General features: G+C 38.0%; 5 protein-coding genes, 1 long non-coding RNA gene and 1 pseudogene across 11 annotated transcripts; 3 read left to right on the top strand and 4 right to left on the bottom strand.

The window, feature by feature from the left end:
• The first annotated feature begins 24,464 nt into the window (after positions 1-24,464).
• Positions 24,465-34,482, top strand: LOC113300111 (alpha-glucan water dikinase, chloroplastic-like). Of its 2 annotated transcripts, XM_026549295.1 has the most exons (33): positions 24,467-24,637; positions 25,017-25,299; positions 25,591-25,632; positions 25,719-25,828; positions 25,915-25,993; positions 26,115-26,206; positions 26,291-26,444; positions 26,574-26,948; positions 27,050-27,157; positions 27,355-27,453; positions 27,543-27,683; positions 27,763-27,851; positions 28,428-28,562; positions 28,758-28,920; positions 29,007-29,096; positions 29,170-29,355; positions 29,615-29,677; positions 29,767-29,829; positions 29,936-29,995; positions 30,100-30,252; positions 30,399-30,482; positions 30,720-30,896; positions 30,984-31,090; positions 31,335-31,548; positions 31,661-31,764; positions 31,938-32,073; positions 32,193-32,318; positions 32,470-32,580; positions 33,044-33,142; positions 33,268-33,441; positions 33,532-33,624; positions 33,729-33,844; positions 33,995-34,482. In XM_026549295.1, the coding sequence occupies exons 2-33, from the start codon at positions 25,045-25,047 to the stop codon at positions 34,197-34,199; spliced, it is 4,203 nt and encodes a 1,400-aa protein (XP_026405080.1). In that variant the 5' UTR covers positions 24,467-24,637; positions 25,017-25,044; the 3' UTR covers positions 34,200-34,482. The 2 variants fall into 2 exon arrangements, 1 of the variants encoding a protein (XP_026405080.1); XR_003335437.1 differs by lacking the exons at positions 33,532-33,624; positions 33,729-33,844; positions 33,995-34,482 and having other exon boundaries at positions 24,465-24,637; positions 33,016-33,142.
• LOC113300115 (sirohydrochlorin ferrochelatase, chloroplastic-like) lies at positions 34,310-38,784 on the bottom strand. 4 transcript variants are annotated; one of them, XR_003335440.1, is made up of 8 exons: positions 38,574-38,784; positions 38,191-38,411; positions 38,052-38,113; positions 37,834-37,944; positions 37,631-37,723; positions 37,073-37,283; positions 35,768-35,904; positions 34,310-35,184 (listed from the first exon to the last, which is right to left on the bottom strand). XR_003335440.1 is itself a non-coding variant. In XM_026549298.1 (6 exons), the coding sequence occupies exons 1-6, from the start codon at positions 38,624-38,626 to the stop codon at positions 37,170-37,172; spliced, it is 654 nt and encodes a 217-aa protein (XP_026405083.1). In that variant the 5' UTR covers positions 38,627-38,784; the 3' UTR covers positions 36,928-37,169. The 4 variants fall into 4 exon arrangements, 1 of the variants encoding a protein (XP_026405083.1); XR_003335441.1 differs by having other exon boundaries at positions 35,802-35,904; XR_003335439.1 differs by having other exon boundaries at positions 34,310-35,904.
• LOC113300113 lies at positions 34,910-36,993 on the top strand (annotated as a pseudogene).
• Positions 38,785-38,914: 130 nt separating the features above from the next.
• Positions 38,915-41,260, top strand: LOC113300112 (uncharacterized protein At5g39570-like). Its single transcript, XM_026549296.1, has 3 exons — positions 38,915-39,975; positions 40,053-40,412; positions 40,936-41,260. The coding sequence occupies exons 1-3, from the start codon at positions 39,070-39,072 to the stop codon at positions 41,005-41,007; spliced, it is 1,338 nt and encodes a 445-aa protein (XP_026405081.1). The 5' UTR covers positions 38,915-39,069; the 3' UTR covers positions 41,008-41,260.
• A 123-nt stretch (positions 41,261-41,383) lies between these two features.
• Positions 41,384-43,252, bottom strand: LOC113300114. The gene is made up of 2 exons (XM_026549297.1): positions 42,228-43,252; positions 41,384-41,792 (listed from the first exon to the last, which is right to left on the bottom strand). Exons 1-2 carry the CDS (start codon positions 42,631-42,633, stop codon positions 41,398-41,400), a joined length of 801 nt encoding a protein of 266 aa, XP_026405082.1. The 5' UTR covers positions 42,634-43,252; the 3' UTR covers positions 41,384-41,397.
• A 3,737-nt stretch (positions 43,253-46,989) lies between these two features.
• LOC113296321 (uncharacterized protein DDB_G0290685-like) lies at positions 46,990-47,790 on the bottom strand. Its single transcript, XM_026544628.1, has 2 exons — positions 47,349-47,790; positions 46,990-46,997 (listed from the first exon to the last, which is right to left on the bottom strand). The coding sequence occupies exons 1-2, from the start codon at positions 47,788-47,790 to the stop codon at positions 46,990-46,992; spliced, it is 450 nt and encodes a 149-aa protein (XP_026400413.1).
• An 8,184-nt stretch (positions 47,791-55,974) lies between these two features.
• Positions 55,975-60,192, bottom strand: LOC113300110. Of its 2 annotated transcripts, XR_003335435.1 has the most exons (5): positions 59,780-60,192; positions 59,535-59,644; positions 58,400-58,452; positions 56,133-56,271; positions 55,975-56,028 (listed from the first exon to the last, which is right to left on the bottom strand). It is a non-coding gene; the product is annotated as an uncharacterized LOC113300110 (long non-coding RNA). The 2 variants fall into 2 exon arrangements; XR_003335434.1 differs by having other exon boundaries at positions 59,535-60,192.
• Positions 60,193-71,078: the final 10,886 nt, after the last annotated feature.

Below are 71,078 nucleotides of genomic sequence, written 5' to 3'. Positions count from 1 at the left end.
GACGTGAAATTTCCTCAACACTGTGTTAATAGGAAAACTGCCTCAACACATTTTTTCTCTTAGTGTTGAGACGTGAAATTTCCTCAACACTCACCGTTGTGTTGCCAGGAAAACTGCCTCAACACATCTTTCCTCTTAGTGTTGAGACGTGAAATTTCCTCAACACTCACTATTGTGTTGTCAGGCATACTGCCTCAACACATTTTTCCTCTTAGTGTTGAAACGTGAAATTTCCTCAACACTCACCGCTGTGTTTCCAGGCAAACTGTCTCAACACATTTTTCCTCTTAGTGTTGAGACGTGAAATTTCCTCAACACTCACCGCTGAGTTGCCAGGAAAACTGCCTCAACACATTTTTCCTCTTAGTGTTGAGACGTGAAATTTCCTCAACACTCACCGTTGTGTTGCCAGACAAACTGCCTCAACACATTTTTCCTCTTAGTGTTGAGACGTGAAATTTCCTCAACACTCACCGCTGTGTTGCCAGGAAAACTGCCTCAACACATTTTTCCTCTTAGTGTTAAGACATGAAATTTCCTCAATACTGTGTTTCCAGGCAAACTGCCTCAACACATTTTTCCTCTTAGTGTTGAGACGTGAAATTTCCTCAACATTCACCACTGTGTTGCCAGGCAAACTGCCTCAACACATCTTTCCTCTTAGTGTTGAGACGTGAAATTTCCTCAACACTCACCGTTGTGTTGCCAGGCAAACTGCCTCAACACATCTTTCCTCTTAGTGTTGAGACGTGAAATTTCCTCAACACTCACCGCTGTGTTTCCAGGCAAACTGCCTCAACACATTTTTCCGTCTTGGTGTTGAGGCGTTCAAATTCCTCAACACTCACTACTGTGTTGTCATGCATATTGTCTCAATACATTATAGTGTTGACGTCTCCAACACCTCAACACTCGTGTTTGTATTCAAGGCTCGCTGCACCAACACTACGTGGCACCTATACTCCTTGGCCAAGACAGAAGTGCGTCAGCACACAGATTGTAGACTGCTCATGCCTCTTGCCAAAGGTCAATCGAATTTTCCTGGTAATCTTCTCATGTCTTGCCTTTTCGATTTTTATCCTCGTCTGTCACCATCTCATGCTTACCCCGCAACAATGCCACTGTTACGAGCTAAGCAGGGGACTTAATGTTGATGATGGTTTTTAGCTCAGGGTTAAATTTGTAAAACCTTGCATCTGATGTGACGTCACTCTGTGAGGAAACGAAGCCATAAGTGTCAATATCTCCAGTGGCACATTTATTGAGCTGTTCAATATATTTACATGAAATTTATCCAGACGGGCGCAAGTAGCAACCATCCCAGACGTTCTGTAAATTTCGGCGCCTTGCCTATATTCACTTAACATAAGTTCCTTTGAATGCCTTCTATGCTATTTATCCCGGATGAACCCTTAATGTTGATATGGCATGACGATTTGTGTTCACTCGCAGAAGAGTAGCAAAAATTTCCAAATATCAAGGATAAGGTCTTTTCAATAAGATATTCAATCAGAAAAGCATGTTGCTCTCTGACAATGAACTTAAAAGAACTCTGTGTCAACACATAGAATTCAAACAATTGCCCTAACTAACTTGCAAAAGTTAGGGTTTCGCGCCTCGCGCAGTATACCAGACCTTGCTTGTCGAAATTAAGCCTAGGCAAACTAGGTAATTAATCCGCCATGGATTAGGAGGTGCAAAACCTTGCCCATAGTCAGAAAATAGGAAGCCGCAACAGCAAAGGGAGGTGTGGCCATGCCTTGGAGCCACTTTCCATTGGCCACGCCCCATCCTAAAACCGGCCCAATTTCCCTTGACCAATCAGGTCGCTTTAAACTCGCCACACGCACATAAGTTGTGGCTGGGCCCATACTTGCCGGCCCCATTTCCCATCGACCAATCAGGTCGCTCTAAAGCCGCCACACTCTCACCAGAAGTGTAGCCACGCCCATGCTTGGTCGACCCTCTTTTAATCGACCAATCAGGTCGCTCTAAAACCGCCACACTCTCACCAGAAGTGTAGCTGCGCCTTATGTTTGGCCGACCCATTTTCTTGGTCAATCAAATCGCTCTAAACTTACCACCATACATTAAAGGCCAAACGCACCCTGCTGTGCCACCATACTAACTGGCAAGCCGAACGCTCCCTGCCACAACAACATATTGATCGGCATGCCAACATGCCACTCTACCGCGGTAACATGCCAACATGCCACTCTGCCGCGGTAACATTCCACTTCGTGGCAACCTGCCATAAATAGCGCCCTATGTGCTAACCCACCTCCTGTTCGTGGCCAACGCCATGAAAAGCTTAAGATTAGGGTTTTCAGGTCAAAAGCACGCCTATGCATTAACCAAAGCCCTAATTTTAAATCGCGGCACAAATCATGTCACTTCGACCCCACAACATGCCACGAGCCGCGTGGGACCCGGGAAGCCCTAGGGTTGGCGCCATATCATAGCCACCCACGGCAATCCCTACTCTTGTGGTTGTTTCCACACTATGGCCTTGCTATAACTTCTTTGGCATATCTATGGCGCCATTTGCACAAAAGTATCGCCATGCCGCGGCTGCATGCCACACACACTAATTAGGGTTTCGACATGCCAAACCCTAATTTGGGCAAAGTTTCTATGCTAACCAAAGTCAAATAACGTTTCCCAGAGCGATGGGATTGATGTGGCAACATGTCCTATGATGCCACGCCATTTGTGGGTCCAACACCATGTCGCCAAACCCTAGCCTTGGCCATGCCGCCAAACCCTAACCTTGGCCACGACGCCAAACCCTAGACTTTGCCATTCCGCCAAGCCCTAACTTTGGGTACGGAGCCAAATCTTAGCTTTGGCCATGCTACAACGCCACTGGCATGCCGCTATACCACGACTACTAGCATGCCACAACTACTGGCATGCCGCTATACCACGGCTACTAGCACGCCGCTATGCCACGGCCACTTGCATGCCACGATGCCACGGCTACTAGCATGCCGCCATGCCACAACTACGCCACTGGCATGCCGTTATGCCATGGCTACGCCATTAGCATGCCGATATGCCATGGCTCCACCAGGCGCCGGTATGACAATGGCGCCACTCCGTTATACAACAAGATGCGGCCATAATCAATGGCCATCCTTCCTCATGAGATGCAATCTCGGCCATCCAAGTTCGCCACCAAACTGACAGACTTGTGGCAAGTTTCAGGCGATCAGCTGCCTAAATCTAGTGGCTGATGAGTCCTAAAAAGTGCATATTTCTATATATTTTTCTTGGCATTTAACTCATCTTTTGTGCATTAATTCTACATTTTATCCCATATTCTGTATTTTCTTTGTTTTCAAGAATAAATATTTTTATTAATTAATTTTGCATTTTTCGGTAATAAATAAAGTTAGATGAATTGCAGAGCGGAAAAGAGCAGAAAAGTAGTGAAAAGCCGGGAGAAATTACGCAAGGAAGCCGCGAAGAATGTTGTGCACAAGACCAAAAGGCTAGAAGTGGGATTGAAGAGGAAGAATTGTTCTTAAAGAAGATATGGTCCTGGCATACCCAAGGCCCAAAACCATCACCCAAATCCATTTCCTATATCCATACCTGTTTCCCTTCCTAGCCGTCAGATTGGATCATCTCAGCATCCTACGGTCGCTTCATCGTCGTGCATCTAAGTTTGAAGCTCCTGTCAAACACTACATCACCTAACTCCATCTTGAGCCGTCAGTTTCGTTGTATCAGGCATCCAACGGTCGCTCAAGACCTGCTTCCATCTTGCCGTTAGATCCATTTCAGAAGTGACAATCCAACGCTCATTTTCGCTGTTCATCAAAATTTGCTGCACCCGCTCAACACCACAATACCTAACCTTACCCAAAACAGAACCAAACGCACCCCAACCTAATTCCCATCGAGTTTCCTTCTTCTCCATCTCTTCTCCCTCACCCCCGATGCAGAACCCATTTCCACCACCTGCTCCGCCACCAACTCTCTACCACTACCACAACCACCACTAACTCCACTTACCACCAACCCTAAGTCCATCATCACCTCTATGTCTCTCAACTAGCCTTTTCGATTTCACATCACCCCAAACCCTAGCCGTTTGTGTGTGAAATTGGAGAGAATAGTTGGTGGGCATCAATGGACAAATTGAAGGCATGGGAAGACACAGAAGACGCAATAGAAGAATGGGTCGACGTTATTGAGTGTTTTCAGAAAGTAGGTATGATTTAATTTTGATTTCTTTAAAACCCTAATTCTGATATTTTGGGGATTCTAGGGTTAGACGTGTGCAACTATAAATTGAGACCTTGGGTTGTTGTATAACGGATGCCTGGACTAGCCAGAGCACCACCAAGAAGCCTGGAATAGCCAGGACCTCAGCTGTTAATTTTGTTTTCAATATCAGTTCATTTTAAATTTCAGTTGTTCAATTCATCATGTTCTAGTTTAATTGCTAAGGGGGAGATGAAATCATGATGCTTCTGCTAATTCAATCCAAGCTAGATATTGTGCTTGTTGTGCTGAAATGTTTAGGATAGTCTTAATCAAAGAAATCCTTTAGGTTGTTAAAACACCTAAGTGGCTTCTCTGCGGGTAGTTGCAGTGTGAGAGCCCCAACTATCACAAGGTTTAGAATTATCTTAGTGCCTTTAGCCTCCTTTCTAACCCAACCCTTTGATGAGCAGCAGGCATAGAACCTCCACTGCCATCTAGTTAGTCAGAAAGCCTAGAAGCTGACTGATAACTAACAAGGGACAAGAGCAGTATTGAACTGAGATTGCCTTAGCATAGGTAAAATGGTGGATTTGAAGCCTTAGTACCCTGTTACCTTGCTTTACTTTCTGTCACTAATTCAGTTACACCAAAACAGCTCAGTTGTGTTTTAACACAACACAAAAATCTCTAGGAAAACAACAATAGCTCCCTCCAAGTCCCTGTGGACAAACCCCTGCTTATTCACTTTCTACTTTAGATCCTGTGCACTTGCAGGTGTAAATATAACCATAGTTTTAGGTTTAATTCCTTAGCTACCAAGTTTTTGGCGCCGCTGCCGGGGACTTGGCGATGTGTGTTGATTTGTTCTTTGCTGTTTTGTTGCATTCACTTTCATCTTCATATTTGCATCATAGTTCATTGCATTTGCATCTTTCCTTGCATTGCATACTCATTTGCATATTGTTCACTTACATTCTTGCATCATAGCTTGCATCTTTACTCACTTTCTGCTTTGAGCCAGCAGGTACCATCTTCTGGTGCTGCTGAACTGTGTTGCTGCTGCTGCCTGTTGCTGCTGTTGTTGCCAACTACTGTTGTGCTGCTCTGCTGCGCTTGCTGCTGCGCTTGCTGCTGCTGGTGCTGAGCCTCTGGTGCTCTTCCTGTTGTTGCTGCCAGCCTCTGCTGCTGCCAAGGCTGCTGCTGAGCTGCTTCTCCTGCTGCTAAGCCTGAAGTGGTGCTGCTGCCATTCATAAGCCAAGCCCAACTAGGCCTTGAGTATTGAAGCCAAAGCTTAGGATGATCCAAAGCCCAACTGGGATTTTGCAACCAAACTGAGCAGCTGGGTTGTGCTTAAGCAAGTAAGCCTAAACCCATTAAGAGAACCCAACCTTTGGGCTTCCATTTTTAATTTGTGGGCTTGTAATAATTTTTTTCCATTTTTCTGTTGGGTTTGTAATTAATTTCTTGTGGGCTTGTTTGTTTAATTTCTTGTGGGCTTGTGGTTTTAGATTGATTTGGGCCTGTTGTTTGAATTAAAGAAAACTGAACTTTTGAAAGCTCAGTTGGGCCTCATATTTTAGTTAGTAGCTAGCCAAAGCCCAACTAAATTTCTGGGACTGTGGGCTTAACATCCATTTGAAAACTAAACATTTACACTGTGGGCTTGACCCAAAGACAGCAAACGTTTTCAAAGCCTAGTTGGGCCTCGACCTTTGGCTATTTAAGAGCCCAAATTTCAAATTGTTACCTGGGCTTGTTTCTGAACTGTGGGCCTGAACCAAAGTTCAAGTGGGCCAAAATTTCAAAATTCCAAAAACCAACAGTGAGCTTTACTCACCAGTCACCAGCAGTGGGCCTGTTTTTTTTTTTAAAAAAAAAAACGTAGCTGGGCTTCGCAAAACCCAACAGTGGGCTTGGCCTTTTATCCCATTTAAACCAAAAGTTTTTTCTTTAACCCATTAAAAACCAAAAGGCTTTGCTCCCTTTAAAAACCAAAATTTTTCCTCATCCCATAAAAAACCAAATTTCTTTTCCAAAATTCCCAAGAAACACAAAGCTCTTTGCTCCCTTTAAAAAAACCAAAAGTTTCCAAATGTCTCCCGCCAAAACCAAATGTCTCCCGACAAAACCAAATTTTCCCCAAAAAGTCCAATCCCATTAAAAACCAAATTTTCTTGTACATAATCCAGTAGATAAAATTTCTTAAAACCCTTTTGTTCCTTTTGTATATATTTTTCTAATCCAATATGATCTCGGCTGACATATGTTGGATTCTTGCCTTGAATAACGGAGTTCTAATATTGCTTTCGTCGAAATCGGGTATTCTCTTTCCTTTTTCTCTACTCAACATGATCCTCTTCATATGTTGTATTATAATTTTGTTCATATTTTGAAACATTGAGGACAATGTTTAGTTTAGGTTTGGGGGTATAGAGTAGATACCACGATAACATGTTATAATTGAAAACAGAACTCCCTCTTTTTGAAAAAATTTAAAAATTCCGAAAAAATTAAAAAATAAAAAAATCATAAAAATGGAGCTCATTTACCTTGAAATGTTGACTCTTGTGCATATATGTAATTTTTAGGAGTCTTAGTCTAGATATTTAGGCACCCTGATTCTAGCACAATTCACATAGTGATAAGAAACTTGCACGCGCACGATCTACCAATACATGTATAGCCTCGATCTTCAAGGTGTTTGATAGGAAGTTAGATTTCCAATCACTTTAGAATACTGAATGAGACTTGACTAGCTTGTTCTTTGGTTGGCTGGGATTGAAGTTGGAGGATACGTTAAGAAAAGCAACCATAGAATTTGACCGGATGCATTCGATAAGGGCCACCTCTTGCTAAGAGTCATGTAATTATGTTTTTCTTTTTGTTCATGTATCAAAAGTGTCACTATGTTGTAAAGATCAAAGTTAATTTCAAAAAAAAGTTAAAAAAAAAAAAAAAATCAGAAAAATTCAGAAAAATCAAAAAAATATCAGAAAAAAAATAAAAAATAAAAATCAAGTATTTATTTATTCCATGTTTTGTCATGTTAAAGACAATAGTTCTCTCTTGTTCCAAAAATAAAAGAGAGTAATCAATGTAAATAAGAGTCATGTAAAGAGTCATCTTTTATTGTTTTATTGTAATAAGCAAGGAGGGTGCAGCCATCGATGTATAACGCGGGTAAACTGAAATATCACCAACTCATTGGGTGAACATTCACAATTCTCGTAAAGCCGGACAGCTAGCTTGGCTTAGAATTCGGTTCTTAGCCTAAAAACTATCTCTTGGTGATTAGTAGTCATAACTTCAGGTCATTCTAGAAACATGTGTAGATACACTTTACACTCTTATCACGTGTCTTTAGTTGTTATCAGTGCTAGGATTGTGCCTTTGATAGCTAGATTGACATCTCCATTTTGCTGTGAGCTTCTACTGTCTTGCACATGTCACATTTGATGGAATCTGAGCTTATATTTTGTCCTAGAACTTTGTAGGTACGTTCTAAGCAAACCTTCACGAGACTTCACTCGTCCACTAGGGACACTTAGTGGTTTAAAAGTCTTAGTGCATACGCTAAATGCATTCGAGAGACCAGCGACAGTGGTATAGGTAGGATTTCCTTAGTTTTGTTTTACTTGAGGACAAGTAAAATTCAGGTTTGGGGGTATTTGATGAGTCCTAAAAAGTGCATATTTCTATATATTTTTCTTGGCATTTAACTCATCTTTTGTGCATTAATTCTACATTTTATCCCATATTCTGTATTTTCTTTGTTTTCAAGAATAAATATTTTTATTAATTAATTTTGCATTTTTAGGTAATAAATAAAGTTAGATGAATTGCGGAGCGGAAAAGAGCAGAAAAGTAGTGAAAAGCCGGGAGGAATTACGCAAGGAAGCCGCGAAGAATGTTGTGCACAAGACCAAAAGGCTAGAAGTGGGCTTGAAGAGGAAGAATTGTTCTTAAAGAAGATATGGTCCTGGCATACCCAAGGCCCAAAACCCTCACCCAAATCCATTTCCTATATCCATACCCGTTTCCCTTCCTAGCCGTCAGATTGGATCATCTCAGCATCCTACGGTCGCTTCATCGTCGTGCATCTAAGTCTGAAGATCATGTCAAACACTACAGCACCTAACTCCATCTTGAGCCGTCAGTTTCGTTGTATCAGGCATCCAACGGTCGCTCAAGACCTGCTTCCATCTTGTCGTTAGATCCATTTCAGAAGTGACAATCCAACGCTCATTTTCGCTGTTCATCAAAATTTGCTGCACCCGCTCAACACCACAATACCTAACCTTACCCAAAACAGAACCAAACGCACCCCAACCTAATTCCCATCGAGTTTCCTTCTTCTCCATCTCTTCTCCCTCACCCCCGATGCAGAACCCATTTCCACCACCTGCTCCGCCACCAACTCTCTGCCACTACCACAACCACCACTAACTCCACTTACCACCAACCCTAAGTCCATCATCACCTCTATGTCTCTCAACTAGCCTTTTCGATTTCACATCACCCCAAACCCTAGACGTTTGTGTGTGAAATTGGAGAGAATAGTTGGTGGGCATAAATGGACAAATTGAAGGCATGGGAAGACACAGAAGACGCAATAGAAGAATGGGTCGACGTTATTGAGTGTTTTCAGAAAGTAGGTATGATTTAATTTTGATTTCTTTGAAACCCTAATTCTGATATTTTGGGTATTCTAGGGTTAGACGTGTGCAACTATAAATTGAGACCTTGGGTTGTTGTATAACGGATGCCTGGACTAGCCAGAGCACCACCAAGAGGCCTGGAATAGCCAGGACCTCAGCTGTTAATTTTGTTTTCAATATCAGTTCATTTTAAATTTCAGTTGTTCAATTCATCATGTTCTAGTTTAATTGCTAAGGGGGAGATGAAATCATGATGCTTCTGCTAATTCAATCCAAGCTAGATATTGTGTTTGTTGTGCTGAAATGTTTAGGATAGTCTTAATCAATGAACATCCTTTAGGTTGTTAAAACACCTAAGTGGCTTCTCTGCGGGTAGTTGCAGTGTGAGAGCCCCAACTATCACAAGGTTTAGAATTATCTTAGTGCCTTTAGACTCCTTTCTAACCCAACCCTTTGATGAGCAGCAGGCATAGAACCTCCACTGCCATCTAGTTAGTCAGAAAGCCTAGAAGCTGACTGATAACTAACAAGGGACAAGAGCAGTATTGAACTGAGATTGCCTTAGCATAGGTAAAATGGTGGATTTGAAGCCTTAGTACCCTGTTACCTTGCTTAACTTTCTGTCACTAATTCAGTTACACCAAAACAGCTCAGTTGTGTTTTAACACAACACAAAAATCTCTAGGAAAACAACAATAGCTCCCTCCAAGTCCCTGTGGACAAACCCCTGCTTATTCACTTTCTACTTTAGATCCTGTGCACTTGCAGGTGTAAATATAACCATAGTTTTAGGTTTAATTCCTTAGCTATCAGTGGCCATGGCTACGCCAGGCGCCACTTGCACCACTGTGCCACTGGCATGCACGAACCATTCCAACCATACCACATTGCCACTGGCGTATACCAAAACGCCACCGCGCCATTATCAAGCGCCAACCCAAGGTAGCCATAATTAACGGCTACCCTCCTTCATGAGATGCGATCTCAGCCATCGAAGTTCACCACCGAACTGACAAACCTGTGGCAAGTTTTAGGCGACCAGCCAAAACGAGCCTAATAACATTACATGTTATTTTCTTGCGGAAAGTCCCTTGACTTTGACTTGCCACACGTAGCGAAGTGCTACATGTTTTCCACGAAAACACTCGAGACATCAAACATGTCAAAAACTGGGGGATGCTCATCAGGATATTGGTCTGGCAGTTTACAGCGTGCGGCGTGCAATGCGCCCGTTACAAGAAAGTATCATGAAGTGGGACAATTAGTGGTGGTGAAAAGTAACGGTGTATACGAATTCATTTTTTTCATCATGGATGCATAATGTCTGACGGTTACACGAATTCACTTCTTTCATCATGGAAGCATAACGTCTGACGGTTACACGTTACTCTTTTCTTACACCACTCAATCATTTTCACTTCCTACGAGACCAGGGTACGTTTCAATATGGCTTGTATAAATAGGCTTCACCTATTTTCACCAAACAACAAGTTTTGGTCGACAACAATACAGTATCTAGAAATCACCTGGTAGCTTTCCATTCTGCTAGCCAGATCTACTTTCAGATATAAGTCATAAACAACCACACCTTCAGAATCAACGATTCTGGTCTCAACACTCTCTTCGCTTCCCTCCCTAAGACCAACCCTTCTCCTTCACTTTGTGACCGAAGCAAGCCTGAAACGACCATTTCTTGGTTTAGGCCATGATTGTACATATTGATCTCTCGAATCAAAAGTACTCCCGTGAAGTGCATTTTTTTAGAGTTTAGATTCGTTTCTCATCCACACACCCGAAATTACCAAACTCAGAAGAAACGGTTTTCACCCACAAACACTATGGTAACGACAATATTTGGGATTTGTCATTTCTTCTTCAGTTGGTGGATGTCTGAGAGGAGGTAACTTGATGGCTTCATCTTGAATACACACTTCTAGGATTTCGATTACATCTTCAATCGGAAACGGGAAGGTCAGAGTAGCCTCTCCAGTTTCTTGTTACTGTGCAGGTGTCTTAGTCGCAGCTTTTCGGGTTTGAGCTGTCAGCTGCGCTGGTGCCGCACATTTGGGTTGTTGTTCTGCATCTGGATCTTTTCTTTTTCCTCCCTCACTCATCACACTTACAAAAGGTTGAGTATTGTATTGTTTGTTGATGAGACGTCGGTTCTCTCGAGTCTCACGTGCATCTTCATTCCTGGCGGGCCTGGTTCTTTCCAGCAAGGCTGGTGCTGTTATGGCCGACCGCTTAGCAGCTTCCTGGAGTTCGAAGAATGTATGGAAGCGCAAGTTCTCCAGTAAAGCGCGATATACAGGTACCATGCCATTAATGCACAACTCTACCAATTGATGCTCAATCACATTTGGATCATGACAATCTAGCGATTGAATCATGAATCTCTTGACATAATCATTTGGATGTTCATTGTTTCGCTAAAACATCCTTCCCAAGTCTGATAAAGTGATTTTCTCAGACACAAAGAAATATTTCTTGTAGAAAGCGGTAACCATTTCACACCAATTGGCTATGTTGTTTGGTGCAATGTTGTTGTACCATGTGTATGCCCTTCCAGTGAGTGAATTATTTCAAGCGGAGGACGTGGTTGTATTCATGATCCCCTAGAGATTCCAAAAAATGAGGGATGTGTTCATGAGCGTTACCAGTACCGTCATAAAGGGATAACTTGGGAGAAGAATATCCTCTTGGAAGGGGAATTCTTTGCACATCAGGAGGATAAGGAGGTTGGTGTTGATGAATGGTGGCTGGATTTTCCCTGCCTCAATTCTGGAGAAGTCGTTCCAGGTCCTCTCGTGTGATGAAGTTGGACTGTTGTTTCCTTTCTGACGGTCGTTCAGGAGCTACACGAACTTCTTCATCCATAAAGATACGTCATGTTGAAGTACTGGCTCCAGGCATCATGAAAGTATTCCTTGTCGGCTCCATTTTTGGTTGACGCGGTTCTGGTGTAATCTTTCTGTTAGCGTTTTGAGGAAAGTGAGTACCTCCTTCTGAATTGTAGCCATGTCCGTCTGAGCTTTGGCAAGAACTTCATGTCTCTCTATTAAATCGGAAATGGTAATAGGAGGTTGGTTTCCTCTGGCTCCTCCAGTCTCCCGTCCTGACGAAGTAGTGGTGGAAGCTCTGGTGACGATTGGGGGTGTCATGCTCGAAGAAATATGGGAGTAGCAGCGGCTCTGGCTCTGGTGATAGCTGGCGTCACGCCAGAGGGGATGCTTCCGGCGCTGCTGGTGTTGGTGCTAGAGGATGTAACACCGTGAGATGTGTTGACTGTGCTGGCAGGCGGTACATTGGTAACGGAAACAGTGACGCCAGGAGTATTATCAGGGCCAACAACATCGGGATTGGTAACTGACCCAGACCTAAGATCCACCATCTTGAATTCGAGAAAATTGAAATTATATTGAAAATTGATCTTGCAACCGAGAGATTAATCTCCCACTGTGGTCGCCAGTTGTTTTGGGGTAAAAACTGATTCTCCTGGAAATGGTAAATTTGGGTGTGCCGCTGAGAAACGAATCTAAACCCTAAACAAATGCACTGCATGGGAGTACTTTAGATTCGAGAGATTAATCTGTACAATTCTGTCCTAAACCAAGAAATAACCGTTCCAGTCTTGCTTCGGTCACAAAATGAAGGAGAGGGGTTGATCTTAGGGAGGAAAGCGGAGAAGGTGTTGAGATCAGAATGGTTAACTCTGAAGGTATGGTTGTTTATGACTTGTATCAGAATGTGGAACTGGCTTGCGAAATGTAAGCTATCAGTTCTTTTTATGTTTTCTGGATACTTGTGTTGATAACACTTGTTCCTTGTCGAAACATGTTGAAAACCTATTTATACAAGTCATGATTGAGCGCACCCTGATCTCATAGGAAGTGGAGACAATTAAGTAGTGGAGAAGTGGGGATTGTGTGAAAGTATTGACCATAACGTCTCTATCATGAGGGATGACCGGTCATCCTTACATCCACTACTCTTTTACTGCTATCTACCGTCCACCTTTTCCTGACACTTTCTCGTAATGGGCGCGTTGCACGCCTCACGCTGTAAACTGCTTGACCAATACCCTGATGAACATCCCCTAGTTTGTGACATGTTTGATGTCTCGAGTATTTTCGTGGAAAATATGTAGCAAGATGCTGAGTGGGTCTTGCTGACAAGACCTAGTTATTTTGACCAATCGCGTGCAAGCTAGGCGGGCGGTCATATGTTATAAGCCATGATACTTGCCGCAAGAAATAACATGTAATGCTTTTAGGTCAAATAATTAAATTATTTGTGAAATCGATATTTATAAAATATCGTTTGTAATCGATGCGTATAAAACATCGCTTTTAAGCAAACATCTCAAATAATCGATGTCCATGAAGCATCATTGTATAAAGCTCGTTTAAATTAGTCGCAGAGCTTAATGTCTTAAAAGGAGCATGACCTGCCAACTTCAGGAAGCTTCTAGGAGCTATTCGTGCACGCCAAAGGTGAGTCGGTCTGTCCTTATAAGAGAGTGATGGCTGGTAGCCATTTTGATATCCTATTGGTCGGTCCAAATTAAATCTAGGCCGGTTAAATTGGCTGGCCAAATTGAATGGCTGAGATGATTTGCGACAGTTGTTGGCTGTCGTTGAATTCTTTTAAGACCCTTGTAGGTTGCGCAACTAGCCACCTTTGGGAAACCGTTCAGAAGCCATACAGGTAGGTCGTGGCTTGGACGATCAGTCCTCATGGAAGAGGGATGGCCGGTGATCACGGCGACATCTTATTGGTCGCCTAAAATTAAATCCAGTCCGGTCGATTCAGCTAACGAAGTTGGACGGCCGAGATCATATTGCGACAATAGTGTGATGCCGCTGATCTTAACGGGGTTGTTATGGCCGTGTGGCCAACCTATTTTGTGCTAACAGTTTTAGGTGTTAGCCGCGAAAGGGAGTAATTTGATCGACCAGGGTTATAGTCGGGCCGCTGGTGGGCATGTTCGCTCCTTGTCCGTTGATTGGAATTAAATCTAGGCCGATCAATTTGGTCGTCGAAGTTGGACGACCACAATTGATTTAAGACTGGCATATGCAGTCTTAATTTCTTTAAACCCTTTTATATCCCCGCAGCCAGCCTATTTTTGGCTAGCGGTTAGGGTTGTTGCTGGCATGCTATAAGAATTCCAATTAGTTAGAATTATAGTGGGTCTGCCAGTGAGTATCATGAAGTTCGTCTGGCTGCGCTGGGAGAAAGCCAAGCTCGTCGAATTGGCTGGCCAAAACGTATGGTCGTGATCGTTTTGAGATTGACATGGGAAACCTATGTTCAATCCTTAAGGAATTAAGTGTGTCGACCAACCAACTTCCTCTTTTAATTGAAAGTACATGTTGCGTATTTAAAGTGATCTGATTGGTCGATGGGAAAGGGGGGTCGGCAAGCGGCAACAGGGAGCGTAGCCGATCGGACACAGGTGGCGCCTGTTGGAGCGAATCGGTTGGCCAAGTGGCGTGGCCACGCCTCCCTTTGTTGCTGCTTTTACTTGCTGCAGTTCCTCTTTATTTCTTGTTCTCTGATTTTTAGTAGGATCTTGCTCCTACTAGCTCCACGACGGATCAATTTTCTAGCTTGCCTAGGTTTGGTCTCGACCAATAGGGTTCGAGATATTGTGTAGGCCACAAAAACCTAATCTTTGCAAATTTATAAAATTAGGTTAAAAAAATTGAATTTTGCGGGTTGCCACCAATTTTTTGGTGAATTTCGTGTATTGATACAAAAACCACTAATTTAATCTCAAAGGGCAGCATAACTTTGCGTGCCTCTGATTGAGTACCTCTAGACGTATCTTAATCCTGACATTTCGGGAGATTCATGCCACTCTGCTGCGAGCGAACATTAGTCGTCATGTAATGTCAGTATTAAGAGTTCAACTGGGGAACATGACATAGAATAAATACTTAGAAATTTATAGAATATTTGGGATGCACCATTCTGGATAAATTTCATATAAATATACTGAATTGCTCAGTATATATTGTAAGTGAAGAGGCCTGGGCGCTAGTCACTTTTAAACGGCTTTGCTTCTTTGCAGAATGACAACACATTAAATACAGGATTTCGCAATTTTAGCCCTGAACCAAAAACCACTATCAACAATATGATCGCAAATCAAAAACCACAATTATTGAACAAACAAAGATCTAAAAAAATAGTTTACTTGATTCTTTATACCATGCGCAACTCCTCAGATCGGACCTTTAGATTACTAAGAACAAATCAAGCTAAATCAAACAGACCTAATTCGTCAGATATCAAAATCCCTGAAAGCGTAATAGAGAAAGGAAAAAACTTTAAGAGAAAAACGTGGAGAGATTTTGAGAGAGAGTAAAAGATGGAGAATCATGGACCAGTTGAAAAGGGGATAAAAAAAATTGTCCTAAAAAAGACGCCCAAAAAAAACGCTGATTGACCATTATCAATAGAATTTATTTTATTTTATTTTTGTTAATAACTAATTAAGATTAAGTTAGTCTATCTAAAAATATAAATCTAATCTAAACTACTATTTTAAGCCGTAGATCTTATAGACTGGGCTACACATATATGTTATTTTAATGATGGGTTTGTGGAAGAGAGATGAATCAAACTTGGGTTCCTCAGAAATTTCCATATTTTTGAACTAAAAAATGTTCTTTTCCATATTTTTGAACAAAAAACGAGTACCATCTAAATTAAGGTGTGTAATCCCATCATCTGCCACTTTAAAAACAAGTCGTTAAGAGTTGACCATGAAAATTAAAATTGGTATGCAGTAGGTTTGATATATTAGAATGCATTGTTTTTTCTAGATTTACAAAGCTTTATAAAGATCATAAGTTATAGAATTGTGGACCACGTATTTTGGAGGTTCGGCATGGCAGTTGTACGTGACTATCCATCATTGATTCGGTATGCCCATGCTGCATGTAACCCGTTTTATGTGCATTTTATTATATCGAGAATCACATACATTGAAGTTTGAAGCCGGTTGTTTAACCAATTCTTGAAAAAAAAGAAAGGGAATGGATGATTTGCTTAGGATTGTGGGATGTCTCTCCCCTCTCACCATTAACACATCTTTCCAACTTTACAAGCAAAAAAACAAGAACCAACCTGTTTTTGTCGCGTTAGTTTTCTTTCACATGAATCCATCTATCTCTATGTCCCTCTCATTTGATATGGATCCCTTTCTTTGTCAGTAGCTTATATTTTTCGTGGTGTATATTAACTTGTTTAGATTCCTTCCCTGCCTCAACTTCTCCCTGACAACTAAGATGCGAGGGAAAAATGTTTGTAAATATTTCTACCGACTTCAGATTTTGAACTAGTCCTTCCATTGCCCCCGTTCCTTTATGTACCGAGTCTACCGCTCATTGACAAGTGGTAAATGCGGGTTGCATTACTTTTTCTTCAGCGGGTTGGAATTTAACCCCGACCTCAAGGTTCTGCAAAGGCGATTATTTAGAGTGGAAAAACTGACTATAAATATGGGAGTCTGGTTCGCATGCAAATTTAATTGCTACACAAGGATAAACTGACTATATCCATTTTTTTTAATAACTAGTGTTCTGTTTCCAAACTCCTTAATTAGAGTGGATTATGATAATTACGGGGTTCGAACTCCTATCTCTGCAGTAGGAGAGAGCATGATGATTCTCTACTACAGAAGGTAAGTAGACATCGAAAGTACTATCAGGAACATTTGCATATAATACTCGATATAAGTGGCGGAGCCGGAGATTAAAATTAAGGGGTTCCTTTTTCTAAACTATACCAAACTTAGTGGACTAAATACTAAGCACAAAGTGACCTAAATGCAGAATCTAGTATGAATTTCAAGGATTTTTATGTGATTATTGGGATTTTAGGGGCTAAAGCCAGGGTTAGTCAACCCTTGGCTCCGCCCCTCGGTATATGTATCTATATGCTAATAGTAAAGTAAAGGGAAACTTAGAATGAGATTAAAGAACCCCCCTCCCTGTCTGGTCTTTCTTGGATCCATCATCATTAAGCTTGACCATTACCTCTTTTTTAAATCTTAATTTAGATTTAGTACATACTATTTTGAACTTAACACTCAAAAAGAGTCAAATTCTTTTTAAGCCATTTACCGTACTACCCTTCATTAATACGGTAACTACAGTTTTAACTAGTTTAATAATTACAATTTTAGGTTTAATCATTTTTTCTTAATATTTACTAGTAAGATCACATGTGCGCTGCACATACTTGTTTGATAATAACGAAGAAAAAAACTTTTTAAAATAAAAATTTAATATTTTTATTTGTACTCATCATGTAGATAATTCAAAGAGCTTTCCAAATATATTAATTTTGTGAAAATGCGATGTGTATTTTTAAAAATGTAACTTTTCGGAATATATAATCTGATATTTTTAAAGGTATCTGAGTATTAATTTTTTTGATCTATTTTTAAAACAATGACATTCATGTGAATATATAAATATTGATTAAAAGCTTAGTTAATAGGGGTATTATTGTCATGTGAAAAGGCTTCACCAAAATAGGAGTAGTACTTTTTATTAGTAAGATATACACGCATAATTGGGAAGAGGATGGTTTCCTTAAAACACATGACCAATTTTTTCTTTCTTGAGCGATTAATAGCACCACCATTTTAATCGTCAATAGCGCAACATCAGGAAAATATAAGTCGATAATTCTTTTACTTGGTGGTAAATTTCTCTTCTCTCAAAATTATGCTCTGATTATCCTTGTGCAACACGCTGGTAGTGGAGAAATTATCAATTTTTTATGAATCCATGGACTTATTTATTCCCAATTTGATGTTTATTGGTGCTATATATACTCTTGAAGATGAAGATGAAGTTCATAGCAAAACAGTGCCTCTCATACATGTTAAAAACCCTGTTCAACTTTCTCCTCTCACTATCTAGCCATTTCCTTATTCAACACTCTGTAGCGTTTGTTGTGTGCTTTTGTATCACCATGTTTGCAGTCTGGCATGGTGATGTTTCACAACTTACCATTCAACTTCAGCAGTCCCCGAATCTGAGAAATGGGAGGCAATTCAATGTCAATGAAATCATTCCATCTAGATTTCAAAACACCCACCTTCTTTGGACAAATTGCCTGATTGGAGCTTTTGCTGAACCAGTAGCAAGAAACTGCTGGGATGTGAAAAATGCTATGTTATTTCAATGGGAGATTCATGGAGGACTTTCTGTCAAGAAAGATAGTGAGTGGATTTACATTATAAGATTTCAACATGACTATGAGATGCAGAGGGTTTTAAACTTGGCTACTAGAAGAGCATTTGGTGACTTGTTCTGCATCAAAAAATGGGAAGCTACTGATGATTTAAAAGATTGGTATCCTACTGTGGAGATATTTTTTATAACCATAAGTAACTTATCACAAGCTCAGGTAACCAGTGATAATCTTAGAAGGTACTTATCATGCATGAGAGAGATCTTATCTTTTATTATCCTGTAAGAAAAAGCAATGGAAGCTTCCCTATCACTGTCAGGGAAAGTATCAGGTTTAGGCAGAGGTTAAGGTTTACGGTACATGCTGAAAATGAACTGGGATTTGTTAATCCTGTGTATTTTGAGTTTCATAATTTCCCTTGCAACTTCTGCGAATATTGTGACTTGATTGGCCACAAGATGAGAAACTGCATCCAAGCTGACCTTGCACAACACCAGGCTGAAGTGAATCAAGCACATGCATATGTTGTGTTGCTTGCAATGCAATAGGAGGTGGTTCTTCAACAAGAACAGATACAACCAGTAATGGTTCAAGACAACATGGAATTAACAGAAGACTCTTTATCCAGCTTCTCAGTAGACCAAGCTGCAACTGAGGTAACTTGTCATGACTATCTTGCTCAGTTTGATGACAATAAGGAAAACCAAAGTGCACTAATACAGTCGCAAGAGCCTAGTTTTGCTCAAATGGGTTTACAACTAAATGGACAAATCACTGCTCCTGGTAGAAACAATTTAGATACCTATATGTGTAAAGTTATTCAGAAGAGGGACATGCCTGGAAATCCTTTCCATTCTAGTGCTGGAATTTGGAATGAAGCTTCTTCTTCTCAGCAACAGGACTCTGACAGCACAGCATATTTCAGAAATTGGTCTCTTATGCAAAGTTATTTTCATTGGGATAATCCTTTGCCTGTACCAAAAAATCCAAGACTTGATGGACCGGATTATCTTTAGCTCCTCCAAATCAAAGTCAAGTTGAAATCAGGGTTTTGGAGGAATCTGAATCTGAGGGATCTTTGAGAAACTATCCTCATCAATGGTACAAAGGGTATTCTTCAAGTGTTGGTCCAAAGCCACAGAACAATGACTCTTAGTCTATCAAAATGATCTCAAGAAACTACAGAACTAAAATGAATTCATGAACATACAGCCATCAGGGCCCAAAGCTAACTCTTGTTTTTACTTTTGATATTGTTATCTTTTAGTAATTGCTTTACTTTTTTGCTTTTGTTTCTTCTTTTTCATTGTACTCTAGTTCTAGTCCTTTTAGTTATTTTTAGTTAGCTGCAAATGTACTGTTTCTACTTTGTAGTTTACTTATAGTCTTACTTTTCTGTGTTTCCCTTTGCTTTGTTCTCTGTTTTTTTCTACTTTAATTCAGTGGTATACTGGCAGCACTGTAGTTACTTCTAGCTTGCCTTGAACTTGTTTTCCCCTTGTTGTCATTTTGCTAAACAGCTTTGAACTAATCTGTGAGCCAGTGGCAGTTAAGAGGTGGAGATTAATCAGCTTCCACGACCTGATCATTGGCTTGAGATCTGTGTCGTTTTTTGCAACTCCTCTGGGAGCTTGGGTTTGTAATCTTTATATTTCTGAAATAGTACCTTTCTGGGCTTTTCATTTCTCCTTGGTTCAGTCTGCATTATAGCTTGTGTTTTTCTCTCTGGTAGAGTTTTTGTCAAAGTCTGACCTTCTTTGTGTCAAGAAGACAGGCGAATTCTCTGTAGTCTAAGTTTTTTTTTTGGTTTGAAAATTTCACGTTACATTTGCAACTTTCTAATTTGAAGTGTTTTACTGGCTTGGGTTTGCATTTTCTGTCTTGAGTTTAACCATGAGAATTCTCTCATGGAATGTACAGGGTATTGGTTCACCTATAACCAAAGATCAACTAAACAATATGTACAGTGATTTCAAACTAGATATTGTTTTTCTTTCCGAAACTAAAGCACATTTTGAAAAAATGGATCTTATTTTAAAAAAATCGAATTTCAATGATTGGTACATTATTCCATCTGTGGGAATAGCCAAGGGGTTGGCAATTGCCTGGCATAACAATGTAGAGTTAAAACTAATATCGATGCAGTTTAATATTTGCCATTTTGAAGGTTCATGTGACGGTAAAATATTTGAATTAACTTGTATCTACGGCGCAGTTGAAGCTGAAGAAAAAATAATTCAATGGTCTCACATCCAGAATCTAACTCTTCAGGTTTAAAACCTTGGGTTCTAATTGGAGGCCTGAATATCATCTTGGATCCGGCAGAAAAACAAGGAGGAAATAACACAAGCTCAAGCAGTAAAACTATGGTTCGACAGATTATAGACTCTTTGGGGCTCCAAGATGCGGGTTATGAAGGCGCCCCCTTTACATGGTCGAACAACAGAAGTGGAGATGCGAACATTTGCGCAAGGATTGATCGAGCTCTAATATCTTACCAATGGATTCAACTTTTCCCAAACACAAACGTAAGTCACCTAACCAAAGTGGGATCAGACCATACTCCTATCCTTTTAGATACAAATCCGGAAGCGAAAAGACTAAAAAAACCGTTTAGATGCATTAGATCTTGGCTTTCTCATCCAACTTTTAAATCGGTGGTCGAAGCTTCTTGGACTAATCATTCTTCCGATTCCCAACCCATGAATTTCTTTTCAAACTTGAAATCTCTCTCTCTTCAAATCTGGCACAGTGGAACTATGATGTTTTTGGTAATATTCATAAAAATATAAAAACCCTTAGTAGAAAAATTGATAATATTCACAGCTCAGGAAACATAGCTTCCAAGATTGATATCCTCAAAAACCTACAAGCTGAATTAGGAAAGTGGTACAAAATAAAAAATGATTACTACCACCAACTCTCTAGGGATAATTTTTTTAAGGAATATGATCAAAATACAGAATTTTTCCATGCTTCTGCCTCGAATAGGAGAAAAATCAACTCAATTCACTCTCTCCGAGAACCTTCTGGCCTCTGGATTTCTGATCGATATCAAATAAACTCGCTACTAAAGAATCATTTTTCCGAAATTGGAGTCTCTCAATTCTCGAACTACAACATAGAGCTTGATGATATTATTCAACCCTGTATATCTGATTCAGAAAATTCCTCCCTACAATAGCTCCATCAAAAGATGAAATCTGGTCAACTCTTGCCAACATGAATCCTTGGGGTGCTCCATGTCCAGATGGTTTCCAACCGGGTTTTCTAAAATCAAATTGGGATATTCTTGGTCAAGATATAACCAACTATGTTCAAGTTTTTTTCCGATATGGGTATTTAGAAAAAGAAGTAAAACACTCCTTTATTACTCTAATCCCCAAAACCCAACCCCTCAAACCCCGTCAGATTTCCGTCCAATTAGCCTCAGCAATGCAATCTACAAACTTATCTCAAAAATCCTAGCAAATAGATTAAAACCCATTCTGAATAGGTTAATATCTCCAAACCAATCTGCTTTCTTTTCAGGAAGACAAATAACTGACAATATCATCATAGCCCATGAGCTGATTCACTCGATGAAGACTTCAAAGAAGAAAAAAGGATTTCTAGCTCTTAAGATTGATCTCTCCAAAGGCTTTGATAGAGTGGAGTGGCCTTTAATTCAAACAGCCTTAAAATCCTTTGGATTTTGCGATGGCTGGATAAACCTCATCACCCAGTGTATATCTTCGACCTCTTTCTCTATACTTCTTAATGGATCTCCAGGCCCAGCTTTCTCCACTTCTAGAGGTCTTAGACAAGGAGATCCACTATCTCCATATCTATTCCTAATCTGCGTGGAAGTCCTTTCTAGGCTGCTTGAGAAAGCCACATCAGAAAAGAAGATATCGGGAATTAAAATCAACAAGTTTGCTCCTACTATATCCCATCTTTTCTTCGCTGACGACTGTTTCCCATTCACAAGGGCGGACTTAGGAGAAGCAAAAAAATCTTTTAGATATTTTATCCAGATTTGGGGAAATTACAGGTCAAATTGTAAATCTACAGAAATCGGGAATCTATTTCAGCCCAAAAATTCATCCAAAACACGCAAAAATTTTAGCAAAAATCCTAAAAGTCCCTTTGTTAACAAAACAGGATCGGTATCTTGGTACACCTCTATTTTTCGACAAAAATAGAAAAGAAAATTTTGAACCACTATTGAAAGGTATTACAACACGCTACAAGGGTGGAAATCAAAATTACTTTCGCAAGCGGGTAGGACAGTTCTAATTCAATCTATCCTCCAGTCCTACCCAACCTATCAAATGCAGATGCTTGCGCTTCCAAAAGATACTTTAGAGAAGATGGACAAAATTCAGAGAGATTTTTGGTGGAATAAGGATAAGTCAAAAGCAAGAAGTAGATATATAAAGGCTTGGAAAGGCATGTGCAAACCAAAATGCCAATGTGGTTTAGGAATAAAGAATCCCCATGATTTCAACATAGCACTGCTAACTAAACTAGCTAGCAGAGTGATGACAGAAAAAGATCAATTATGGGTGAAATTGCTAGAAGCGAAATATTTCCAGGGAGCGAACCCTTTTGAACCAACAAGAAATTATGAACTATCGTGGATTTGGACAAGCATTCAAAAGGGTCTTAATATTCTAAAAGGAAACTACATTTGGCAAGTAAGAAATGGGAAAAATACAAGGATATGGGAAGACAATTGGTTGCCTAACTCAAGTCCCTTAAATCACCCAGTTGATAAGACTGATCTGATCCCGAAAAAGGTTCATGAACTTCTAACTTCTGAAGGTGATTGGGATATAGGAAAATTAGATGAATATTTTCCCACGGAGATTAAAGAAAAATTCTAACAATTACCCCGAATAAGGATAAGAAGGACAAAATCAGATGGGCGCACCATTCTTCTGGGAATTTTTCGGCAAAAAATATCTACAACCACCTGATCAATCAGAGAAACAATGATGAAGAAAATATCGATTTTTCTTGGAAAAATATTTGGAAGTTGCAAACAATACCTAGGATCCAACTGTTTATATGGAAATTGATTCAAAAAGCCTTACCAACAAATAGCAGATTAGCATCTCACAGTACAGAAATATCCCCAGAGTGCCAACTTTGCAATTCTCAAGAAACGGAAACATAAGATCATCTTTTCAGACACTGTCCTTTCGCTAGAGCAGTTTGGTTTGGCTGCGATCTTAACATAGTCATTTCGCAAATCCAAACAGATTCTATTGTCTCGTGGGTTGATACGTGGATATCTAGTTCTAATTTCTCAACACAATGTGAAAAAATCGCTACAGTAGCCTGGTTCCTGTGGAAGCATAGATGCGAAGTAATATTTAGGAATACTAAGCCTGATCCTTATGTTTTAATCCAAGCAATCAGGAATTTCCTACATGCGGAACCGAGCAATAAGGAGATTCTTCATAAAGGATCGCAAGAAAAGAGAACTTTGATCAATAGATGGAGCAATTTCACTTCAGATTGGAAAATTTTTACGGACGCTTCTTTTAATAAAGATAACAGGTACATGGGTTACGCTTTCCTCAGTAGAACATGAATCTTTTATGCATATTTTTGCAGGTGCAGACTGGGCTTCGTCGGCTTTACATGCAGAATCAAAATCAGTTTTGAAGGCCCTAAATTGGTTAAAGGAAAATATCCTCTCCAGTGTCTACATAGTCACAGATTGTAAAATCCTATCAGACTGCATCAACAAAAAAGATACAATAGTGGACTGGCGGCGGAAAACACTGTTGGGCACATACACTCCTTGCTAGACAACCTTCCACAAGCCAAGATAAAATTCATCAACAGAGTTCACAATTCAGCAGTAGATTCAGTAGCAAAGGAAGCAAGAATTAGAAGAATACAACATCTTTCGAAACACATTCAACAAAAAATTCAGCCAGAAAGCATCGTTTCCAATATTTTTGACAAAAATGAAATTGTAGAACTGTTGTACTATGGTGGTTAATTAATATCTGAACTTTTCCGATCAAAAAAAGAAAAAAAATGACTGAAAATGAAATAACAGGGCAAGTTGAATTAAATTTTTTAATAAAACCCCTGTTTGTTTAAGAAAAAATATCTCAAACAAAAAATCACTGTAGTGTAATAATATCACGAGGGCAAATCTGTTAATTTCAAGGAAACTGAAAGTAGTTTGGAAGCAGTGCTTTAAATATCCGACGTTCACATATCCCAACCGGACCGACCTTCACACAGATTCAAGAACCCGCACGTGGCAGAACTCTTATTCCCGAGATCCATCCACATGTCGCCAGCAGGATCACCCACGTCTCACGATAACACAGTAAAGCGATATAATCACGTTGTTAATAACTTCTCCTATTTCCCGCTGTGTGATTAACAGAACACAAACTTTTGAGGGAGAGAGAGAGGAACAAAAGGAAAGAGTCGAAAGACTAATTTTTCTGAGCTCTCTCCGACTAATTCTTTTGAAATTAGGGAAAAATAAAACAATCCCGTAGAAGGTTGGTGATAAGGAGCTTTAAAATTTTGAGGTAATTTACGCTGATTTTTTTTAAATCCGAATTCTACACTGTTTTCGACCGATGATAATAGTAGTCAAGTGTTATTTTCAAAAATTCAAATTCAGCTTATTTTATGGTGCATAAACCCTAGAATCAGATTATTATTATTGCTTTATTAATTTATACAGATTTCACTATAACTGCTAAAGAAATCCATGTAGAAATTAACATCTTTGGGTGTACAAATGACTAATTTTTGTTGTCTTCTATTGAGTTTTGAGTTTGTATTGAAGAAATTGCTTAATGAAGAGTTAATTGAGATTATAAAGAGATTAGAATGGTTAAGTAAACTTAATTACAATGATGTATTAATAATGTGGAGTTTGATTTGATTCTTGTCTTTATACAGAAATTTACTTTAGTTGTCATCAAGGAATATGAGCAATACCTTAGGGAATAGCTTGCTTCACCAGTCATTATATAGGTTTGCTGTACTAGAGCATCAAAGCAAGACAAGTTGTGCAAATTCTTTGTTCCAAGCTTCTTCAGCAATTCATAAAAAGCCTCTTCTTTCCACTAGTTTCCGTGGAAATTGCCTAAATGTGAAGAAGAAATTCAAAATACCAAAGGGGGCACGTAATATGAATTCTGTTGTTCCCCATGCTGTATTGGCTACAAATCCTGCTTCTGAGGTAATTTTGATTATTCGTGTTAGTTTTACCAGTTTGTATTTATTCGTATGCGTAAATAATCATAATGTAGGAAGGAACAAATACGGCTGCCAATTAACTTGTCGAACTTGCATATAGATGCATTGTTATATTGAATGTTGCATAACAATGAAATTCTTTTTACTATCCTTTTTTTTTATTCAGCAAACATAAAATCGTAGAGATTCTGCAATGGTATTGATATTTTACACTTATAGAAGGATTTGTTGAGTGTGTATTTGTGATTTTTTTTTTTTTTTAATCTCTTCACAGCTTGCAGGAAAGTACAATCTTGATGGAAATTCTGAGTTACAGGTATGATATGTCACTAAAGTTTGAATTTCTACAGTGAGGGAGTCATACAATTTTTTATTTCATCTAACAGAGATGAAACTGAACAGATAGATGTTACTGCACCTACCTCAGGATCGCTCATGCAAGTAGTTATCCAAGTCTCAAATAGTAGCAACTCTCTAGTTCTTCATTGGGGTGGCATTCGTGACGGACAAAAGTAAGTGCATTTGATTTGCGGATAAGTTCTTGGTCATGCTTCTGGTAGCTCTTTTTTATGATTTCTTTTTTTTTTGTTTGTTTTAGGAATTGGGTACTTCCTTCTTGTCAGCCTGATGGGTCAAAGTTATACAAAAATAGGGCTATTAGAACTCCATTTGTAAAAGTAAGTATGTCCGAGCATAATTCTGCACGTGCTGTTCACTTAACTGGATTGACAAGTACTTTTTTATTTTTTCTCAAATGACTGATGATCCTATTCCATTTGGCTTGGTATTATGTCTTAGTCTGGTTCCAGCTCCACTGTTACAATAGAAATCGATGACCCGCAGATACAAGCAATAGAGTTTCTTATAATTGAAGAATCGCAAAACAAATGGTTGGTATGAGTTGATTTTGACTTTCATTAATATACTGTTATCAGAAAATACCAGCTTCATTTTTATTTGTGCGGTATTGGTAGGTTTAAATGTAATGGGGACAACTTCCATGTCCAGTTGGCACAGAGAGCCAAAAGAAGTTCAAATAGTTCAGTTCCTGAAGATCTTGTACAGATTCAAGCATATTTAAGGTGGGAAAGGAAGGGTAAGCAGATGTATACTCCAGAGCAAGAGAAGGCAAGTTGCCAATATTCTGTTTTTGCAAATCTCACAGATGCTAATGCATATAGTTTTAAGTTTTCCATAGGTTCCTTCTTTTTTCATATCCGAGTAGCATGGATTCATTAACTTCCTTACTTTTTGCAGGTGGAGTATGAAGCTGCTCGAACTGAACTACAGGATGAACTGGAAAGGGGACTCTCTGTAGAGGAGCTGCGCTCCAAAATAACAAAAAGTGATGGTAAAAGCAAAACAAAGGAGGCCAGTGCTCCAAACGAGAAATCTAAAACTCCTAAGAAACAGGAAACCAAAAGACATTATAATGTCGAAAAGATTCAGCGAAAGCGAAGGGACTTTATGGAGCTTCTTAACAAATATGCTGCAGAATCTGTGAAGGAAAACGTCAATAACACACTGAAACCTCCAACTGCGGTTGAGCTTTTTACGAAGGCTAAGGAGGAGCAATATGGTGATTCTGTTATAAATAAGAGAACCTTTAAACTTGGTGATAAGAAAGTTGTGGTAAGCTAATCCTAGCTGGTGTTATCTCTTTTTTACAAATATTGTTATTGTTATTATGTTAGTCCGACCTAACTCCATAATCTTTATCTCACACTTGCAAGGCACTTGTAACCAAGACTCTTGGGAAGACAAAGGTTTATCTGGCTACAGATTTCGTAGAACCACTTACACTTCATTGGGCTCTGTCAAAGAATGCTGGAGAGTGGCAGGTAGATAATGTCAGCAGCTAGCTATAAAACGGCTATTAATCTGGCTACAGATTTTACAGAACCACTTACCCTTATTAGGCTCCGACTGTCAACAACAGAATTTATAGAACTACGTACCCTTGATATATTTAGTGTTTATGTCTCGTTCTTCTTTGCCATTTTCGATGCTATAGTGTAAAGGAGTGAACATTTTGCAGGCACCACCTACAAGTTTATTGCCCGAGGGTTCAACTCTGCTAGACCAAGCTAGTGAAACACAATTTAAGAAGAGTTCTTCCAGTGATCCTACTTACCAGGTACCTCTTATTAACGTATTTGTTCCCTTGAGTTATAATGATGTCGAACTTATGTGTCATGATATTAGTATGAATTGTTCTATTTTCAGGTGCAATCCTTAGAAATTGAGATTGGGGAGGAGGATTATGTAGGGATGCCTTTCGTCCTTTTATCAGGTGGAAACTGGATGAAGGATAGTGGTTCTGACTTTTATGTTGACTTTAAGACTGGACCCAAGAACGTTAAACAGGTTATCTTCAATCAAATCCTTCAGTGCATCTGTCATGCTTGTTCTCTAGTTTTGACTCAGTCAAGCTCTTTTTCTTAAGAATCCTGGTGGTGGCGAGGGTACTGCAAAAGCGTTGTTGGATAAAATAGCAGACGTGGAGAGTGAGGCTCAAAAGTCTTTTATGCATCGGTTAGTAGTCTTCTCGATCTGTTGTTCTCTCAGTTGGTCCTCTTACAAAGATGTGTCGTTATTCAATATGATTGGCCAATCCTTTATATCCAAATATGATTTCATTACTCCAATCACCATCTGTTACAGTAGTTCTTCGCTTTATTCCTCTGATAAGTTAGACTTTACATTAAGTTATTCCTTATTAGCATTTCACTGAATGACTGTATTCTTTTTGTTTAAGCATCTATCAAAAATTATGGCCCAACTTAGACTGTGTTTGCTAAAATCTACTGTTCCAAAGCCATGGATGTACTTTTTATTTTTTGGAGTGCGCTTCCTCCTACTGGACGTTTAGCCTTTGAAGGTTGATGTGTAATTTGAAACTTACATGCAGTTGTTGCGGCTCAGCTAATAGATGAGACCGAGTGTGCTTCAACACATAAAATTGATTATCAAATATTCACCTATTGTATAACTGGTCTATTGGAGATTTTATAGATGTAAATTCATACTGTTTTTTTTTTTTTTTTTTTTTTTAAACTAGCATCTGACCTGAGTTCTGATGTATGGTAATATGATTTTTTTTTGTCACAGGTTTAATATTGCAGCAGATCTAGTTGATTGGGCCAAAGATGCTGGGGAATTGGGTCTTGCAGGTATACTTGTGTGGATGCGTTTTATGGCAACAAGGCAGCTGATTTGGAATAAGAACTACAACGTCAAACCACGGTACACTTCCATGAAATGGGCCTGTTAGTTGAACACCAAATTTAGTAGCATCAATAAAAATGACTATTTGGATATGAGCTTAGCACCACTAGATAGGTCTTGGGAAAGGGGTTTAAGTTTATTGTAAACTGTAAAGCCATGTTAATGTGTTCCTAGTTTTTTAATTGCTAACCCATAAATCCGTATAATATTCAGTGAGATCAGTAAAGCTCAGGATAGGCTTACAGACTTGCTTCAAAATGTATACAAAAGTCAGCCCCAAAACAGGGAAATTTTGCGCATGATCATGTCCACTGTTGGTCGTGGAGGTGAAGGAGACGTGGGACAGCGTATTCGTGATGAAATTTTGGTTGTGCAGGTAATTCCTTGATTATCTTAGATTTTTGTTCTCCAGTTATTCAATATTGGCAATGGTATTTGAACTTCAGCTACTGCTTACTGCAGAGAAATAACAATTGCAGTGGAGGAATGATGGAAGAATGGCATCAAAAGCTCCATAACAACACTAGCCCTGATGATGTTATTATATGTCAGGTATCTGATATGAGACTTCTGGCGGTTTTTCTTAGCAGAATCTGAATACAACTAATATTGGGTTGTCTTGCAGGCACTTATAGATTACATTAAAAGTGACTTTGACATCAGTGTTTATTGGAACACTCTAAGTTCAAATGGCATAACGAAAGAGCGGCTTCTTAGTTACGATCGTGGAATTCATTCTGAACCACACTTCAGCAGTGACCAGAAAAATGGTCTGTTGCGTGACCTTGGAAATTACATGAGAACTTTAAAGGTCTGCTCAAGTTCCTTTCGGTCAAATTTTTCTAAAGTCTTTCTCAGATATATCTGTATGCCATGGATGTTAGTGCATTATATTTTGAGATGTTAACTAGCAAAATTTTGTTTGCTTTTATGCTTATATACATAATAGTTACTGATAACAATACCTTGTTGATTTCATTTTGTAATACTTCATAATTAGTGCCATAGTCCCTGGCCCCTGGAATACGGCACGTTGCCCTAACAATAGTTTTTGGTTGTTGATTTTGCAGGCAGTTCATTCAGGTGCAGATCTAGAGTCCGCTATTGCAAATTGTATGGGCTACAAGGCTGAGGTAATGTCTGTGGTACTATGCTTTAATTTGAACGACGAAGCCTTTCTGCAAATTAAAACAAAACTAATAGATTTTGTGATAACTTTCAGGGTCAAGGTTTCATGGTTGGTGTTAACATAAACCCTATAGCAGGCTTGCCATCTGGATTTCCGGTAACATTTTCCAGCGTCATATTTGTCAGGGTTCATTATGAATCAACAGAGTATCTTTAAACTGGAAATAGCCAGTTACATTTATCTATTTACTCTTTTTGGACAGGATCTGCTGAGTTTCGTTCTGAATCATGTAGAAGATAAGAACGTAGAACCACTTCTAGAGGTATGTGTCAATTCAGAATACAGCTGATTTTCCTATGTATCTTTCTTTATTTTACTTTCCATATCTAGATGCGGGAAATGAGTTTTACTTAATTTTAAATGTAGAGTTTATTGGAAGCTCGTGAGGAACTTCGACCTTCTCTTGTTAATGCACATGATCGTCTACGTGATCTCCTATTTTTGGACATTGCTCTTGATTCTACGGTTAGAACAGCCATCGAGAGGGGATATGAGGAACTGAAAAATGCAGGACCTGAGGTATAGCCTTTTAAGGACATGTTTTTGATTCCTCTTTTTCCTCTTCTTGTTTTCCACTTCGCACCTACTCATAATTCTGGAGTCTACAGGAAAATCTTCCGAAATATATGTAGTTTTAATCTTATCCGTTTCTTTTTCTTTTGCAGAAAATTATGTATTTCATTTCTCTTGTTCTTGAAAATCTTGCACTTTCGTCAGATAACAATGAGGACCTCATCTACTGCCTAAAGGTAATTCTTTTAGAGGCCTGTTTTCATATTTTTCGATTCCCTAAACACGTTTATAACTCTGTGAGTGACTAATTGCCTAAAGGTAATCTAGAGTCTGTAATTGCTTCTTAGACCTAATGTGATGCTTCAAATTGATTGAAGTTTACCATAATTTTTGGTTCTTCATTGCTGTTAATGACATGACATGAGTTGAGTGCACCATATATTGCTCTTTACCTAATTCTACTGCTCATGAAGGGTTGGGATCATGCTATGAACCTGGCCAAGGGTGGAGACAGTAACTGGGCATTGTATGCAAAATCAATCCTTGATCGAACGCGTCTTGCTCTTACAACCAAAGCAGAGCATTACCAGAAAGTTCTGCAACCATCTGCGGAGTACCTCGGATCATTGCTTGGGGTTGATGAATGGGCTGTAAGTATATTGCTAGCGTTGCTACTCTCCTTTAAATATACACCTAATGGATACCTTAGGATTCCCACTTATGTACTCCTCATGCAGCTAAGCATTTTCACGGAAGAAATGATTCGTGCTGGTTCGGCTGCATCCTTGTCTGCACTACTTAATCGGCTTGACCCTGTTCTTCGAAAGACTGCTAATTTGGGAAGGTATTTGCATGATTATCCACTTCAGTTGTTCCCATGAAACTCCTAAAAATCAGAATATCTGATAAGAACACGTGAGGATAACAGTTTAAGAATCTAAGATGATACTTACAAGGTTGCAAGAACTCGTCTTTTGGCTTCTGAAATTTTGATAAATCAAACCCAAAATCTGACTGTTCAATACAACAAAATTAAGTTAATATTATATATGTCACATTCTAATTCCCTCTTTGCTGGCTATAAACAGTTGGCTGGTTATTAGCCCAGTTGAAGTTACTGGATATGTTGAAGTAGTAAATGAATTGCTTGCAGTTCAGAACAAGACTTATGAGAGGCCTACAATTCTTGTGGCAAAAAATGTAAGAGGAGAGGAAGAAATTCCTCATGGAATTGTTGCTGTACTAACACCTGACATGCCAGATGTTCTATCTCATGTATCTGTGAGAGCTCGAAATAGCAAGGTAATAATTTTTTCACTGTTCTTGAGTTCTCAGTTTTATTGGCAGCAAAGTTAGTTGTCATTTTCAAATTACTCCTGGAAGTTACTAACTCAATTTGGTGTTTTCTTGGTAGGTCTGTTTTGCAACATGCTTTGATCCGGACATTCTGAGTGACCTCCAGTCCAAAGAAGGAAAATTGCTGTGCCTAAAACCTACCTCTGCAGATGTTGTTTATAGGTAAATCTGATCTAAATATTGAAACTACATCATACTTTTCATTTTATATGTCTACATATCATATGCTTTTATTTACTTTTCATTCTTTAAGGACAAAGATGATCCGAAACTACATTAACGGCTGATCTTTGATAACTGTGATTTAATTGCTGTATGTTGTGTCCGTATTTTAGTGAGGTGAAGGACAGCGAACTTTCTGGTGCAAGCACAAATTCCACGGAAGACGGATCTTTACCATCCATATCTCTAGTTAAAAAGCAGTTTGCCGGTAGATATGCTATATCGTCTGAGGAGTTTACCAGTGAAATGGTAAGGAATAAAAGTCAAATCATCCTAGGGACTTATTTCTGTAGATTGAACATATGCAAATGTAGCGGTCAAGTCTTTAGTTCTTATTATGAACTCTATGCCAAATCTGACGGTCCTAGGTTGGAGCTAAATCTCGTAACATTTCCTACATCAAAGGAAGGGTTCCATCTTGGGTAGGAATTCCGACGTCAATTGCCCTTCCATTTGGGGTCTTTGAGGAAGTTCTTTCAGAGGGTTCAAACGAGGTCTGTAGCTTGGGGTCTTTGGTTTGTTGTTATGAATGTTCATGCACTTTCAACTTTCAAAGACCGTTATGCTGTTTATACATGACAAGACCTATTTAAAATAAGAATTTTGAAATATAAACTTGTTAGTTTCTCGTCTCGCTACTCACAGGAAGTTGCTGAGAAACTACAGTCCCTGAAGAAAAGGCTGGGGAATGGAGAGACTGAAACACTCGGGGAAATTCGTAAGACCGTGTTGGGGCTTGCAGCTCCACCTCAGTTGGTATGTCCATTCTTGCTGATAAAAAATAGAAATTCAAACAAACTGCAAACAATTATGTCTAGAACATTGAGACATTTTGTAACAGAGGGAGAAACATTCACCCAAGGCAACCGAGGTGATGCGGAATACATTATTCAAAATGGTTTGTTTTGGTTTCTGCCGACCATTTTAAGATAAAATGTAACTCGAAGCGAAACATCCTGAAACCTGAAGATTGGTACAGGCTATAGTTGCAAACTGAAACCTAAATAAAAAATTTAAAAAACAAACAAAAACGCAATAGAGTTGCAATATATACTTAAAATTCTTAACTTTTCTTCTGGGCTATGAACTAGAGGCTGCATAATGTCAGATTCAAGAGTAACTGTGAATAAGCCTGCTATTATGAGGTTATGTTTCTATTTATGTAGTCACATAATCTGAATAATACTTCAGGCTTCTGATGGGGAAAAGCTGTGTTCAGGTTCAAGAGTTGAAAAATAAGATGCAAAGTTCAGATATGCCATGGCCTGGTGATGAAGGGGAGAAACGTTGGGATCAAGCATGGATGGCAATAAAGAAGGCAAGAAATTTACTGATCCAGTTAATTATACACCACTAGAATGCTTATTTAGCTGCAATTATGGTGATCTACTCATATTCTCCGGTCAGACATTTTGAGACACTTAGCCAACTTGTATTCCTTAGGTGTGGGCTTCAAAGTGGAATGAAAGAGCATACTACAGCACAAGGAAAGTAAAATTGGATCACAATTTTCTCTGCATGTCTGTACTGGTACAAGAGATTATAAATGCAGATTATGCTTTTGTTATCCATACTACCAATCCCTCTTCTGGAGATTCATCAGAGATCTATACTGAGGTAATACTTCATTTGCAAAGCTAATGAACCCCAAAGTTATTCCTGCTTTCTCTTACAAATATCTTGGTTGATACTTTCTTGCACCCATAGGTGGTGAAAGGACTTGGAGAAACCCTAGTTGGTGCTTACCCAGGCCGTGCTTTGAGCTTTGTCTGTAAGAAAGATGATCTTGACTCTCCAACGGTACAAATCTACATAAGTTTAGCTCGTGTTGTCTCGCGCAAAGTCCTTTATTACAGAATTTTGGATACTGTAAATGCTAAAAGAAATATTCATGTCATGTTCAGTTATTGGGATACCCAAGCAAACCTATTGGACTATTTATAAGACGATCACTCATCTTCCGATCTGATTCAAATGGTGAAGATCTGGAAGGTTATGCAGGTGCCGGTCTTTATGATAGGTAAAAATTCTCACACCTCTAGTGTTTTGTCTTACCCTAAGCTACACCCTAACAAACTTTGATCAACAATCACATTATGAGGTCTACGTTATAATAATTGTTATTCTTGATGAAATATTTTACATTCTGTTATGATTCTCTTGGTGACAGTGTGCCAATGGATGAAGAAGAAAAGGTTGTGGTGGACTACTCAACAGATCCGTTGATCATGGACAGTAATTTCCGTAACAAAATCCTATCTAGCATCGCTCGTGCAGGGCATGCAATTGAGGAACTCTATGGATCTGCACAAGATATTGAAGGCGTAGTTAAGGATGGAAAGATATATGTTGTGCAGACAAGACCACAGATGTAATTCTGATTCCCTTCACTTCCCTTCTTGCGAAGGAACAAATTTGCGTGAGAGGGAACAAGAAAAAGCAACAGTTTAAGTAGAAAAAAAGCATCATAATTTTAGTTTTGTAGTAGCCACTATTTTGATTCAGGTTAGTGAGTAGTGTAGAACTAGAAGTCCACAACTCTTGAAGTGTAATAAAAACCAAATAACTGTAATTTACAGAGATAATTTATTCTTATATATAAAAGTATAAAAGGTAATAAAAATTACCCCTGGTCTACCAGACTACCAGGTTTTGGCATTTCTTTCTTGATGGGTTTTCTTCTTAGTTTTCTACTGTATTAAAATTATTGTTCATCAGTTAAAGGGCGGAGATTTGCTAGTGAGATTTGACAACATTTTAGGGCAAGCAATCACGAACAACCTTAATGAGCTGTACCTCTGCAAGACATCGAGGTTCAGATATCTTCTCGACGAAGATGACTGATCTGGACTTGACTTGTTCATACAGTTGTTCCAAAAAATATCTCTAATTCTCTATGCCTTCAATTGATTTTTCTTTCTCATTGAAGAAGAGAAAATATCAAATAACCAAGACAAAAATATCAAAATCAAGACACTCTTTTGATTCAAACTAATCTTTCCAGTCATTATTTCCGCCAAAGATATTTCCAAACTTGGTGAACAATATTATCTATTGGTTTCTGCAACTATCTTTACTAAATAAAAATGGATAGTTCAGAGTTGAATATTCCCCAAAAATATCAGGCCAACGGTAGAGGAGAATCATGTTAGTCTTTACAGGCTCAATTTACACATACTCGACAACACAATTGACCCGCCATAGCCATCCAAACCAAACTGTTTCCAGGTAATTCTATCTGATGATTGCAAAGTTCTGATTGACAAGCTTTTCTCGATCATTTCCAAATGGTTCTCAGTAGAAAGTTTTTTTTCTTTTTTGCTTGTTTTCCTCTGTCATGAAGATGGAGGCAGAAACCTTCTGCAATCAAGTGTTGCAGCAGGAACACAGATGACTATTATGAGTTGCTTGGAGTTTCTGTTAACTCAAAACCAAAAGAAATCAAAGATGCTTACAGAAAGTTGCAGAAGAAATATCACCCAGATATTGCAGGCCAAAAGGTCGGATGCTATAACACGCTACAAGCTTGGTTAAGGCCTAGGAGTGGTTTCTGATACTTAATTTCTCAGCTTACTAATTTTTCCCAGTTTTGTGTTATGTTTTCAGGGTCATGAGTATGCTCTGAAGCTAAATGAAGCTTACCATGTTTTGATGAGAAAGGATATGAGAAGAGAATATGATGATACTTCTCTTAGCGGAAAATCAAGAGATGGGTTTTCTGAATTAGGTTATAGTGCATGGAAAGGGCCTATGAGACCCCAAGCTCTTTTTGTGGATGAGAATTTATGCATAGGTCATTCTCTCATCTAACCTAACTAATAAATCATTATCAACATAAGTTAGCCAAATTAAATAATCACTCTGTCTCTTGTAACTTCAGAGACAGACACCCGACATCAATCAACTGGATAATCAAGGACTTACGGGATAATCAAGGACTTACGGGATATAAGATTTCTTCTTAGGGAAAATTTCACCTGATAATTGAACCCAAAACTGATTATGCGTTCGATTTTGTAGGTTGCAGAGAATGTGTACACAACGCAAGAAACACTTTCACGATGGGCGAGGCTCTTGGATCTGCAAGAGTCAAAGTTCAATTTGGAGATGACGATGAGAAAATCCAGGTAAGATATTGATACCTTCTAATGTAAGATTAATAGTAACTAGCAAAACGGTGCCACCATCTAAGGGACTTAAAAAGTTTAAGACCATCCTACACTAAGTTATTTTAACACATACAACATGTACTCCATGAATTTGATATTTCCATAAAACTCCTTAGTGATGTTAGATTAACTAATGATCACCGGAAGAGGTTAAATGAAAACTGTGTTACGCACAGGTATAAGTTGATTGCTGCCCAGTGAACTGCATCCACTGGGTGGAAAGAGAAGATCTGGCAGTGCTTGAATTCCTCAATCGTCCTCAACCAGTAGAGGCCTATGGTGTGTTTGGAGGAGGGTGGCAAAGACCCTCAAACGTTTACAAGGCAGCGAAACTCTTTCAGAAGCTACTGAAACAGAGGGAATCGGAAATTTATAACAAGCAAAAAAGTGGTAAGCGTTAGCTCATTCTGATTTGGGCCAATCTAATTTAGACGTCTTTTAAGCTTCTAACTACTTATTGGCTTCAATCAATGAATCACAAGGAGCAGTTCACGAAGAGACTCAAGCCCAAGCTTACGCCAGAGCTACAGCAAGTATGATGGTACAGATGGAGGCGTTCTTAGGATTCTGGAATTGGGTGAAAGTAAAGTTTGGATTCAAAATGGAAAAGAGAGAATAAGCAGTTAACTCCTATAAGGCAATTTCTAGTGTGCAAAAAGGTAGAAGAAACTAGGACTAAACAGTAAACAAGGGTTTGAGAGGCTCGGTATTTGGTAATATCAAATATTCTAGTATGGTTACCACTGTGTGCAAATATAACCGATGCCCTACTAACTAAATGCAACTCTCTGAATCTCTGGTGCAGGACCGTATAATCAGATTATCGATATCTCATTCTTATATGGTGTGCGCAAACCTTGTCTATTGTGTAATGCTTCACAAAAATAAGCCCACCAAGTATATAAGTAACCATGCTAAAGCAATCAAAATTGTATGTTACGAGAATATAAATATTTCAAAGGGAAACGGGTGACACCCTATCCACTTGTTAATGCAAAGATGTGATTACGTATTATTTGCTGCTCTCAAGTACAGTACGAATTTGATAACAACATATCAAACAGTTAAATTTTCATTACCCGCAAATACTGTATACTCTTTTTCCACTTCAGTTGCATGTATGTGAATCACAGGTCTCCACATGAAGATGGATCTAAAACCAGTAGCAAAGGATCATTATGATTCAACATGATACAGACGACATTTTCCTGTTCCAACACAAACTGCACATTCCTCTGCATCTCCAGCTACATGGCTTATGCAGTGCTTGATTCTGTCATTCACTACTTCCTGAAAATTCCAAACGACCTAGTTCACATGATAATATTCGGGAAAAACATTCAAATGAACTTCTTTTAATTTATTCCTGTTAACAAATACTTTTTACTTGCCCATGAATCTGTGAAACACATGGAATCAGACTGGTAAGGGCCTATCACCATTAAACAATATATCCTTCTGAGACTGAAGTATGCGGCGACCATATTAACACAAATATTTCACTTTGTTTTCTTCTTATTTTTCCAATGAGTAAATGAAATAACTTCAAATGAACTACTAGGATGACTAGTGATTCTAGAATATCAGCTTTTAGAGGCCTTAAATGCGTAAGAAGCTAATATCAGGAAACAGCATACCACAATTTGCTCATGCAAGCCAAGAGGTGCAGTTATCAAGTATGTGACACCCGGATGCTCCTTTGCAGCTTCAGCAGTTAAGCTTGGGATATCCTAATATAACATTTAAGTTGGTCGTGAGCTTTCTCCAAATATTATTTTTCCATAATCAGAGGTTGGGTAAGAATATCAACCATGACATCATTCTCAGCTTACGAGATTACCTGCTTCCAATGCCTTCCAGGGGAAAGAAAGTATGGACTGACAATTACTCGGTTTGCCCCTTGTCGCACACATGAACCGAATGCATCTTTAATTGACGGTTCTGCCAACTCCTGGAAAGTGCATGTACCATGTGAGCAAAATTAGTGGTCTTGAACTTCAACTAAATGAAACAAAGAGAATACCAAAAAAAAATTATAAACCAAATAAGAAACCATACCATGTGAGCAGGCTCCACAATTGGGTAACCAGTTTTATCTCTAAACATGGCTACAAAATCATCTGCGAGATGAAAGAACCAAAACCCTCAATTATAACGTGTAGAAGCACAAAACCTTTACTTACAAAGAAGGACTTACTTAGCAAAAGATTAGATTCTTTGCGCCTAGAGCCATGATCAACAATGATGACACCATCCTTATCGCCCACACCGTACTTATCTCCTCCTCTTAATTCTGGATTTGCAGCAGCAGTAGTAGCACTAAAACATGATTTTAAGTGATATTCTTTGGTTTTCTGTACTTTAACTAATTTGGGGGAAACCCAAATAATGTTTGTGGTGATTCTTCTAATTGAAGCTCTTAATCATGCAAAACAAGATAATGATTAGATGAGTGTAATTTTGACGAAATTTAAAAAAATTGGGGTAACCCTTTGTCCAAATATAACAGTTTTTATAATCATCCATGGTTAATTTCAAACAATAAACTTAATGGCGGGGAAAAGAGAGAGAGAGAAATACCTGTTGTGAAGTTGAGAAGGGATGATAGACGAACAACAAGTAGAAGAAGTCATTGAATCAAATGGTTTTTCTTTTTTTTTTTGTGAAGGGCCGCAGGATTTGTATTCGGTGTAATCAAGGAAAAGGATTAAAACACTCGGCCGACCGTCAGATTGCTTTTGAAAGCGAAGCTTCACCAAACCACGTACGATTATCTCTCCATGCCAAACCAAAATTCAATTTCGTAGACAATGAATTATTGTTTACCAAACACCAACTAAAAGCTGTCGGGAAAATGAATCTAAGAAAATAATTTGAGTACTATGTTAACAGGGAATGTAATACCCAGATAAGAAGTGAGCGGGGTTGAGTGTGATCCACATCCACTAATATAATAATAAAGATAAGACCAGTAGTACATTAGTTTTGCTAAAACCAATTTCTATCAACTCAAAGAAAAGAAAACACTTTTACAGAAAATGATGAAAGTATTGTGATGGGGAGTAAGTAAGAAGAGATGGCAAATTCTGATTTTGGGGTTCCTGAATTCAAGGCATACAATCCAAATCCTTATAGCGGTGGTTATGATCTCACACTCACATATGGAAAACCTCTTCCACCTTCTCATTCAACTTGTTATCCTCCTCCGTTTAATAACCCCCATCCATCTCTAAATGGATTCTCATACGGCTCCATACCTTCACCTTATGTAACATCATCATCCAAGCTTCATCTGCCAACACCTAAGCCACAAAACAAGGAAAAGGAGAATAAAAATCAGGATCATGATGGAAATCAAACTGGTAAATTGGTAGATAATATTTCCACAAATGGTTACGGTAATGGACATGGATCTCATGATTATTCTCATCAGTCTTGGATCGACTACGGGTATGTAAAGAATGAAGATAGTTGCAGTCAAGATGATTTAGGGCCCTGTCCAAGTATATTCGGTTATTGGCCTTGTTTGTACAAAATGAACAAGAAAACCTATGATCAAAACAATGGTGATGAACAAGAGACAGACCATAGAAATCAGTGGGAAGTAACTGCAGAATACTTGTTTGGAACTACTCTATACCCATACGGTGAAAGTATTCAAGTAGATGTTAGTTATGGCTACAACTCCAGCTACCGCTATCAGAAACATAACATAGAAGAACCAACTTCAATAAAGCAGCTCAAGTATAATGAGAAATCACCGACTCCAGAACTGGGTTACTATGGGACTTACCAGGAGGATGACTGTCTTCCATTGGGTCGCCAGTCCAACCTAGCAATCGTGCCAATCACCTATGGGAATGATGGGCATTACGAAATACAACCACCCTCTGTAAAAGTAGATTATAATGAGCAATCATCACTCCAAAGACTTTGCTATGGTCAATCAGACCATGCTGAAGACTATCCTTTATTTGACAGTGTGAGTAGCGTTAATTCTTGTAGCAAGTCATGGTTATGAGGGGCATTAACATGGAAAACCACGTTTTGCTTGCGCAGGTCGAGTATAATGGACGATCCTCGTTCCAAAGCCCGGGTTTTGATGAAGCTTATGATTCCCAAGAGTTTCCTGCATTGGGATATGTGAGTAATGAGTCAAATCTGGTAACGAGTTATGAGAGGCATTACCCAGAACAATCTCATCTGTTACATGTCGGGTACAATGAGCAATGCCAAGTTTACCACAAGGAAGATGCATTAGGATATGTGAGTGGTGAGTCAAATCTTGCAATGAATAATGGTTACGAGAGGCATTATTCTCGTCTGTTACATAATGAGTATAATAATGAGCGACCCACGTTTCAAAAGCTGGGGCATGGCGAAATACACCAGGAGGAAGAGTTTCCTGCATATAGATATGTGAGTACTGAATTAAATTTTCAAAAATACATCGGTATGTTTTAGTTTCAAAAATGTATTTGCTCTAGTAATTCTAAATTCATGATTACGAAATATGCTAATCAAAGAATTAAATGTACAATATAACCACAGTGTAATTCTAGGTAGAAATACTCCAGATAAGGAAGGAGTGACAATTCCTGAACAAAATAAAAGAAACAGATACAAAAAATCTGCTATTATGGAAAATCATACAAAAATGTTGGGCCAGTTGCAGATGCAGATACAAAGAAGGAAATTAGATTTTGTCTTGGAGCACCAAAAATGAACAAGAAACTTATACAAAGAAATGTACAACTAATAGAATGTTTTGGTCTAATTTTCGTAAACAGTAAACATCTTTCATAAGAAACTCTGCTCAGAAAGAATCCTCAGTTATCACCTTATCTCTTTGTTAACATCTTTCATAAGAAACTCTGCTCAGAAAGAATCCTCAGTTATCACCTTATCTCTTTGATGTCAAGTTAACACACAAATGATGCAGGGCGAGGACTTCTTCAGCGAAAGTATGGACAGATACAACTACTACAAGCAGAGAAGTTATTACAACGAGTGATCCAACAACGCACCAAGACTCATTCTCGATCTCCTTTCAGAAGAAAAATACAAGGTCACTTAACGTGCCTTCCAACATATGAATATGTGCATACCATTAAAAATATCAGTGCACTTATATCCAACGGTTTAGTCTTTCGCTGTCATCATTGAGAATATGTAAGTTAGCTTAATGATTACACTCTCCTCCAGCAAAGCATCTGTTGATCACTTAATCCTACTATTTATTTTTATTTTTTATTTTTATTATTTTATTTTTTTTGAGCAAAGAAGAAATTTTATTAGAAGCCTAAAAAAAATACAACTTGGGAACAAAGCCCCGACTCTAACACAAACAGCTACTAGAGAGCCAGGGAACAAGACAGATCAGAAACAAGAAAAAACAGACTCCCTAACTATGATAACCCTTAAGGTTATCCTGAACTAGACTCTCGTAGATAATGCTTGGAGGATCATTCCACCAAATTTGAAAATGAATACTAGTTCTAGCAAACTTTGCAAGCTTATCAGCTGCTTGGTTACACATCCTTCTTTGAAAAGAAACTATACTAGACTCTAACCTACTAAGCAAAGATTGACATTCTTGAAGGAGATGTTGATCTTCCCATTTAAAGTTATTAAAATCCCCATTGCAGCAATTAACCACAGCCAAGTTGTCTCCTTCAATAATCACTTGCTTATAATCTAACTGCTTGATCCAATGAAGAGCTTGCAAGAGAACTAACACTTCAGCTTGATTGATATTCCTGGCTACTGCTGAGTAAGCCATTGCCCCCACAAATTTTCCTGTATGATCACGCAAAATTAGAGCAAAACCAGCATTAGAATTTTTACCTTTAATTGATGCATCTATATTTAACTTTAACCAATTCTCTGGAGGCTTTTCCCAATGATATGAATGTTTTTTATCAGAAAAATGAACTAAATGCCCTGAATGAGAGAGTAGATGCATGTAATTTCTAATCCTGTGGATGATGCTGGAGGGATGATGCAATTTATTTTCAAAAAAATTTTCACATCTGGCTTTCCAGATGTGCCAGAGAGTGCAAGCAGCAAGAGGAGCCATATTTCTTTCCTGAGCTTCTAAAGAGTTAGTATTGCAAAACCAGGAGGTAATCCATTCTATAAGATTATCAGCAGCTTTTAAGGATTGCAGAAGTGCAGCAGAGACTCCAAACCAGATAACTTCAGCAAATGGACACTGCATAAGAAGATGAGTACTTGATTCTTCATGAAGTTGGCACATTGGACACAATTGATGCATAGTATCTCTTTTATTGAATAATCTCTGGTTAACTGGTAATATATCTTGACAGCACTTCCATAAGAACATTTGAACTTTATGTGCAACTTCCAAATGCCACAATTTTAACCATCCCTTACCCTCCATATGATGTAGAGTAGAAGCTCCTTTATTATGCTTAGTGAGTTCATTATATGTAGATTTAGTAGTGAATGCTCCACAAGAAGTAAGTGACCATCTTAACTTGTCTTGACCTTGTTTAGGAATTCTAATTGAAGTAATCTCTCTAATCTGCTCAGAAGAGAAATATTGGTTTAAAAGTTGAGTATTCCAAATTTTACCATCTGCTTGCATTAACTCAGCAACCTTCATATCTGTATTCATATTTTGCTGGTTAATTCTATCACCTTCATGCTGATTGAAGCTAGGAAACCAATTATGCTGAAGTGACTTGACAGAATTACCATCTCCATTTTCCCAAATATAATGTTGCTTAACAACCTGCAACCCATGCTGAATACCTTGCCAGACCCAAGAAGAATTCTTTTTAGAAGTATCTTCAGTAAGTAAGTCTTTATTCTTAACATAAATAGCTTTTAGAACCTTAACCCACTCAGCTTGAGGCTGAGTAAGCAATCTCCAAGTTAACTTAGCCAACAGAGCAATGTTAAATTTTTTTGAATCTTTAAAACCTAACCCCCCTGACTTTTTGCTGTTGCAGACAGAAGACCAGCTTTTAGGATTATAACCCTTGTTCTTCTGATGATTCCAGAAGTACTTTCTTTGAATCTGATTTTATCTTCTTGTGGGTTTTGTCAGGAAGCATAAAAATTTCCATTTGATACTGAACAGTGGAGCTTAAAGTGGATTGAATCTGAACTGCTCTTCCTGTTTGATTTATTAACTTTCCTTGCCATCCTGGTAGTCTGCTCTGCATTCTTTTAATAGAAGTATCAAAACATTTATCTCTACTTCTAGGAATAATAAGATTAGTGCCCAAATATTTTTCATTTAACTCTAATTCTTTCATATTCAGAGTTCTAATAATTTCTGCACAGGATTCTCTATTCATATGCTTACTGAAGAAAACACTCGATTTAGCCAGATTTACCATTTGCCCTGAAGCAGAAATAAACTTGTTGATGATATGCATAAGATTAGAGATAGATTTTTTGTTACCCTTGGTAAAGAGAATGCAATCGTCTGCAAAAAAAAATAGATGAGAAATTTCTGGACAAGCTGCATTAGGTTTGACAGGATCCAACAACTTCTTCTTGGTTGCATTGATGATTAATCTGCTAAAGCCCTCCATGCAAAGTATGGACAAATAGGGAAAGATGGCATCACCTTGTCGAAGTCCTCTTGTAGGGAAAATTGGCTCCATAGGAACTCCATTCATCCTGTTGATCCTACTATTATGTCACAAGCTTCAGTATTTATCTGGGTGTCCATTAGGCAATACTTAAGATATTGGGAAAATGCCCCAATACGGGGTGCAATGTTGGAAATCTGCTCCAACATTTAAAAATTTGGAAAAATGTCCCATTTCGTCAAAAACCAAGTTAAGTCACATGTATGAGCTCACACACGCGAAAAAAAGAAACCTTCATAATTCAATTCAGGGTTCAAAATTCAGGATTCGGGGTTTAGAGTTCAAGGGTTCAGGTGGCGGCGCCGGCGGTTTTGGTAGTGATTATGATGGTGATGGTGGCCTCACACATGTGACTTAACTGGGTTGGATGACAATGTTAACGGAATGGAACATTTTTCCAACTTTTTTTAACGTTGGGGTAGATTTCCAACAATGCACCCTTATTGGGGTACTTTCCCAAGTTTCCCTGAGATATTACATGGCTAAAGTTCAGTTGATCTATGTGCAACGTGTAAACAGGGGCATCAAAGAACTATGTCTCCGGGTGTAGATTTTTGTTAAGCTTCATAAGATTACTGGACTGCAAATGCTCTTCTGATCTCTGTGCATAAGTTGTATTGTTACGTGTCATCGTCTCTTAGCCTAGGGAGACACATCGCAACTTTAATGACATGCATAAAAAATACATTCTAAATGGGAGCAACCGAATATTCAACAAAGAATGAGAAGCATACAAGAAATTCGAACTAAAAGCTTATGTTATGCCCAAATAACTTTACTGAACAACTCAATCATATGACGTCACAGAAATGGCCTATCATTTCTGTAAATGGTTTTGGGTAAAAAAAATCTGATACTGAAACCCAAGGTTTTTAGCAGATGAAGCATTATATTTCCAGATGGAGGCCTTCCCTAGAAAATTCAGATATGGATACTCTCGTTAAATTGTTTGCTAATACGTTCCGCGAACGTCCGAATGAAATTTATTCAATGTTTTGGAAGAGAGTTAAAGAGTTCTTTTACGGACGTACCGGGAATCCTAATAACCGTAAATGTAGAGATTTGACATTTAGATTCAACTACATAAAAGGCGCAATGCGAGAGTATGTTAAAGTGAGAAATATGGTTTACGACTATCATCCACAAGCTCCTCTAAGGAAAGAGTGAGTTATCCGATCATTTTTATACCTATTTCACCGTTACAAATTCGCATATTAATACATTTCATTCTTTCGATTCTAGTTGGAATGTTTCAATGGCCTGTGGAGAATTCGAAATGGGGAGAGAAAGTTTATTCACCACAAAGAATATACGACTTTGTACCGGCGTGCAAGGAGGTTCATCGAAGAACACTTGAATCGTCAAATTCTAGACTATCCATACTAAGTAATGCAAAGACAAGAATGACGATTCTAAATTTTTTTTTGGCTTTCCACTGACGACTGTTTAAATTCTATTGACGACTCTGAATTTTTGATGCGTTTCACCGACGACTCTTTGGTTTCCTATATGTATAATATAAAGTCGTTGGTTTAATAAACTAATCGTCAGTTGGAATCGTTAATGGTTATCATGTTACTTAACGATTCTTGGAATTTACCTGGTTTCCTATATGTACAATATAAAGTCGTTGAGTTAATAAATTGGTCGTTAGTTTGGAATCGTTAATGGTTATAATGTTACCTAACGATTCTTGGAATTGTCCAAGCAGAGAGGTGGTTTTCAAAACGGAAGAGTCGATGGTTTAATAAAATGGTCGTTAGTTTAGAATCGTTAATGGTTGTCATTTTACCTAACGATTCTTGGAATTTTCCAAGTAGAGAGGTGGTTTTCAAAAACGAAAGAGTCGTTGATGAATATAAATGATCGTTGAGGGAATCAGTAAGGGTCGTTATTTTAGAAATACACCCTTAACGACTCTAACATTCATTTAAAAAAAAATATGAAGTGTGCGACTCTCACTTCACATTAACATATTTTTCCAGCTTTTTAATGCGATGGTCATCGTCATTTGAACAAAATATAGACACAACAACTTCTAAATATTATGTTAAATTGTTAACACAAAATAGTTTTAACAAACAAACCATTCAAACCAAACCGATAGTATCAACTAAAGATAAGAGTTGTATCTAAGGAACATATAAGTTCAAGTTGACAATACCAAAAGACATAAGTTCTACTAGGTCTAATCAAACTTTAAAACATCTTCTCACTCACCACCTCTACCTCGACCTCCACCACCACCTCGACCTCTTTGACTTCCCTGACTTGATGATTTCCGACTTTTCTTTGAAGGACCCTGTACAGGACTTCCACTTGGAGGACTATCATCTTCTCCACCTTGTTCATCATCTTTGCTTCCTTCACCTTGTTCAGCACGTTCTTGTCTTAGTTGGCTAGCCGTTTTCCTTGTCCTTTTACATTGTTTTTCCAAAGCAGCAAACATTTTCTTCGCTTAGGGATTTTCAATATGATTGCAGTAGTCAGCATACATATGGCTTTGCTCAGGTTCTATCACTTCTCCCTTGTCGGCTTTGCAACAAAATGACTTCATAAAGATCTTCACCCGTTCCCGCTATTTACATTCAAATACCATTTAAGATTAAAATTATTAAAATTGTATGTAATGAAATAACACAATTCAAAGGATAAGTACTTACCACAAGTTTAAGAATGGTGGAATCATCTCTAGTGTCGGCTGTAGAAGCAGAGGAAGATGTTGTGTTGCTCCTTCTACCCGTAGTCTGATCAATCCTTATCATCCGACCGAGGGAGAAGCTTTCGTACCATGGCATGTAATCCTCCGTTACCTCGTGACCTTCATTAACAAACTCCCACCAAGAGATGTTTACCTTTCTTTCATCCTCATGCCTATTATTCCAATGCTCAGTCTTAAGCTCAGGTTCATAAAAAACCGCCAACGCCTTTCCGTCCGCCTTGCATTTCTTTAATTTATAATTGTACAGTGGAACATAATCCTCATCGGGTGAATCTTGAACATACCCAAGATGACGCATTACTCTATTCGGATTGTACATTGAATATCCATAAGGGTAAAAGAGAGGTCCATGGTAATATGAAAGATCTGGGATTGCCTGTCCTCTAGCTTCCTTGTGTGGTCAAAGTTTACCTCTTTGGCGGTGATGTTGTCCAAGGATTGGCTCATGGATAACAACTTCAACTTCTGCGTTTCCTCCTTATCCTGAATCCCCATGTACTTGTAGCGGGATCCTCTTGGTTTAGTATTGTCTCAGGTTGGCTCCAATTGGACGTCTTTACTCTGACTCTTGCACATTCACCTTCTAGCGGCCGTTTTTTTCATTTTTTCATAAGACGATTGGTGTCTAAAAAGACGCCATGCATTCTTATGATCCTACCAAAGACAAAACAATACTAATTAAACAAAAAAAATTGATTTTCAACATGTCATATGAAAAGCAAAGAGCAAAGTTGAGAATGTTACAATTGTCTCATAGATGGTACGGGCCCACGAGCTAGCATATCCAAATAGAACTTTGCCGCCGTCTTTAGGTTCACCTCTGGCTTTCCCATTGCTAAGACGCTTAAGCTGCAAATGAATGGGTGGAATGTGTCGCGCGCTGGGTACAATTGGAGTTGTCCTCTTCAGGTTAGGCCGCATCCTCCTCCTGCTCCTGAATTTCACCCTCCTCCTCCTCCTCATCATCATCATCATCACTACCACCACCATCATTTCTTTCATTACCATTCTCCTCCTCCCCCTCTTCATCACCGCTACCACTACCATTTGCATCCCCATCTGCATCGTCATCATTACCTTGATCCCCCTCTTCCTCAATCTCTGCCACCTCATTACCACGATTACCACCATTCCCTCCATCACCACCATCACCACCATTCCCTCCATCACCACTGTTACCTTGATCCCCATTCTCCTTATCATCATAAGCAGCATATTCACCTCCTAAAGGAATTTCTTCATGTTCCGCGACTTTTTCTTCATCGCTTGGGGTTGTAGATATAACAGCAGATGATGAAGACGACGATTCAGAGGAATCAACACATGGTTCTCTGGGCTTGCGGATAATTAAGGCTACCTCACTCGGTGTTTTTCCTCGTAATAAACCCGCATTTAGGTATTGTTGGTTGCAGGGAGGTCTGGATGGAGGAGTTACCAAGACATTCATATCCTTTTTATTCTTGTTACTGAAAGGCCAACACCAAAAATATTTAAGAGTCGTCAGAAAAAATTCCTAAAATAAACGACTCTTACAAAACCTAACGACCACATGTAAATCATTAACGATTTTCAGTTAATGCTTAACGATTCAAGCAATTTTTCTTAACGATTCTTCCTATTTTTTGGACAGAGGTGCAGAGTCGTTTATTTCTAAAATTGGTCGTCCACAAAAATCATTAACTTATTCCAATTATGTGGACGGATTTTTCATTATTTGGGACAGAGTGGTGGTTTGGAAAATCACGGAGTTGTTGATTAATAAAAATGGTCGTCAGAAAAAATCACACAGGGGTCGTTTTCACCTAAACAATTGGTTAACGATTTTAACCTGAAAAAAAAAATACTACAGCAGGAATCGTTTTCTCCGCCACCCTAATGGTTGACGATTTCTCCAAAGTCCAACATGCATATCAAAAATCATTAACCAAACATGAAACATCATTAAGCAAAGATGAAAAATCGTTAGACATTCAAGCTTGGTGATTAACGACTACCATTCTGAGAAATCAATTTCTCCGATTCAAACCCTAATTTTCAGCAGAAGGTTTTAAAGGACATACCTTCTAATTGGAGCCATTTGTTTGTCCGGAGGTTTTGATTTCTTACTTGTTCTCGAATACTCCTTCCCCGCTTTAATGGTATCGACGAGATTGGGGATTTGATTGGCTAGTCTCGCATTCGTCTTCGTACGTGACATGTTTGTAGAAGAAGTTAATCGTCGATAAAGTTTTCGCATCGACGATTTCGACGATGAATCGGATGAAAAATGTTTCTCCACGGTCATTAATGGAGGATGAGGAACTGATAGAGAGAGGGGGAGAGGAGAAGAAGAAAGGTTTTGTGTTAGATTGAAATAGGGGTCTAGCTTAAGTCTTAATAGATTTTAGGGTTATTTTTCTGAGAAGGGTAAAATGGTATTTTCACCATCATTTTGGAAGCCCCTTATCTTTTTCGGTGTGGGTATAAATTTGGTGAGGCCTCCAATTATTTTCCGGGGCCCCCAATTCAGCGGTGCTAATTAAGAGGGGCCATCTCAATATGTTGCCACTGAAATTCAAGATTCTTTTAGAAATTATTGCATGGGCATCTTACATGATGAAGTGGTGTCAACGTTGACCTACATTAGAGATGGTAAGGTAAGTAGGGCCACTTTAGAGGCAGCTGGGATAATACTAAAGACTTGCAGATACACTTATTCCCTGAAGGCGAAATAACCAAAAAAAGAAAATTAGCTAGTATGGGAAGAAAATCCTGGCGTTTTTAGGGGCCACTCAAAAGGATTTAGGGGCCAACAATAAAACAAAAAAGGTCATCCAAAGGGAAAATGTAGCCAACCCTTATCTCGCGTAATTCGTTATGGCGAAATTACCCTTATATATTCGGAGGATATGATAACATGGTTACCCTCCGAATGCAATCGGAAGCCAAAATCGTTCCCATACTTCCGATTGTAGTCGGTGCAGTATTAGAATGATTTGTGTTTCATTTTTTCCATTTCTTTTTAATTTTTGAGTTGTTAGAGTTATAGAGAAGAAGGTGAAGGAAAAAAAGAGAAAACCCATTTTATCACTACAAAAATGGATGGATACGAAGAAGAAGGTGAGAATCATGACGAAGAACAAAATGTTGAGGGTTCACGACCGTTTAGAGAAGACGATTTGGGGTATATGTTGAATGATCCAAACTTTTGTGGAGAGGAAAACATAGACGACCCTTTCATGGAAGAAAATGGAGAATCGCATGATATTGAAGCTAACGATGCATGTAAAACACAGGTATTGTGTTAAGAAACTCAAATACTCGATTTGCATGCGTTTGTGTGCTTTTGTAAACAAGAAAAACCGATTATTGCATGCATTGAATGCCATGAACTACCCAGATTCGGTAGATAATTTCTAGATTAAACTTACGAATATAACACACTGAGTACCAAATATGTATATTCGGTAGTTACAAGATACTAGTTTACTGCCGAATATGAGAAAAACCCCAAACTGGTTTTCCAAAAATATCTACATTCGGTAGTTATGTAGAGTTATTTACCTCCGAATGGCCCCAAAAACGAATTCCTCAGAAAATTTCAAAACTCAGTATTCTTATCCTTTACAATCGGTAATAGTTTAACATTATTTGACTGCCGAATATAGCAGTGGTCTCAAAATAAAATTTCCGAAAACTTGAAAATCGGATGTTTATCGATTAAAGTTATCTCCCGGTTATTTATATTCGGCTGTTTTACTATATATTTTAGCTTCCGATTATATCATTTTTTGCACTCAGTAAACTGTGTACATTCATTTGCATAAATCGGGTGTTTTGGGTAACCGATAGGATTTCGAATATAAAGTATTCGGAAGTTTGACTTATTTAATTACCTCCGAATATATCATTTTTTTCACTCAGTAAACTGTATACATTCATTTGCATAGATCGGGTGTTTTGGGTAACCGATAGGATTCCGAATATAGAATATTCGGAAGTTTGACTTATTTAATAACCTCCGATTATTGTATAATAATTTGTTGCTTTCATATGCAGGCCGTTGAAGAGTTTGTTGATGACTTCTATTTGAGGCCCGACACTTCCCTATACTATGCAAACGATTTGGTATACTCATTACTACTTTTTTCTTTTTTTCAAAATTTATATGTTAAATGGTTATGCTTATTAGGTTTGTTTTGTTTTATGCACGTTTAGACATTTGGAAGTAAGAAGGAGGCAAAGGAATGGCTTATGAACAAGGCAAAAGATAACATGTGCGTGGTAGTTCAAAATAATCATGTTAGTGACACTCGATTTGAAATGATTTGTGAGCGAGGTGGGACGCGAAAGAGTCACGAGGGAAAGAATAGTAAGTACATACGGAAGACGAATAGGAAATACCGAACAAAGCAATACCAAGAAGATAGGATGCCCATTTAAGATTGTCTTCTATAAGCCCGATGGTATTAAAGGTAAAGAGTATAAAATGTATAAAGTTGATAACGGTTGTCACAACCATGATGATCCGTTGGATTTAATTGGACATGTAATGGTTGCCAAGTTAAAACCACATCAAATGCAGACGGTGAGGTCTATGCGGATCCAAAAAGCGAGTGCGATCTTAAGTAAAATAAAGGCGGACGATCCCGACAACTTGTCTTCTTTGTCTACAATTAAGTCGGCCCTAGCTACGATCAAAAGGACTGATTGGGATGGTAGAACGGTCATGCAACAATCGGAGTGGTTAGCGGAGTTACGTTACACGGCTACACCTTGAGAAGGGAAGAAAAGGATGGTATAGTGGTTCGTATTTTCTTGGCACATCCCGAAATGATCCAATTGGCTCAATGCTTTCATCAAATTTTGTTGATAGATGCTACTTATAAGACAAACAAGTATAACATGCCGTTGTTGAACATTGCTTGCCATACTTCGGACAAAAACACGTTTACGATTGCATGGGGTTTAATGGATCATGAGAACAATGTGAGTTTCATTTGGATGTTGGAGACGTTGAGGTCCATTTATAACGGTGATAATTTTCCAAGGGTTATTGTAACGGATAACGATCAAGCCTTAATGCATGCAATAGCGGTAGTGTTTCCGGAAGCCCAAAACTTGCAATGTACGTGGCACATTCAATGCAATCTCAAAACCAATTGCCATCATCATTTCCAAGCTAAAAGACCAAGGAAGGGTACCAAGAGGTCAAAGGAAGAGGATGAGCGCATTAGTAAATTAACCTTGGAAGAACGTAAGGAAGAGGATAGGCTATTTGAAGAAAAGTGGAAGGAGGATGGAATAATTTGGAAAATGTTCATGAAAGCATGGGACAAAATCGTTTGGTCGATGACCGAGGAAATTTACGAATGTAACTTGAAGAAATTTGAGGATGAATACAGCACGGACTACCCAAAACCGGTTGAGTATTGTAAAACACAATGGTTAACGATTAAGGAGAGGTTTGTGTTTGCATGGACATATGAATATCGTAACTTCAAGAACGAGGCGACAAGCATTGCGGAGGGGTCTCATGGTCGACTAAAGAAAATACTAATTGGTAGTCAAAATGGAGTTGTGTCGATCCAAGAAGCAATCCATGAATTCACCAATCGTGATCTCGTAAAGATTAGGAAATGTATGCAATTTAGTGTACACCAATTCCCGATGGAACATATTAAGGAAAAATTGCTTCTAAGGGGAGTTGTTCATAAAGTTTCAAGATGGGCAATAAATCGCATGATGAAACAATTGAAGTTATATAAAACTTATGATGACGAGAATACGGTTTGTGTTTGCAAGGATATGATAGGTATTGGACTCCCATGTCGTCATAAGTTGGGTAGGTATGTTGAAGTGATTGACATCGATGATATTCACCCATTTTGGAAGCAATTAAATTTCACTCCGAACACCCCGGTAGTTGATGGTCCGTCTTTCTTCGAGTCGGAATTGTATGCACGAATAGCCGAGCGTTACGCTACATCAAACGGCACCAAAAAGCAAATATTGATGCATAATTTGGAGGAAGCCCTTCACCCTTGTTTAAGGGAGGTTGATGAACCTATTAAGCAAAAGAACACCGGTAGGCCGAACACCGAAGTGTCGAGGACCATCCAAAGAAAAGAGTTGAAGGAGTATTTGTCTAATAAAAGAATATTGTCTAGGCACGAGTGTTCGGAAGCCGAATTTGAAGATGAGCCGGAACCTAAGAAAAGAGGTCGTCCAAGAAATGATCAAAGTGGACCAACCACCCGACAAGTAAGGCCAAAGATCTCTACAGAGCCTTCTCAAGTAAGTCAACCCAATGTTGTCGAAGAAGTTGTTGAGCAAATGAACGCCTCGCAACAAACCCAACCAATGGAAATTCTTACTATAAAAGAGGACAAAGGTACTCTTCGTTGCCCTAGAGATCTTAATGGAAGACCAAATCGATCCACATATACAATATACAAAGAGTATTTGGAACAACTCCCTCCACTTATCATTCCATTTGTTTTGTCGACCGACGAGGTTGATGGGGATGGAAATTGTGGGTTTCACGTTGCTACGGAACAAATGGGTTACTTTAGAGAGGCGGATATCGAAGATGTCACCCAATGCCAATATTTAAGAAATAAGATGGCGGTACAACTAGTGAAGGACAAGGGTTTTTATATGGAGATGAGAGGCGAGGAGATAGATACGACAAAGAACAAGAGTTCAAAGACTTAGTTGCGCGTGTGAAGTGTCGAAAGGGATTGAAGACAATCGGATCCAAGTATTGGATGACAATGCCTAAATTTGGATATCTCCTAGCGGACGTTTTGAATTGCGTGGTACATTTCTTCGTTCCTCCTATGTATGGACTTAGCATGACGTTTGCACCCACAAGAACGGCTTGCGACGAGTCGGTTAAAGATAGAAGAATCGTAATGGCATTTGTGAATGAAATGCATTTTATCGGTTTAAGAGTAAAGAAAGATTGTCCGTTACCTCCGTTGAGTAAGTGGCACGATTACTTCCCGATGAACCATTGCAAGGATTGGGTGAAACAATATGAGTCCAACATGGTTGATTGGGATCGTGTTATGGACAACAACTTTCCCGCTGAGTTACTCGAATTGATCCCCTCGGATGATGACGATGTTTGATCGTTTTTTTTCGAGGCACGATTATAATTTTTTTTGAAACTATGTAATCGGAACAACAGTATTATAACACTTCAATACGATTAATCATATTCGGGAATTCCATATTTTATCAAACCGCCGATTAATATTAAAAATTTGAATTTACAGCACTCAAACATCACATGTTATTCTTTTTTCCCAGTCCGAGATGCAACAATCAACGCGGCTTCGAAATGTAGAAACGACTCTCCTCTCCACTTGGAATAAGCATCTTGTGCCGCAAACCTGTCGTCTCTGTGCCTAGCAAGAATACGGTTGTACTCGGTGCACAATTTTATAACATGGTGCACCCTTGAAGAAACATGGGATGGTTCATAATTGTGGCGTGGCTTCTTGTACTTACCAACAAAAGGACCCAATGAAACGTTAATCCAAAATATACGATCGTCCTGCTGTTCTTTGGGTAGATCTTTCACAATGTAATAATTTTTTATCCATTCGGTCTCTTCCTCAACTTGTTTTAATCTTTCTCTATGATGGAATTGTTCTTGACCTCGCTTCTTAGCCTTGATTTCCTCTTCCTCCTCCTCCGTTGCCACTAACGATGGTTTAATTTTTTTGGGTTGTTTGTTCCTTTTTTGTATTTCTTCTTCCCTTGCTGCAATTGATGTAGTTGTTCGCTTGCATCTTCGAAGTATGTTGTCGATTGATGATGGACTTGCCATTGAAAAGGTTTTTCATTCAGATTTGTTACTCAATAATAACTGAGAGGGGTTACCCTCCTTATATAGATTAGAGTTCCAACGGATCTAATTTTTGAAAATATGGCCGTTGAGGTTTCTGAAAATATGGCCGTTGAGGTTTCGTATCATTGGTGCACTACAATCGGTTGTTAACGATACACGTATTACCTCCGAATAAGACATTCGGTGGAAAACTTAAATTCTTATCTACCGATTAAGTTGGTATTTCTAAACACGACTATATTATTCGGAGGATAATTGTTTTGTAAAGTTCCGAATGTACGATGGCCCAAAAATCAGAATTTGGGAAAAACTTATACTTTTCAAATTTTGAAATTGAAATAATCGGAAGTATAATTAGTTACCCAAACTTCCGAATATGGGCTGTCTAACATTCTATATTGGCCCTTGGAACCACCTAGAGCCAAGGCGTGGTTTGTTTTGAACTTGCTATATTCGGAGGATAATTGTTTTGTAAAGTCCGAATGTACGATGGCCCAAAAATCAGAATTTGGGAAAAACTTATACTTTTCAAATTTTGAAATTGAAATAATCGGAAGTATAATTAGTTACCCAAACTTCCGAATATGGGCTGTCTAACATTCTATATTGGCCCTTGGAACCACCTAGAGCCAAGGCGTGGTTTGTTTTGAACTTGCTATATTCGGAGGATAATTGTTTTGTAAAGTCCCGAATGTACGATGGCCCAAAAATCAGAATTTGGGAAAAACTTATACTTTTCAAATTTTGAAATTGAAATAATCGGAAGTATAATTAGTTACCCAAACTTCCGAATATGGGCTGTCTAACATTCTATATTGGCCCTTGGAACCACCTAGAGCCAAGGCGTGGTTTGTTTTGAACTTGCTATATTCGGAGGATAATTGTTTTGTAAAGTCCCGAATGTACGATGGCCCAAAAATCAGAATTTGGGAAAAACTTATACTTTTCAAATTTTGAAATTGAAATAATCGGAAGTATATAACATTATATTGTCTTCCGAATAAATACTGGCCCCAAAATGGGATTTTTCCTATATCAGAAATTTTGAGATTTTTCAATATATATATATATATATTCGGTAGTGAGTGTACTTCCGAATACTGTGTGTCTACTTAAATATATTCGGGAGACAAAAAATTCATTAAACTACTGATTATTACCAGTTTGTATCCAGGAAGATATGACCAACAATATTCGGCCGATAACCATCAAATATTTCTCCCGAATACTGTCGATGTTCTTGAGAAATGAAGAACACGACTACATTCGGAAGTAAAGGAGCATGAATATCACCCGAATCTGGATAAATAACCGAAAACCCTAGAATTATTTTTTCTCGATTCGCGGAATTAAAGCGAAATAAACCCCAAAAATGATAGATTCTTACCTAATTGGGGCCATTTGACTTTGGAGCGGAATTTTTTTTTTCTTCCACAATCGAAAGATAATAGGAAACTGGAAGAAGAAGAGTTGAAATGAGTAGAATTGTTTTTGATTTGGTTTTCATACAATTTTACCATAAGGGCATTTATGTAACTTCAATATCATATAGGGTACCCCTTAACTAGAGTCTTTGGCTGGGTATAAATTGATGGCCCCTAAATCCTTTGGCTGTCAAGAGCAGTTTAGTTCCAAGTTTATAAAATACTTCTCATACAACCTAGTGATGTGTTGCAACTCAATTTGTGTTGCTTCTGAATTCTATTGAATGCACTTTATGAGCATATATACAGTGCCCCGGTGCAGTTTTTTTAACTCCGGTTTCCCTATTTTCTGCTGGGTAGTTTTTTTTAACAGTTCTGGTATCGCTTCGAAGATATCAGCTACAAGACCATAATCAGCAACCTGCAATTCCAAAAACTAGTTAGAAATGAAAAGAGGGCATTTTTATGCAAATGAACTTCCTAATATAGTTTAAGCCAACAATTTTTAATCAAAATGATCATCACCTGGAATATGTGTATCTGCATCTTTATTTACGGCAACAATGACTTTAGAGTCTCTCATGCCTGCCAAATTTTGGATGGCTCCAGAAACCCCAAATGCCATGTACAGCTTTGGAGCCACAATTTTTCCAGTTTGACCAACCTGAAATGTTACCGCAGAAACTAACAGCCTAAGATAAGGGTGCACAGGAACCGAACCGGACCGACGGACCGAACCGGACCGACGGACCCGTACCTGATTTTGGACCGAACCGAGGTACAAGGTACAAGTACCGGTCCCAAAAATAGGAACCGAGCTCTGGGAGTACAGGTACACGGTCCAACACATGAACCGTCTCGTACCGGACCGAAGTCCCGAATAATTCTGACTGTTAGATTTAGGGGATAAGGGATCTGTCTCACCATTGGATTAATAGGGGGTATATAAGCTCACATTATTAGATTAGGGTTTCAGTTCTCTTAGTTTTTTCTCGCCTCTTCTCAGTACTTCTCTCTGAGAAGGAGAAGAAATTCTCCCCTTCTTCTGATCTTCATCTTCTCTGTTAACCTTCAATCAAACGATTAAAAGTTCAAACCGTATTATTTCGTCTGTCTCTTCGTTTTTAATTCCGGTGTGAAGAAAATTAGAAGAACAATTCCGGTGGTAAGTAATTTTTAATTTTTTGATTTTAATTTTTGTATGCATGTCTGTGAATCTGTGATTGAGATTAACGGATTTTTGTTTTCTCTAGCGAGTAGCGGCTTAAAGGATTTTCTTCATCTCCCACCAAACCTTCATAGCGAGTGGCGGCTTAAAGGATTCACTGCAATCACCGTAAGATCTTTTTCTTCTTCATATGGATGTTGTTTCTTTTACACTTCTGAAACTAAATCTAGGCTTTTAGTGTTCTGTCACATTTTTGGATGATTTTTTTTTGCTTTTAGATCTTTGATTCATGAGCAGTAGTTTAGCCGTGAAGATGGAAATGCTATTCTAAAGCTAGGGTTACCTAAAAATTTCTGTAATAGACTAATAGTTGTTTTTTAGTTTTGTGAATGCTGATAAAATGTTAACATGGGTGTTGAATTTGACTCTGAGTATTTAGTTTACCATTCTTTTGATTGAGTTAGTTTAAAGGCTATTGATGAATGTTTTTGAACAGTTATTATGAATCATACTTGAAATAGAAAGCTAAATTGTTCACTTCCAGAGGTATTTGTATGGATTTTCACAAGTAATTAGATAACCAGTTCACAGAACCTTGTGTAGCCCAGTTTCCTCAAACATCTTGCTTTTTGATCTTTCAATTGGAACTATCATGAATTTATAAGCAATGAGTTGCCAAAATTTTTAGTCAATTTCTTTAACATTTTGATCAAATCAACTCTTCTCAAGTATATATAAACACATAATATACATGCAATGATCAAGTATACAACTACCATTGAGGATCCAACAACTGTATCTGTGGCAGTGGTAGGTGTAGCAGTTGTAGGTGTAGGAGTTGTAGTATCTGAAAGCGAGTCTTAAGTCCTTGTAGAAGCTCTTTATCTACAAGGACAGTTGAGGCATTGCTTTGCACACAAAGCTGGCTAAGGAAGTCAATACAACTTGATCTTCTATCTGATTACATACCAGATGATGATGTTGAAATTGAAGAAGGTAACATATTACATTATTACTTGTGTTTAGCAGTAATAGATATAGTCTAATGGTTACTAACTGCTATTATTATTTTTTTGCAGCGTTACTTGGTCCTATCAACAATGATGACACCACAAGTGCTGCTGACATGGATTAGAAGATCAATATTCAAGGCTACTGCAGCACTGCTAGACTGCTAGTTGTTCTTTTATCAGATTTTCTCATTTTCAAGACTTAGTGTGTGTCTGTGACTACTGCTACTTCTTTTTTAAGATTTTCAAGACATTGTTTGTTTGGTTTGCTATTAATATTGCTACTTATTAGTTGTTGCTTTGAGATATTGAAAAATAGGTAAAAAAACAGGTAAAAAAGTAAAAAACAGGGCAGTAGATTTCTGTTTTTTTTTTCCCCTGAAATGGAACCGGAACCGGTACCGACCGGAACCGGTCCATTTTTTTGGTACCGAAGAATGTAAGGTACAGGTACTCGGTCTCGGCAAGAACCGAGCCGAACCGTACCGTGTGCACCCTTAGCCTAAGATGATAATATCATAAGCTAGAATATCTTGCTAATTCCATCGCACTATATGAAAGACATATACAATAGTCTAACATTTTAAGCTAGAGAGAACTGTTAGACGTCTTACCTGGACTTTATTAGGAACAAACCTTGCATCAACAGCTGCCCGAGTTGCACCAACTACAGAAAGAAAAAGAAAAAAAAAACAGTGCAGAGGTTAGATCAAACTAAAAGTCCACAAGCAGTTAATTGATCAAACTAACCCTACCATGGATTCATATATATATATATATATATAAATCTACACATGTAAGGCCATCCTACTAATGTCCTAGAAGAAGCCAACGTGGCAATTGACTAAGGAAGGTGTAACGCGATGCGGTGCATACTAGTAGTGAATTTCTCCACATGACAGAAAATAACATGCTACTTATAGAGTCCAACATCACTCACTCATCAAATCAAAACCTCACATGCGTATATAAGAAACACTGTGAAGAACTCAGTAGAGCAAAGAACACCTTCCGCCGGAGTTTCAGCAAAAGCAATCATTAAAAGCAATTTCGAAATAGGGACACTTATAGGGGAAAGGCAGAAAGGATAATGGTGTGAAGTTATTGATGCGCTTCTATGGTTCTCAAAAGGTATACAAATACGTCGCGGGAAGATGGGATGGGATACAACTAGACATTTTTTATGACCTGGGAACAATTATCAGACATATATAGGGGCTCTCTAGATTTGATGGAAGCCATGGCCTTTTGCAGATCTTTTCAAACGCCTTTGGCAATTCAAAAAGAGATTCAATATATTGTACATAAAGAACCTACAAACGCAATCATATAGGGTATACTAGGTGGATTTTGCAAGTACTATAAAACTAAATGGCATGCAGGTGTAAAGGATATTTCCCATTTCTGAGCCGACAACCCGACAACCTAGTAGTTATGGATTTTCTAGTCAATAAAAAGTTGTACAACAGCTGGAAAAGCCAAGCGATATATGGATGCAATGTCTAAGTGTAGATACAAGAAACATAATTCCAATGCCGAAGGGAAGCGATGCGAGCTATTTAGGTTCAAAAATTTTTCCATGGAACTGCATTTTGAAACCTCAACTTAAGGTCCAACGGGGGAGTCCATCAGATTTCAGAGAAGGTGATGCATTGCGCTCTTGCTACAAGAAAGAGGAACAATTGTGTTTTTTTTTTTTTTGGGGCTTTTTTGCCCTTTTTTTGGTAAAAGAGTGTAAGACCAACCAACCTTCACATGATATCAGATCATTGCGGTCCACCTGCTGAATGAGAGTAAGCAGACATGTTCAGTGGTGCAGCTCTTGGAACATTTGCCTTTGGGGACTCCATTAACATATCCTGAAATGATCCGATCCAAGTAGTTAACACACTTCAACACTACAATTTTCCAAGAAAAGAGACGTATTTGATATTTACTGGAAAGATGTACAAACATTAGACAAGATTGGAGAAGTATGAAAACATACGACATACCATAACAACATCAAAGTAGGTGTTAGCAATTGATTTTAACCCATACACCATATCTATATGTATCAATTTCGAAATTAACTGATACAATTATATATACCCATTGACTTAATTCACAATGGAAAACAGAAAGAAAAAAAATCCAACCTATCTCTAATGGTGATAAGTGATACTATGAACTAACTGCGATGAATAAAGAAACCAATGAATTCTAAAGAAGAAGCACGTGAATTAGGGTTTTAAACAGTAAAAAGAGGGTTGGGGTTTAAAACACCAGAAAATTGTTACTGTATGATATAAATGAAAAATTAAACAGAGATATATACGTATACCGTCCGGATTTGATGAATTCATATCCATCCGTCTCTGGATCTCTGCAAAGCTAGGTACCATATTATGGGAAGCATTATTTGGGGGCTCTGTTAGCACAAACAAAACAAAATTCAAATGGCAACAGAACTTCAGTTTATACTGAACAAGATTGTTGGGCACGTGCATATGCACTTGCTTAGATCAATGGCTCAAAAACAATCTAGAAGGGAGGCTTTTAATTTAATGGTAATATTGGAGGGAGTAAAGATTCTGTAATTGTAAAACATCAAATTTGATACTTCAGCTACTCTTTTTATCCCACGTGTTACAAAACAGGTGTTGATAAAGTTTAGAATGGGGATAGTTTGGCAACTTTGTCATGTAAAAATAGAAAAAAGAAAATACATCGTACAGCTAGCCCCTTACCTTTTCACTCTTTCTTTATTAAATTACTAGTTTATCATCAACTTATTTATTAAGTAGATTTTTACAAATGCCTAATGAAATAGGGGCAAAATCGAAAAGATCAAATTTGCAGCTTCAAGCTACTGTAGCAAGGAGAGTTGGCTTTATATAATATAATAGATAAATTTATAGAATACTACTATTGGGTACAACCTCCAGTGGTACATAACAGAATACCTATTGTAATTGCAATCCTAATTACACGCATACCAAAAAGAAACAATGAAGGATGGGCTTCAATAACCCTTCCATTTACATTGCACACATAAATAAAAATTTCAAAATCAATTTCATGGAACTAATCAATAAAAATAATTTTTCTAGATAAGACGTGTAATCCTTAAAATAAAGACTCACTTCTAAATCAACGGTAATAATCCTTGCTTTGAACCCGAATCAGATAACCAACTAAATACAAATCTGATATAATTCCATTCAATTCCCTAACCTTCAAATATCATGGGATATGAACCTAACGAAATCTAAAGGAAAAGCACGTGGATTAGGGATTTAAACAGAAACAAAAGGGTTAGCGTTTCAAAAAGGAAAAAATTGCTACTGCAATCACTTTTCTATCGGATGTAATTGAAAACTTAAATAGAACTACATAGATGTACCATCTGGATTTGATGAATTCATATCCAATCCTTGACTCTGAAAACTTGCATATGAAAATGGTGAAACAGAAAATGAAGACAGAATTTGGAGAAGAGATACAAGATATATAACCTAACTCGTCTCAACACCCGACCCGTATAACCTAACCTAACATAACCAGGGATAATGAACTAACCCGACCAGGGAGGGCAAGATGGACAAAAACGGTTTAGTTAACTCACCTGGTGGAGCTGAGTCCAACTCGCACATGGTTGTCATCTTTTTGCTGAGTTCGACTGTCACCGCACCTTTCCATGGAATATACAATATCTGTGACGTTTGCTCATTTTCGGGTAGAGAAGCTCCACATGTATATTTAGGTCCACCTGTACAAAGCTACTGACTCAGCTAACTGGCCTTGGACGGAATATGTAACGAGGGGAGGTTTCACTAATTTTATCTTTGTATGGGAGGTAACTCAGATTATGATCTTCGCCAGGGGAGGTAACGCAAATTACCCCTTTTTTTTTTCTTTCATAAAATTCCAATTACATTGATAAAGCCAATTTAAAATGGGAAATTATCGTTTAGTCCTATTTTATGTGGTCCCAACTTAGTTTGGTCCACCAACAAAAAGGGAGTTCTGTTTGGTCCTATTTTATAGATAAATTCCATTCAATTCCCTAACCTTCAAATATTATGGGATATGAACCTAACGAAATCTAAAGGAAAAGCACGGGGATTAAGGATTTAAACAGAAACAAAAGGGTTAGCGTTTCAAAAAGGAAAAAATTGCTATTGCAATCACTTTTCTATCGGATGTAATTGAAAACTTAAATAGAACTACATACATGTACCATCTGGATTTGATGAATTCATATCCAATCCTTGACTCTGAAAACTTGCATATGAAGATGGTGAAACAGAAAATGAAGACAGAATTTGGAGAAGAGATACAAGACATATAACCTAACTCGTCTCAACACCCGACCCGTATAACCTAACCTAACCTAACCAGGGATAATGAACTAACCCGACCAGGGAGGGCAGGTTGGACAAAAACGGTTTAGTTAACTCACCTGGTGGAGCTGAGTCCAACTCGCACATGGTTGTCACCTTTTTGCTGAGTTCGACTGTCACCGCACCTTTCCATGGAATATACAATATCTGTGACGTTTGCTCATTTTCGGGTAAAGAAGCTCCACGTGTATATTTAGGTCCACCTGTACAAAGCTACTGAGTCAGCTAACTGGCCTTGGACGGAATATGTAACGAGGGGAGGTTTCACTAATTTTATCTCTGTAGGGGAGATAACTCAAATTATGATCTTCGCCAGGGGAGGCAACGCAAATTACCCCCTTTTTTTTCTTTCATAAAATTCCAATTACATTGATAAAGCCAATTTAAAATGGGAAATTATCGTTTAGTCCTATTTTATGTGGTCCCAACTTAGTTTGGTCCACCAACAAAAAGGGAGTTCTGTTTGGTCCTATTTTATAGAAAGTATCTAAAGTACCCTTTCTGTTTGGTCATATCTAAAATACTCTATCTTATTTCCTCTCTTCCTCACTTGATACATTGATAGTTTTTTTTTCTCTCTCTCTCTTCTTTATTTTTTCTCTACTAATTTCTCTCCCTTCTTAACATTAACAAGTTGAATACACGTGCGTTCCACGTAGGAAAATGCTAGGTGTTTCACAATTCTCTTACTAACCAAATAACTTCGTAGTGTTAGTCTTCAAGATAAACTACTGCAACTTTGCGATTGAAACTCGACAAGTGCAACGAAACGGCGCAAACACTAAAAAACAAGAGACAGGACAAAGGCCAATATTAACTCATTCAAATTCAACATTCTCATCTCCATTTTGAAGGTAATTCAATAAGGAAGAGAATGCAAAAGGAATGAGGTAAATCCGAATTCGAACGAAGAAGTTACGGCCAAAACAAGTTTACCGAATATCGAAGTCAGGTATGCATACGGGTTTGCGAACTTAAACCCATGGATTTTGATTTTGAATGTTTTTATGCATACTTGGTATGTGTACCATGTAGTCCAAACATCTCGAACTATTATTTTCAAACCTAAACATTTAAGAACCTTAAACACAGATCAAGTTAGGTAGAAATCAACGATAAGCAAGATTATTATAAGTATTCTAAGCAAATAAAAGTACAAATCTTGATCAAGTTTATAGACATACCTTTTTAGATGAATCCAAATGAATTCTACTGCCTTACCGAACATAATCTGTGTGCCCCAATTCTTGTGCTTCCCTCACCGTATACAAAGCAGGGCATTCCTTAGTGAGGATGCACTTCCAACACAATCAAGTTGCGTTGGGGTGAACAAAGTCTTGCTCACCACAAGTGACCTTTGGATTATCATGAAAGAGATCACTTTTAGAACCTTTCACATCCAATTCCATTTTTCCAAAAAACTTTTTAACTTCCAACATCATGGATACTGCCTTTTCCATAGTCATGGAGTTTTCTGGAAGATCATTCCTTTTCACACTCAAAACATCATTGTCTTTCTTCGGTATCCACTTCTGAGTGCGTTTAGGAACAGTCGGAACCTTCTTCCCATCACTCTCTTCTAGAATTCTTGGAAGAGAATTGGATTGACTATTCTTTTGCAAGTTAGTCTTTCTCCAATTGGGAGCATCGGCTTTTGTCTTCGTCTTTACGAATTTATCCTTTTGATAACCATTACGATTATGAAAAGGATTCGTACGACGTTTATAGGCAAATCTAGGTCTATCATAGCACTGATTCCTTTGCCTAAAGGTTGGACAATTACAACCTGTAACGTTAAGAGGATCAGTCTTAACGTAAGATCTTGGTTTCACAACTTCTTGTGATGCCCAAACAAGAACATCATGAAGTTTCTCATTCCTTATACGGAAACGACATCTCCTTTCCAGGTGACCTTTATTTCCGCAATAGTGGCAAACATAAGGAATGTTCTTACCTCGATCCGTGTGTGCTAACTTTGGAGGTTGATAAACTTCGCTCTTTTGAACCTTAACTGCCGGAGAAGGTATTTCACTTTTTCCATCAGTGGAAACCTTTTGTTGAGAAGAATCACTAACCTTGACAAATTTTACCTCTTTGCTAGTACTTGGAGCATCTATTCCCTTATAGCCCAATCCTCGTGTATCACGATGATTTTTACTTGCTCCTAGCATAGTGGTTAATTTGCTTGAACTAGTATTGAACTTTTTCAAGTCATCTTCCAACATCTTGATTTTATCAAGAGCAGCAGCTAAATCAGCCTCAAGGAGTTTTTCTCGAGTGAGATAAGCGCTTTCTCTGTCGTCAAAACTTGTTTGCTGGAAGTTAAACCTTGCTTCAGATTCTGCAAGTTTCTCTTCTAAAAAAAAGTACTTTGGTAAAGATTATCACATTCAAGTGACTTCATACGTAGGTTTTCCTCGGAATCCTTGAGGATCGATTCGGTAAAACGATTTGAAAAATAAACACCTGCGTAACATCTTCTAAATTTCTTGTTTTCTCGACAGAGAGGAGTCAAAAGAGGTGTGACATGAGAAGTTGTAATCTTCTTCATATTCCACGAATCCAAAAATTTAACATACTCTGAGACTTCCTCATTAACATCTCTATCAATATCTGAATCACTTTCATCAGAAAGTTAATCCAACTGTTCTTCTAGGAGAGTTTACCAATCAACAGTTTTTACATCAAGAGAATGTTTGGATATTGACTTAGATGTGACAGTTCTCTCAGGTGAATCCAAGCTTTTAGAATCATCTGGTAATTTCTGAACTGGTACGTTATTAGAGATAGACTCGTCCATAATCAGATCGCTACAAACATAGACTTATAAGATCTTTAACGTGTTTGCCTGCTCTGATACCAATTGAAAAAGCGGGGGTCTAACAACACCACCCAATATTTCTCTTAGCAATCTGTATGGACAAACTCCAATATAATTTTTATGAGAATCAACTAGACAGTTAGAATCAATCAATAAAAAAATATATCAAAGAGTTTATATCTCAATCTCTCGATTTGATCTTTACTCAAGCAAATGGAAATTTGCGAGTCTTTATCAAAGAGAGATAACTTGGACGGTACCAAAGACCAATGTCCAAGGATCAATCAATATCAATCAACAACCAAAGGTGGGATTTCCAATTAATGATCTTTAACGCACAACCTGTATTATTTCAATTATATAATAAATATAATACGAAAAAGAAATAACACAGACACCAGAAGTTTTGTTAACGAGGAAACCGCAAATGCAGAAAACCCCGGGACCTAGTCCAGATTGAATACACACTATATTAAGCCGCTACAGACACTAGCCTACTCCAAGCTAACTTCGGCTGGACTATAGTTGAACCCCAATCAGTCTCCCACTAATTCAAGGTACAGTTGTAATCCTACGCCTCTGATCCCAGCAGAATACAACGCACTTGATTCCCTTAGCTGATCTCACCCACAACCGAGAGTTGCTGCAACCCAAAATCGCAGACTTGATAATAAACAAATCTGTCTCACATAGAAAAGTCTATCAAAGGATAAAGCTGTCTCCCACAGAAAAACCCTAGGTTTTGTTCCGTCTTAAGATATAAAATCAAGGTGAACAGGAATTGATAATCCGGTCTTATATTCCCGAAGAACAACCTAGATTAATCAATCACCTCTCAACAATCCTTCTTGACTACACAAGCGGTTTGTCGAGGAATCACAAACAGTGAGACGAAGATGTTTGTGACTTCTTTATCTTTCCTATCGGAGAACTCTCGTGATCTCAAGCCAATCAATAGATTGTACTCGTACGATAGAAGATGCAAGATCAGATCACACAAGTACGATAAAAGTAGTATCGGTCTGGCTTCACAATCCCAATGAAGTCTTTAAGTCGTTAACCTGGTTTTAGAGAAGAAAACCAAAGGTTAAAGGAGAATCGACTCTAGCGAGTGCACTAGTATCACACAGATGTGTGGGGATTAGTTTTGCACAATGCTAGATGTCTCCTTTATTTAGCCTTCAAATCAGGGTTTTGCCTTAGTTACAAAGCAATCCATATTCACCGTTAGATGAAAACTTGATTTAGATTCAAGCTAATATTTCGCAACCGTTAGATCGAAAACTTATCTTGTCGCACACACTTGGGTAGACGTTTAATGGGTTTGTGAAAACCATGCCCAAACGTGTACGTGTACGTTGGTTCAATCATAGTAACCCAAAAGGTTAACCATATGAGCAATTCATATTAACCTAGTTCTTCTTCACCATAACTAGTTCAATTGACTCAAATGAACTAGTTAGAGAGTTGTTCAATTTCTATGAGATCTTATGTAACTACACAAGGCACAATTGAAACAAAGATGATTCGATTCGATTGAATCGGCTCATGGACTTTATAGCCACGGTTTGCATATTGCATTCCTTAGTAATTTAAGTTTCATGTTCAGAGCACATATTTAGATCATAACCCACTCAAGTACGCAAACAAGTTCGCGGACTTAAGACAACCGGCAGAGTTTTCCAAACTCAGCAGAAAATCTCGGCAAGGAGACTTCCGCCAGTTTGTGGACTAAACACGCAAACGAGTTTTTGGAAAATCCCAGCAGAAATTCTCGGCAAGAGAACTTCCGTCAGTTCGCGAACTGGGTTCGCGGACTTGGCAAAGCCAATTCCTCCGGTTTCTCTCAATCAACGAAGTTCGAAACTTCGGATTAAGGAATACATGGTTATGTAATCTAAACTCCCATTCCAATCATTGACACATTCTCAGAGGAGGTTACATAGCCGTTATTCACAAACCGTTTCACGTCAGAGCAATTCTCAAAGTAACTAAAACTTTTCATGACTTTCGTCACTAGGTGAAGATAAACTTGATCAAAGCGAAACGCTTTACCAATACACGATTTCGAGAAAAAGATAAGTAGTGAATACTCAGCTCGAAATGTCAAATGTGTATGATCCAGTCTATATAGCATACGACTTTTTGTCTCATAAGAAGTAGGAGATAGAATAGATAGACTTTTGAGTGATAAATAAGTTCAAGTCTCCACATACCTTTTTGTTGATGAAGTTCCAAGGTTCCTTGAGTAGATCTTCGTCGTTGTATGATGAATCACCATGAAGTCCTTGAGCTCAACTACACTTTTCTATCCTAATCCGAGACTTAGCTATAATATACTAGAAATCAAGACTCATAGTTTTGATCACTAACATTGACAAACATGCTTGATATAGCAACGCATGCGAGGTCGACCGAGCTATGCTCTAACACTCCATATCTTTAATCACTTGTTCATGGATCCAAGTAGGGTGTCCTGTACTCAATTACAACTATTTTCGTTGTTATGTAGCGCGTTTTTGTTTTTTCAACATCACGGTGATCCACAGTCTTGTTTTCCATATTATTCACTACTTATTACTTCCAATCCTCTGCGAACATAGTATATTATTATTTAGTTGATTTTAACTTCGCATGGCATGTCTTAATTATATAAACATATTTAGTGATTTATGGTTGAGGAAGGATCCCTTCACACTATCTCATATGTTGGACATCATTTTTGTGAATAAAAATCAAACTGTAATGAATTTGAAGCTAATACTTTGAGGATATGTTCCTCTTACCAAGTTCTACATGTCTACCAAAAATGAGCACATTCTGAAATATAAAATCTCACAATCTACCGGTCTTAATTTCGACGGCCAGAATTCTGTTAATTTTCAACGGCTCATTTTCAAAGTAGTAGATGGTAGTGTTATATGTCTCAGAATACGCTCATTTTCGGTCGAAACGTACATCAATGTAATAGAAACATATCCCCAAAATATTAGCTTCAAATCCATTACGATTTGATTTTTATTCGCAAAAATTACATCCAGCGTGTGAGATAGTGTGATAATAAAAGTGTGAGGGGATCCCTACTCTTTATGGTTATCCAAGAAATCTATTTAGCATTGAATTTTATTTTATACCTGTACCGTGTATTTTATTCAAAAATTTATATCACAAAGAAATAATATCAAGATAGAAAAATATTCATCACATACATGGTAACTAAAAATATAATTGTTGGTACATCTAATACGGATAGGAAAATATACATCACATACATGGTTATTAAAATTTTAATTATTGGTGTATATCTATAACTGAACTTAGGGTCTCTGATGCACTTGGCACCGCATATTTAGTAAAGTATCATATAAATAGTATTTTTCAAATAACATATACTTTTAATAAAGTATTAAGTGGTTCGTATTTTTAGTATAGCGTTTGAGAAGTAAAATGTTCAATTTTGGTTTGAAAACCAAATACACGCTCGGTATGGTGTGTTTTGTATTTCTTAGTAATATCATAAAATAAGTATAGTATTTCTCGCATAGATTTGCATGCATTTCAAGTAAAGACATACATAAACATGGAAATAAATATCATATAAGAACAATATTTTCTCAGAGTCTCTTGTCAGTATTACCGAGCATTTATTGTTTAGCTCCTATTAAAGTTAGCTAATCTAACTGTAGAAGATCGAGTTTTACTTGGGACAATAACCTAGGTAATTTTATTGTATGTTTCCATGGAAATAGTGTGTTTTTCGTTGTTTGGTCAAAAATCTGTTTCCATGGAATTACAAAAAAAAACGTGGTCTAAAGTATTTTTAAACTCAATTCCCTGAAATTCCACGAAAAGTCTTTCTTTGCCTCCCACAGGGAACTGATTCCATGGAAACACTTTCCATGGAATTGTTTCCTTTCTCTGTTATCAAACATAACCTAATAATAGAATCGTGCTTAATTTTGACCTTCCTTCACCTTAATATGTTTTGGGACATTATGTACGAAAATCATTATGATTCCCGGCCATTCAACTACGACCCAAGTTGATGCCATGTCTGTGCAAATAATCAAGTAAACTGACAGCTCAGTAAATGAAATGCCTAAGCTGAATCGTTTGACAGTTCACCCATTTTCAGTTGTTTCGCAGTTATTTCTTTGACTTTGGTGAAAGCCATGTAAATAAATTTGTCTGTTCTGTAATGAAACAAAAAATAAAGTTAAATTGTTAACTCACTCAGAGTTGTTGTACTGTGAAATTTATAAATAGAAGAATCAAACAAACTATCCTCCAGAAAAAGGTAATTTAAACAAAACTATCCCATAAAAACCATAAAAATCAGATATGTAAAATGTCTTTCACCTCAGAAACATTGTTGTTCTCATTCTTCGTTCAACTCCCGCTACTATATTTTTCTCAATTGTTTTTGCATTTTAATGTTTTCACCAAGAATTTAAAACCCTTTTGTAACTCTTTATGATTTTTATGGTGCACATTAATGCTATTGGCACTCGAATATATATCAACTAAAACTTAACATCAACTTTGTTGGCCACACAATCACTTCCATGAAAGAAAAAGAGGCTTATGAATGCCAAAGAGGTAACAGTTCAATTCTCCGAATTTTTTGTACAAACAAACATATAACCCATTTTAGGTTTGACTGTAATGCTTATTACTTTGTTCGATCTCTTTCTTTAATTAAGATGACGTGGTAAAGTTCTTCCATTTAACAGTTTTATTTTGCAAATTCTACCATCTTGGTTTTAAAAATAATAATTTTTTTAGAGTAATTTTGTAAATCCTTGCACAACCAAAATAAATTTACATAACTAATTACTCTTTGAACACCTATATGGATTTTAATTCCATACATTTTATCAAATTCGTGTATATAATTTTAATCACATATGTTTGACAAAACAATTTAAAAGACTAACAAACCTAACCAATAATGAAGATAGTAACAAAGTTCTAAGAAGCATTAACAAAAAGATAAAGATCCAGTATCAAGTACATCCAAAATAAAAACCGAAAATGGTTGAAGAATAATCATTGAATAACACCCAGGAAAAAGACAATCATTTCATTAGTAATATTTCCTAGGGGAAAATATCAACAGAGTCATGGGTATCAACAAAATTTTCTTCCTTTCACCTTCTTCGCATCATCATCATCTTATTCTTTTGTCCATATTCTTTCTACACAGAAGTACGATTTTATCTACGCTGCATATTCAACTATTTTTTTCAAGTTCCTCCAAACACAGTTCATTTATTAGTATCTTAGCTTTCTCCAAGAATGTCATCACTCCAAATCCAAGCTTGTACGTGCTTTACTCTATCTTTTCCTTTTTCTATCCATATCCAAACTTGTATGTGCTTCGCTATGTCTTCTTCCTTTTTCTACCTTCTTCGTAGAATCTGTCATCGCATGCTCAGACATCAATATCGGTAATTACCTCGATCGCTTTCTGTTCTACTGTATCCTTGATGAAGTATATCTGTTCCCTTGGCATTGATCCGGTACCCAAGACTGCTCGCATGTTCCTTAACATATACTTCATGGCACGATCACTAACGTCCGTAGCTAAATCTTTCTCACAAAGACATTAATTATCTAGGAAAATCTGTGACATACACACGCTACTGATAAATTTTAAAAACAAAGCTGCAAAAACTACATGGACATCTAAAGCTAGTGATCGATTAAGAAATATAGGTAAATTATGTATGTGGTTCAATAAAATTGGTGTAAAATGCCTTAATTGCTGACAGACATGTTATATTATGTCTGGGAAATAAAGCCTAAAAAGCATTGGAAACCAAGGATTATTTATTGCTAGAGAATAAATTCATGCTTGTTTAGTTAGAGCACCAAACTTAACCTTCTAAGAGTAGGAGAAGTCTGCTAATACCTTACTTGCATACCCGTATACCCTTGGTCCATAACTCAACAATGATTCTATAAGTTGTGGTACATCTCACTTGGGAGAGACATTTTAAGTTGCAATCGTCATGCAGTTTAAGAAACTTACACTCTATTATACTCTCAAGATCCTGCAAAAAATACCAAGAGAAGTGATGTTTA

The sequence above is a fragment of the Papaver somniferum genome, chromosome 7 (assembly GCF_003573695.1).
Source record: "Papaver somniferum cultivar HN1 chromosome 7, ASM357369v1, whole genome shotgun sequence".
NCBI lineage: Eukaryota > Viridiplantae > Streptophyta > Magnoliopsida > Ranunculales > Papaveraceae > Papaver > Papaver somniferum.
The sequence above is the reverse complement of the archived record's forward strand: the minus strand, read 5'-3'. Positions and strand labels throughout refer to the sequence as shown.

Excerpts from the sequence above, each read along its gene's own strand:
- LOC113300111 (XM_026549295.1), top strand. The coding sequence starts at position 25,045 with ATGAGCAATACCTTAGGGAATAGCTTGCTTCACCAGTCATTATATAGG. Across the intron at positions 28,921-29,006 it reads ATGAAATTTTGGTTGTGCAG|AGAAATAACAATTGCAGTGG; the intron begins GTAATTCCTTGA and ends TGCTTACTGCAG. Across the intron at positions 29,996-30,099 it reads ACGTAGAACCACTTCTAGAG|AGTTTATTGGAAGCTCGTGA; the intron begins GTATGTGTCAAT and ends TTTTAAATGTAG.
- LOC113300115 (XM_026549298.1), bottom strand. The coding sequence starts at position 38,626 with ATGACTTCTTCTACTTGTTGTTCGTCTATCATCCCTTCTCAACTTCAC. Across the intron at positions 37,945-38,051 it reads TTGTGGAGCCTGCTCACATG|GAGTTGGCAGAACCGTCAAT; the intron begins GTATGGTTTCTT and ends TGCACTTTCCAG. Across the intron at positions 37,284-37,630 it reads GCTTGCATGAGCAAATTGTG|GAAGTAGTGAATGACAGAAT; the intron begins GTATGCTGTTTC and ends TGGAATTTTCAG.
- LOC113300112 (XM_026549296.1), top strand. The coding sequence starts at position 39,070 with ATGGCAAATTCTGATTTTGGGGTTCCTGAATTCAAGGCATACAATCCA. Across the intron at positions 39,976-40,052 it reads ACTATCCTTTATTTGACAGT|GTCGAGTATAATGGACGATC; the intron begins GTGAGTAGCGTT and ends TTGCTTGCGCAG. Across the intron at positions 40,413-40,935 it reads AGTTTCCTGCATATAGATAT|GGCGAGGACTTCTTCAGCGA; the intron begins GTGAGTACTGAA and ends CAAATGATGCAG.
- LOC113300114 (XM_026549297.1), bottom strand. The coding sequence starts at position 42,633 with ATGAATACAGATATGAAGGTTGCTGAGTTAATGCAAGCAGATGGTAAA. Across the intron at positions 41,793-42,227 it reads CCAACTTCATGAAGAATCAA|GAAAATTTGTGGGGGCAATG; the intron begins GTACTCATCTTC and ends GTGATCATACAG.
- LOC113296321 (XM_026544628.1), bottom strand. The coding sequence starts at position 47,790 with ATGAATGTCTTGGTAACTCCTCCATCCAGACCTCCCTGCAACCAACAA.